This window comes from Jaculus jaculus, chromosome 21, assembly GCF_020740685.1.
Source record: "Jaculus jaculus isolate mJacJac1 chromosome 21, mJacJac1.mat.Y.cur, whole genome shotgun sequence".
Taxonomy (NCBI): domain Eukaryota; kingdom Metazoa; phylum Chordata; class Mammalia; order Rodentia; family Dipodidae; genus Jaculus; species Jaculus jaculus.
In genome coordinates this window covers 2,092,788-2,164,876 of record NC_059122.1, presented here as the reverse complement: position 1 = coordinate 2,164,876, position 72,089 = coordinate 2,092,788, and positions in this window count along the sequence as shown.

The window sequence follows — 72,089 nt, the reverse complement described above, 5'->3', positions numbered from 1 at the left end:
TGTCGGGGGAGGGGGGCTCCCTCCATGTCCCCTGAATGATTATTTATCAATATGAAATTTTCTTCCTATGTTACTAAACGAATCAGGAAAGACCTCATGGAATTGGGGCATACGTTTTCCTTGCTCTTCTGGGGGCGTCATTGCAGCCCAGGCCCCATTAAAGACCATGGCTCATGGGTGGGCTGTGCCCCCCAGAGGCCTCTTCATAGAGAAGCCCTCTACTCCCTTGAGCCACGCAGACCTATGCCTGACCACGGGCCGCCAGGCAAGGGCTCAGCAGTCGTGCGGAACAACTGCCTCAAAGCTGCTTGTTGGAAGATGAGAGCCTATTGGTTTCTCAGTCAGACTGAACTCATAATGAATACTTCACTGGACCATAGCCCCATGTGCTGGACATTGCAAAGGGCATGGAAGGCAGAAACTACAGAACTCACATGGAGTGAGATACTGTAAATGGAGAGTCTTAACTGAATGAATTTGTGCAGTGGATCTTTTCGTGGAGTAGGTAAAGACACGCTTGGGTTTGGGGAGATGTTGCACTTTCCAGCCTAGAGAAGACTGTAGATTGGTCACGTCACAGGAAGCAGCTCTGTGTTCAGTACACAGACCGAAGCCTGTGACTATATGAACTGATTTTGCTGCAATGTTCTGGAGGTGAAAATAATCACACACACACACACACACACAAAATTGCCAGGGAAGTTCAAATTTTGTTTTCAAATTAAGTTGATAGAATTGTGAATTGGAACAATTTCTGCAGGGGGCAATTTGGGAATATATTTAAAATATTACATATACATGTTAGAAAAAAGTACATATGTCCTTCGAGCAATCCCATATTTAAAAATTTATAAACTATATCCTTAAACACACATAAATTTCTGTAGATAATTTCTCACTAGAGAATTCTTATAATAAAATATGCTAGCCTAAGTATTCTTAGGTGGATGTTCAAGTAAACACTTTATATCACTACCGTGTAACTATATATATAGAGATTTTATTTTTTACCCCTTTCTAGTATGTGAAATTTTAATCATGGTAATATGTCACCCATACAATACAGAAATAAAAGGTAATAAAACAGTGTCTTCCAACAGTAAGAACAAAGAATACCAGCGAAGCAAGAGAGCCATGAGTGCGAGACTAGTCTGGTCTACATGGAATGACTGCATGAGAGACACAGAGAGGAGAGATAAAGGAAGGGAGAGAAACTGCAGGAGGGCAAGAGAGGGAGAGGGAGGTGTAAGGGAGGAAGGAAGGAAGAGAGGAAGGGAGGGAGGGACGGAAGGAAGGGAGGAAAAAACAGTCCTGTTAACATTGCTATCATTTTTTAAAATTTTTTAAATTATTTTTATTTATTTATTTGAGAGCGACAGACAGAGAGAGGGAGACACAGAGAGAGAATGGGTGCACCAGGGCCTCCAGCCACTGCAAACAAACTCCAGACGCTTGCGTCCCCTTGTGCATCTGGCTAACGTGGGTCCTGGGGAATCGAGCCTCGAACCAGGATCCTTAGGCTTCACAGGCAAGCACTTAACCACTAAGCCATCTCTCCAGTCCAACATTGGTATCATTTTAACAACCAAGAATGAGCCAGGTATAGTGGTGCATGCCTTTAGTTCCAGCACACGGGTGGCAGAGGTGGGAGGATTGCTGTGAGTTCAAGGCCACCCTGAGACTCTGTAGTGAATTCCAGGTCAGCCTGGGCTAGAGTGAGACCCTACCTCAAAAAAAAAAAAAAAAAAAACACCAGCCAGGAATGGTGGCACGTGCCTTTAATCCCAGCACTCAGGAGGCAGAGGTAGGAGGATTGCTGTGAGTTCCAGGCCACCCTGAGACTCTGTAGTGAATTCCAGGTCAGCCTGGGCTAGAGTGAGACCCTACCTTTAAAAACCAAAAAAAAAAAAAAAAAAAAAGAAAAAAAGAAAAAAAAACCACCAAAAACAAGGTCAAGAATGTTCTCTTTAAATGTATGGGATAGAATGGAAAATAGTTTAATAACATTAACAATAATATTATCTCTTGGGTTAATCAAAATACAAGTAATAAAGCACATAAGACTCCTGGGATATGATTCTGACCCTTATTTCCAATTGCTACAAACAACACCTTCCACAGTACCCACAGACTCCTTATTAATTAAAATATTATATTTTTTACCAACTATTAAAAGTTAGAACCACAAGCCCAGAGATCAGAACCAGTATCTCAGGCAGTAATACTGACTTCATTGGTGAACTGGCCTTGTATGTGTGTAAATAAATATGCAAAGTATATAAAATGTATTTAGAGGTATTGTGTGCCTCCTGTCTGCCTTTTTTAAAAATCATTTTTGTTTTAATTTATTTATTTGAAAGTGATAGACAGAAAGAGAAAGAGAAAGAGGGAGGGAGAGAGAGAGAGAGAATGGGCGCGCCAGGGCCTCCAGCCACTGCAAACGAACTCCAGACGCGTGCGCCCCCTTGTGCATCTGGCTAATGTGGGGCCTGGGGAGCCGAGCCTCGAACCGGGGTCCTTAGGCTTCACAGGCGAGCGCTTAACCGCTGAGCCATCTCTCCAGCCCAACATGGGATGTAGTCTTTGGAGACTGTTTCAAGAACTGAGTAGGGTCTGATATACTCCACAAGAATCTGACAATAAATTAGCTTTCATACCTTCAACGACGCTAGAAAAAGGCAAGAGACTGCTACTGCTGGTTCAGAGACGAAACTGTGGCTTGTTCATGAGCAGCACAAACCATGAACATAAGCACACTTGTGTCAATTCCCCTGGTCCCCAAGTACCGCAGGGCAATGCTCTGAGGCGTAGATAGGCGTCTGCACACAGACTGAATGGCATCACAGGGAAGGAACAGGGCGTTTAGGAACCCGGCAGGTTTCACAGTAAGATGCTTGCCTTAGTCCAGAGAATGTGCTAACTGAACCCTATCTGAGGCTGCCTCTTCTGGGCTTTGGAGAGACACAGTATTTCAGGAATACACACCAGCTTTTTTGGATGGCTTCATATGGATATCCTTGGAAAGAAAAATCCAAGGCAAAAGGGTGCCCTATGCCTGTGATCACAAAGTGTTTAGGGACGTGAGACTCGTGGGAAATTGTCTCCCGACGAGGCGCAAGCAGACTGCTTAGAAAGGAGATGGAAACACTGTGCGGGAGATGGACCACGAGTGTTTCTGAGGCTTCTCCCGACGACAGTTGCCCAGCGACAGTTATCACATTCATCATGGCACAAGCCAGCCCGTGCCATTCTCAGACTGTATTAGTTACTAGAAAGCCTTCCTTTGTGTCAAGCCAATGTGTACCCCTCTGTGATGTTTATGATAAGACGTCAGTGTTGTTAAACTCCCCAAGAATAGATATGATTCATCTGTACATTAAAACGTCTGTAGCAGTGGTATCCAAGAGAGGTCAATTCTAAGAATATGTATAGATATATATATTTTACTGAATATTTGTCATATGTCCATAAGATGACTGGATTTTCTTGCCTCCTTATATCGCAGCAACAGTACCCTGCCAGCATGTTTTCTGTGGACAAGGTTGGGTAAATGTGACCATATAAAGTTGGGTGATCCAGCCTGCGCAGCTGGCCTACTTCAATGCAGTGAGCATGCAGTGTATAATAGCCTATTCCTGAAGGGAACTTGGAGAGGCAGACCTACTCTCTCAAGCAAAGGGTGTTTCTTTCTCTCTTTGGCATAGCTGAAAAAGTCACTTCAACAGAGTAATGTTTGACTATATATGTCATACCCTGGGAGAAACCCAGTGAAGGGCTGGAGTGTCCGCTTTGTTTCCTAATGGAATCTAACCCTCCCTGCCTTCTACCTGTTTTCAGCCGTGAAGCCATCCACTCACAGAGCCACACTGACGGACGTGTTCAAACGATACAGCAGGACGCAGTCCTGTGACAAGTGTAACATTAACACGACATCAGGACAACAGTGTTGAACTGAGTTTGAATCTCATGTATTTTCCATCAATAATTAATATGCTATTGGGTCAACATGAAAGTCAGACTGTGACCAATGTTACATCATAAAAAAGTAAGTGTGGGGCTGGAGCGCTTAAGCGCTTGCCTGTGAAGCCTAAGGACCCCAGTTCGAGGCTCGATTCCCCAGGACCCATGTAAGCCAGATGCACAAGGGGGCGCATGTATCTGGAGTTCATGTGCAGTGGCTGGAGGCCCTGGAGTGTCCACTCTTTGTCTATCTGTCTGTCTGTCTCTCTCTTCCTCTTTCTCTATCTGTCTGTCACTCTCAAATAAATGAGTAAAAATAAACAAAACAAGAAAAAAGTAAATGTGTGGCACGTTGCTACTGTCTTCTGCAATCCAAAATGGATTATAATATTTTATTTCCCTAAGGAGCCAAGTCAACACTTCACAGTAGGATGACGCTGTTTATGCAATTGCTTAGTGCTCTGCTCAGAGAGGAAAGTAACAGCAAATGTGGGAACACAGTCCTTAGCCTCAAGGACACAGTTTGGGGTTCACTGTACAGAGGCATACTTTTCCAGTTTACCGACTATGTCGGCTTACATCAGGCTCTAGAGAGGCTGATGGGATGCCTTGTGGGAAGGCTCCCCCTGGCTGTATCATGGCTTCTTTGGAATTACAAGATAGTCTAAAATTTTATCAGAAAAGTGATTTGTTACAGAAACCTTTTCCACGGATGGCTGATGAGTCATGGTATATGTACAAAAAAATGGAGAACGAGCTGGGCATGGTGGCGCACGCCTTTAATCCCAGCACTCGGGAGGCAGAGGTAGGAGGATCGCCGTGAGTTCGAGGCCACCCTGAGACACCATAGTGAATTCCAGGTCAGCCTGGGCTAGAGTGAGACCCTACCTTGAAAAACCAAAACCAAACAAACAAACAAAAAAAAGGAGAACGGCACAATGAAAAACGATTGGGAGAATTGCCATTTGCAAGAGCCATGGACAGACCCTAAAAACTTGGCATTGTGGAGAAGAACCCGTCCCGTGCAGTCTGCAGTGTGTCACGGGACTCCGGGTTCCTCCGGGGTGTAAGCTTTCTCTTTGGACAAGTGCGCGTCTACTTTGTTGAGTTTCAGGTGAGTGTTATGCCATCCAACGGCCCTCAGAATCTAGTGGCACCTGCTGAATGACCGACATGTGTAAAATACCTTGCAAGTATTTATTTGCATCTCCGATACTGGAAATGTGTGCACTATGGTGTCAGGAGAAAACGGTGGAGCATCGCCACAACAATGCGCTGGTCATGGTTGTTAGGTCAGGGCAAGACGGGGTGAAAGCAGGAGGGCGACAGAGATAAGGAGGTGGGTCACCCACATTCCTCGAGAAATGGCCCAGCCACGCACGATGCCCGGGTCTAGGTTTGCTGCCCACCCCTATCTCTCTTCGGCTCACTTCTGGTCTCACTCTATGGCAATGTAAAGAACAGAGATTTACCGCCCCAGCAGAAAACACTGCTTCCCTTCCCCCAACTGAAGAGCCTCTAAAGCCACTATCTGTCACCCCAAGCTGACTCTCCGCTCTTGAGAGTCAGTCCTGGCAGCTCGTGTTTTTTCCCGGAATCAAAACTTCCATCTTTGCCTCAGAGTGGTCTCCGTGGTCTTGGTCACTCTGTGGTCCTTGGTCACTCCTGAGCCTTAAAATCATTTTGCTGCCAAGGCTGCTTTGCAAGTCATCAAAAGTTTATCTCAGGAGCCATCCTTCCTAAGATCATCGTTTATTTTCTTTGCAAAGCTCATTGGAGGCACTATCACCTATTTTGCATTTAGGTAATGCTGAATTGGTTCTAAAATATAAAATAAATCATGGGGCGAACAAAACGCAGGCATGACTCTCTCAAAGCAGCAGATCGCCCTGCGGGAATGCCGAGTGGTCACTGCCCTCACTTGAACCCGGTCGTGACCCAGCCACGGGCAGTGGGCCTTTCAGGGTCGATTTCTGTCAGAATCCGTGAAGCCAGAAGGGACGCAAGGGAAGGCTTCTGGGATGCATGAGTCTTTCCTAATTGAAATATATAGGAAAAATATCCAATACTCCATGTTTCAGTACTAACAAGCCTTAGAAACGTGCTAAGGAGTTCTTGGGGTGTATATATTTCTCATACAAGTAGTCCTGAAAAATAACCTAAGCAACTAGAAGCCAAATTGTCCTTGAATCAACAGAAAAAAAAAATTTATTCAGCAGTTCATGGCTACATTGTTTATGGAATTCAACTGATTCCATTAACTGAAAATCACAGAAGTGGACTATGCCATGCACCCTTACTAAACAGCGCTCGCCCTCTCTCTCTCCCTCTCTCCCTCTCTCTCTCTCTCTCTCTCTCTCTCTCTCTCTCTCTGTCATCCTCTCTGTATTACTGAGGGTTCTCAAGAGTGACAGAACCATAGAATTCATTGGTATTAAGAGGGGAATTATTGGACTGGTCCATGGCAATCTGACAATAGCTGTCTGTAGGCTCGAGAGTCAAGGGACCTGGTACCTCATCCCATGAGGCTGCATGCCTGAGCGGAAAGAGTGCATTGATGGAGGCCTGGGGTGGAGGGATTCCTGGAGAGCTGCTAGTCTTCAGGCCACATCGTAAGGCTCATAAAAGTTAATTCTGATGCCAATGAAGGACAGATGGACAGTTTGAATGCACTCATCTATAAGCAGCACAGGCTGCCTTGCAGAAATGAAAAGGAATGTGTCCTTGTAATTAGCCCAGCACCTAGAGGGTCAACCACTCGGGGAGAAGGCTTTCAACCTTTAGTTAATCCTTCCTGGAAGCAACCTCAGAGACCCACTCAAGAGCAGTGTCTGCAGATTCCTAAACAGATCAGGTTGACAACAGAACTTAACCATCCCACCCCCAAGCTCTGAACATGATGAGATTTTTTTTTAAATTATGGCTTATTTTTATTTATTTACTTGAGCGTGACAAAGAGAGAACGAGGCAGAGAGAGAGAGACAGAATGGGTGCATCAGGGCCTCCAGCCATTGCAAACAAACTCCAGATGCATGTGTCACCTTGTGCATCTGGTTTACATGAGTACTGGGGAATCGAGCCTCGAACCACGATCCTGGGGCTTCACAGGCAAGCACTTAACCACTAAGCCCCGATGATGAGAACTTTATAGGAAGGTATACATATGCTCACCAAAAGATCTGCACCCAAACATTTACCCAACCGTTGCTTATACTATGTACAAGATGAAACTGTCCAAAACAGGCATCAGTGGCAGAAAAAATTAAGGTGTGTAATATAAATGGAAACTCACCCAACAGTGAAAGGTAAACAGAGGTCTGCCATCTGCAAGGGTAATGAATGAATCACATCGACAGTATGTTGTGCCGAAGAGTCCATCTCCTACAATGAGATTACATTCTTTAAGTTCTTGTAAGATGATTTCAGGATAGTAACCTGTTTTAAAATAGGAAAGAATAATTGTTGGAAGCAGGCTAGAGTGAATTCCCCAGAGGTCCTATTGCTGGATCATCTAGTGACAGGTATACAGCATATAGGTCATTTTTCAAAGAAGTTTGAACAGGCATGCTCATGATCTGTGTTTATTGGAAACAAATGTGGTGATCAAGATAAAAGCGATGTTTTTGATAGAGGGTTAAATTAGAAAATGTAGCTTGTGAGAGCTCACTGAGTTTCTATTTAGTCCAGTCTCAGCACTGGGATGTGTTAGTTGGTTGGTAGATTTAGAACCTGAAGGTGTTGGCTTGGAAGATGACCTTAGAATCGTCTTGGCCTGGCCTGGGGCAAGGCAGACAGAGCCAACATCTCAGGCACAGTTATTCTCCCACGTTGATCAATTAAAGGTGTAATTATCCTCCCCCAAGACAGAATGATGAAACCTCAAGGCCCCTAGCTCTTCTTACCCTTCACTGACATATGAAGGCCCTCAAACAATCCATACCCACTGTGGTGGTTTAAATAGATGGCCCCTAATATATTCAATGTTTTATTAGTTTGTAGTTTGGATCTTCAGTGACCTGGCTGGAGAAGGTGTCACTGGATGGATCTGAGTCCAGCTCTAAGCTGTGGTGGTGGATTTGCAATTTCAATTTAAAGTGCCTAGAGCTCCTAAAGTGGGTTTGTTAGGCTTGTGCCTCTCTGTGTGTGTTTGGACCTGTGAAGGCAGGCCAGCTTCTTCTGCCATTATGGAACTGCCCCTGATCCGTAAGCTTCAATAAAACACTTCCTCCATAACTGTGCCTGGTCTGGAAGTTCACCTCAGTGACCTGGAAGCTGTCTGCTACATCCATTTAAGTCCTGTGTAATGTTCTCTTCTAAAACACCCCACCTTAAACACATAAAATTGAGATGTTCAGAAGCCATTTAGAAAATGGAGCAAAAGATATTGAAATAAACTGAATAAAAAGGGCGGGGCATGAGACTTGTTAAAAACCAAGTGGCCAGGGCTGGAGAGATGGCTTAGCAGGTAAGGCATTTTCCTGTAACGCTTAAGGACCCAGGTTCAACTCCCTAGTACTCATGTAGGCCAGACACACTTAGTGCCACACGCATCTGGAGTTCGTTTGCAATGACTAGGGGCCCTGGTGTGCCCATTCTCTCTCTCTCTCTCTCTCACTCACACACACACATACAAATAAATAAATAAAACAACAACAACAAAAACTAAGTAGTTAGGGCTGGAGAGATGGCTAAGTGGTTAAGCACTTGCCTGTGAAGCCTAAGGACCCTGGTTCAAGGCTTGATTCCCCAGAACCCACGTTAGCCAGATGCACAAGGGGGCACACACGTCTGGAGTTCGTTTGCAGTGGCTGGAGGCCCTGGCGCCCCTATTCTCTCTCTATATATATCTGTCTCTTTCTCTCTGTCTATTGTTCTCAAATAAATAAAAAATAAACAAAAAAATTTAAAAAAAACAAAACCTAAGTAGTGAAAGGAAGACTTGGGTAGAAGTTCTTATCCGAAATCCAAAGTTGATCCTCTGATACAGAAAAGCAGTTCTATCTTTGGAGAGCAGGAGAGAAAACTGAGATCTGACCACCATGATGTCTGGGAGGAAGATCAGCTTCCTGTTTGGCAAACACGGCATCGTCATGTTGAGGGAAGACATCCTTCCCTGTTGGAAGGCCAGAAAGGAACCTGGTGTGATCAAATTCCCTCCGCTGCATCTGGTTTCAGGACCATCTATGACACAGAACCAGGAGACTAGCTCCACCAGGAACTTCTCACTCCACGTCTTCCCTTATGCCATTCCTCTTTGCCAGAGAGGGTTCTAAAATTTCTATGTAGGAAGGGATTGGGGAGAATAATCCAGATGCAAGGAGAAGCCAGTGGTGCTTATCTGAAAATATCTTTTCTTCCCCCTTATTTATCTTACATTGTAAGCTTGTTTGGGATGTCATGGGTTAGGTGTGAATACCCCACATGCGCCCCCCCCCCCAAAGCATCTCAATGGCACCTCTCCTCCTCAAGAAACAATACGGCTTAGATTCTAAAATTGTTCAACCATTCAAGAAAATTCTATACTAAATGTGATAGGCTCGTCTCCCCACTTTTCGTAAAATGGCAGTAATGGCCAAGGAGAATTGGCGTTACCTCACAGTAGAAAGTAGGTCATAGAGCCCATGACATGTAATTTCCCATAGCTCCTAGAACAACTGTGCTGGGATTAGCCTGCAGCCACTCCTTTTAGAGTTTGAAGGGACAATGGGGCTGGACTTTAAGGACCTTTGTGGCCTCATGTGACATTAGAAGGTGCTATAGGACAGAGACGGCCATTATCTGAGGGGTATTGGTGAAGTTCTCCATAGAAACTGGCTATGCCCACTGACTTCAGAAGCTAACTCTCTTTAAGTGCCCAATAACCAGCCCTAGGAATAGTCCATGAAGAACTGCTGCCAGCAAATCATGTTTATGTTGTAAATTGGGCAAAACACACCTCAGGTGATGGGCAAAGCGTCCCACAGCTGTCCTAACATTAACTGAAAGGGGCTAGGTTTTCAGACATGAACACACAGACACAGTGGTGAAGATTCAGCTAGGAACAGCACAGCACAAGGTGGGTGGAGAGAGTTTACAAATCATTAACTTGTTTACCTGTAAACCCATGCAATCGTTCAGAGTAATTAATCTGCAATTAATCTGGTTAGATAGAGCACATAGGTGAGACTGACAGAGCCGTGCAGCTTAAAAACACCATCAAAAAGAATAGACAAAGGGGAAAGTGGCGGGGGGGAGGGAGGGAATTACCATGGGATTTTTTTTTTTAAATCATGGAAAATACTAATAAAAATTAAAAATAAAATTAAAAAAATTATACATACACACACACACACACACACACACACACACGTCTTGTCTTAGCCGGGCGTGGTGGCACACGCCTTTAATCCCAGCACTTGGGAGGCAGACGTAGGAGGATCACCATGAGTTCGAGGCCACCCTGAGACTCCATAGTGAATTCCAGGTCAGCCTGGGCTAGAGTGAAACCTTACCTCGAAAAACCAAAAAATAAAAAATAAAAAATAAATAAATAAATACATGTCTTGCACTACCTACACAAGACCATCATAATAGGAGGATAAGATCACGACATCGAAATAAAAGAGAGACTGATTGAGAGGGGGAGAGGTTATGATGGAGAATGGAGTTTCAAAGGGGAAAGTGGGGGGACGGAGGGCATTACCATGGGATATTGTTTACCATCACGGAAGTTGTTAATCAAAAAAAAAATTGGGCTGGAGAGATTTCTAAGTGGTTAAGGCACTTGCCTGCAAAGCCTAGCAACCTGGGGTTCAATACCCCAGTACCCACGTAAAGCCAGATGCACAAAGTACCACATGTGCAGTTGCTGGAGGCCCTGGCATACCCATTTTTTCTCTCTCTCTCCCAGGCATGGTGGTGCATGCTTTTAATCCCAGCACTCAGGAGCTGATATGGTAGGATCACTGTGAGTTTGAGGTTAGCCTGAGACTAATTCCAGGTCAGCCTGAGCTACAGCAAGACCCTATCTTGAGAAAAAAAATAATAAAATACAGGTCTGGGATTGGCGAGGTTGCTCAATGGTTAAAGACATTTGCGTGCAAAGCTTGATGGCCTGGGTTCAATTACTCAGCGCCCATGTGAAGTCAAGTAGCTAAAGTGATGCATGCATCAGGGTTTGTTTGCAGTGGCAAAAGGACCAAGTGCACCCTCTCTCTCTCTCTCTCTCTCTCTCTCTCTCTCTCTCTCTCTCTCTCTGTGTCTGTCTCTATCTGCATCTCCCTCAAATAAATAAATATTTTTTTAAAATTTAAAAAAAAGGGCTGGAGAGATGGCTTAGCGGTTAAGCACTTGCCTGTGAAGCCTAAGGACCCCGGTTCGAGGCTCGATTCCCCAGGACCCACGTTAGCCAGATGCACAAGGGGGTGCATGCATCTGGAGTTCGTTTGTAGTGGCTGGAAGCCCTGGAGTGCCCATTCTCTCTCTCTCTCTCTCTCTCTCTCTGCTCTTTCACTCTCGATCTCTCTCATATAAATAAATAAATAAATAAATAAATAAATAAATAAATAAATAAATAAACAAAAAATTTATAAAAAAAAAGAATAGAAAATGCTACTGATATGAAGCAATAAATATCATTGACGTGCTGAGTACAAAGCAGAAGTAATTGGGATTGTTAGCAAAAGAATAACCATTTACCACTTTACCAACACCCACCATTTCTTTTTAGCCTCACCCTCTCCCTCAACATTGTTAAGCATCACTCCATTTTCTACATCTATGGATTTAACTTTATAAGATTTCCCATCTAAATGAAGTCATGCAGGATTTATCTTTCTGTCTCTGGGTCATTACTTCACATAAGTTTCTCCAGGATTATTTACAATGTCCAAATGGTAGGATCTCCTTAACTTTTAAGGTGGAATAATGTTTCATTATACCATTTCTCTCCTACACACACATGAATGCACATGTGCACACGCACACGCACACACACACAGAACTTTATTTTCTTTATCCATTTCCATTTACAGATATTTAGGTGGATTCTCTATCTGGGCTATTGTGAATACCGCTGCAGTAAAGATGGAGTGCTCATATCTCTTCAACATAATGATTTCATCTCCTTTGGGTATGTAGTGGCCCAGAAGGACCACACAACAGTCTGCTCTCTCTCTTTGTACCTTGAGGAATCTTGTAATTATTTGTCATAGTGACTGTACTAGTGGAACTACTGAGAGCATTCCTCAGAACAGTGCAGAAGGAATCCCTTTTCTCTACTTTCTTATAAGCCCTTGTTCTATTTTGTATTTTTATACATTTTGTGAACATACATTTATTGTGTGCTTTGCATGTAAGATGCCCCCCCCATAGGCTTGTGTGTTTGCTCACTTTGTCATTGGATGGTAGCATTGTTTGAGGAGGCAGTAGAAATTATTTATTTATTTATTTATTTGAGAGCAACAGAAAGAGAGAGAGAGAGAGAGAGAGAGAATGGGTGTGCCAGGGCCTCCAGCCACTGCAAAGGAGCTCCAGACATGTGCCCCCTTGTGCATCTGGCTAACGCGGGTCCTGGGGAATTGAGTCTTGAACCGGGGTCCTTAGGCTTCACAGGCAAGTGCTTAACCACGAAGCCATCTCTCCAGCCTGGCAGTAGCAATGTTAAGAGGTGGCGCCTTGGTGAAGGAACTGGATGACTACCTCTTCACCCTGCCTCCTGACTGTGATGCAGTTAGCTCTGCTTCAAGCTCCTGCCACCGTGTTTTCCCCCACCAAGAAACAGATTCAATGCAATTTGAATACAAATTCCAACAATAAAATAAATATTGTTCCAAAAAAGACAAAACATTGTTCACAGAGGCAGGAAAAATAATCTCAAAATTTATATGAAAGTGCAAAAGGCTTTGTAAAGTCAAAAACATCCTCAGCAAAGGAATACTACTGGAGGCATCACCATACCTGACTTCAAGCTATACTACTAAGCCATAGTAAGAAAAATGGCTTGGAACTGACAGACACGTCGAGGAATGGGATGGGATGGGATGGGAAGGGAAGGGAGGGGAGGGGAGGGGAGGGGAGGGGAGGGGAGGGGAGGGGAGGGGAGGGGAGGGGAGGGGAGGGGAGGGGAGGGGAGGGGAGGGGAGGGGAGGGGAGGGGAGGGGAGGGGAGGGGAGGGGAGGGGAGGGGAGGGGAGGGGAGGGGAGGGGAGGGGAGGGGAGGGGAGGGAAGGGAAGGGAAGGGAAGGGAAGGGAAGGGAAGGGAAGGGAAGGGAAGGGAAGGGAAGGGAAGGGAAGGGAAGGGAAGGGAAGGGAAGGGAAGGGAAGGGAAGGGAAGGGAAGGGAAGGGAAGGGAAGGGAAGGGAAGGGAAGGGAAGGGAAGGGAAGGGAATAGAAGACCCAGATTTAAGAGCTAGTAACTATAGTTACCTGGCCTTTGACAATGAGTCCAAAAGCACACACTGGAGAAAAGATAGCATCTTTGGGCTGGAGAGATGGTTTAGAGATTAAGGCATTTGCCTGCCAAGCCAAAGGATCCTGGTTTGATTCTCCAGGACCCACATAAGCCAGATGCACAGGGGGTGCATGTGTCTGGAGTTTGTGTGCAGTGGCTGGAGGCCCTGGCACACCCATTCTCTCCCTCTCTCATTTCTCTCTGCCTCTGTCTCTCAAATAAACAAATTATATATATATATATATATATATATATATATATATATATATATAATATATTTATAATATATATAATATATATAATATTTAATATATATTTATTTATTTATTTTAAAGATAGCATCTTCAATAAGTGAGCTGGAAAAATTGAATAACCACATGTAGAAGAATCAATCTAGACCTATTTCTCACACCCTTTACAAACATCAACTTCAAGCGGACCATGGATCTCAATATAGAACCTGAAACTTTAAACCAACTAGAACAAAAATTAGGGAGAAAACTCCAAGACATAGCTATAGGGAAACAGTTTCTGAATAAGACTCCATTCACCCAGGTAATTAATTGTACATTCAACCATTGGAATCTCATGAAACTAAAAAGGTTTTGGACAGATAAGCAAACCATCAACACAGTCAACAGACAACCTGCAGAATGGGAGAAGATCTTTGCCAGACAGAAGTTTAACATCTAGAATATACAATAAAATAAAATAAAATAAAACCCTCAAAAAAACTAAGCAATAAAAAAGCAAGTAAACCACCAAAAACAAAAACCAAAAAACAAAAACAATGGGGCAGGGTTACTGAGCGGAATTCTCAATAGAACAAGATAAAAATGGCCAATAAACACCTAAAAATAAAGATGTCCAACATCTTTACCTGTCAGTGAGATGCAGATTAAAACTACTTTGAGATTCCATCTCACTCTAATCAGAATGGCTATCATTAAAATGCCAGCAAATGCCAGCAAAAGTGTAGGGAAAGAGGAACCCTCACCCACTGTTGGTGAGAGTGCAAGCTTAAACAGCCACTGTGGAAATCACTATGAAAACTCCTCAAAAATCTGAAAATAGGGCTGGAGAGATGGCTTAGCGATAAGTGCTTGCCTGTGAAGCCTAAGGACCCCGGTTCAAGGCTCGATTCCCCAGGACCCACGTTAGCCAGATGCACAAGGGGGCGCACGCGTCTGGAGTTCGTTTGAAGTGGCTGGAAGCCCTGGCGTGCCCACTCTCCTCTCTCTCTCTCTCTCTGTCTCTCTCTCTCTCTCTCTCTCTGCCTCTTTCTCTCTCTGTCTGTCACTCTCAAATAAATAAATAAAAATTAAATTTAAAAAAATCTGTAAGTGGATCTATGATCTATCCAACCACACCACTCCTGGATACACACTCTAAAGATTATACACATTACTATGGTCGTCTTTGCCCCATTTCACGGCCCACTTCAGCCCCTGGTAGCCACTTCCTGCTTCATGCTTGTGCTTGAGTAAGTGAGCTCATGGCATCAGAGGCATATTCGTGCATTTTGAATTGGTTGTTCGGTGCATGTGCATGTAGGAGCACATGCCTCCTTGAGGAGTCCTGATCTTACTGCTCCATGTCCCTTTTATTCCTGGCATGTTTTGAAAAATGTTTCATGAAACATAGTTGGGTCTGACATTCATGAAGCCCCTTATGGTTTTGCTTGATTATTGTTTGCACTGTCTATCTTGTTTTGTGGTGGGGTTTTTTTGACTTTTTTTCTCTTTCACTTACATACATCTTTGTATTAAGAATGAGATTAAGGGGCTGGAGAGATGGCTTAGCGGTTAAGGTGCTTGCCAGCAAAGCCTAAGGACCCAGGTTCAATCTCTCTCCAGATCCCACATAAATCAGATGCACAAAGATGAGGCAAGCACAAGGTTGCACATGCCCACCATGTGGCACAAGCGTCTGGAGTTCAACTTCAGTGGCTGAGGCCCTGGCATGCCACTTCTCTCTTTCTGTCCCTATCTCTTTCTAAAAAAGAACATAAAGAAGTTAGCCAGGTCTGGTGACACATGCCTTTAATCCCAGCACTTGGGAGGCAGAGGTAAAAGGATTGCTGAGAGTTTCAGGCCACCCTGAGGCTACATAGTGAATTCCAGGTCAGCCTGAGCTAGAGTGAGACCCTACCCCCCAAAAAAAAAACAAAAATAGAAAAAAGAGTGAGATCACAGCTCATCGCAAAGTGCTTTCCAAGCATACATAAAGCCCTAATTTCTGTCTTCAGCAAAAAAAAGAACCTTGTAGTATCATATAGTTGGTTTTTAATTTGTTTCAATCTCTGTGTTTGTAGAGACTCATTGTTTTTATTATAATTACCAATGAGCTAACTCTTAGACCTGCTATTTTAAAAAAAAAGATTTTATTTATTTATTTGACAGATAAACAGGGAGAGAGAAAGAGAGAGAGAATGGGCGTACTAGGGCATCCAGCCACTGCAAATGAACTCCAAACACGTGCATCTGGCTAACGTGGCTATTGGGGAATTGAACCTGGGTCCTTTGGCTTTGCAGGCAAATGTCTTGACCACTAAGCCATTTATCCAGCCCTAGACCTGCTATTTTATTAGTATAAGTCATTGGCATATTTCAGTGAGTGGCACTGGGGACTGAACCCAGGGCTCCATGTGTTCTAGGCATAAATCACTGAGTTTTAATGAAATTTGTCAATAAAAGCTATAATGATAGAAAAAAATGCTTCAAAGTAGTGAATGAGGGCTGAAAAGATGGCTTAGCAGTTAAGATACTTGCCTGCAAAGCCAAAGGACCCAGGTTTGATTCCCCAGGACCCACATAAGCCAGAGGCACAAGATGGCACATGCATCTGGAGTTCATTTGCAGTGGCTGAAGGTCCTGGTGTGCCCATTCTCTCTCTATAAATAAATAAATAACTCATTTTTTAAAAAGTAGTGAATGAGTGCCCTTTTTTGTAAATCTTATAATGCATGTTTTGGAAATGGAATAAGTATTTATCTAATAAGTACAGTTTGGATCAAATAAATGTTAAACTGGTATGGCGCTGGTAAATACAGGTTTCTTCCCGGGTAATAGAAAAACTCTCAACTTACACAATGTAGTGATCCAACAACTGTATGAGTGTATAGAATCATCAGTGTGTGTCTTGAGTAAGGGAACTGTATAGTATATCAGATCTCTCTCTCCCACTCTCTCTCTCTCTCTCTCTCTCTCATTTATTTATTTATTTATTTATTTATGTATTTATTTATTTTGACATATGGTCTTACTCTGTATCCCAGGCAGAGCTGGAGTTCACTATGTAGTATCAGGGTGGCATCTAACTCATGGTGATCCCCCTACCTCTGCCTCCTGAGTGCTGGGATTAAAGGCGTGCACCACCACGCCCAGCTTCTTATTTTTCTTTATTTTTTTTTCAAAAGGTATGTCTCAGTAAAGTTTTGAAATTCAAAAATGAACAAAAGCCTGGTTAATCAATTTAATTATCTGGTTTTCTAGTTTCGTTGTTGAAAGAGTAAGAGTAAAATGAATCCTCATCCTGTTGTGAAAAGAAACACAATACCATGTTTGGTTAAAAAGCTAGTTTAGGGCTGGAGAGATGGCTTAGTGGTTAAGCGCTTGCCTGTGAAGCCTAAAGACCCTGGTTCGAGGTTCAATTCCCCAGGACTCATGTTAGCCAGATGCACAAGGAGGCACATGTGTCTGGAGTTCATTTGCAGTGCTGGAGGCCCTGGTGTGTCCATTCTCTCCCTCTCTCTCTCTCCCTATCTCTCTCTCTCTCTCTCTCTCTCTCTCTCACACACACACACACACACACGCACACGCACATAAATAAATAATATTTTTTAAATAGATTCTTCTCTCTCTCCATGCACAAGAATTAAGTCCAAATGGATTAAAGACCTTAACATCAGACCTGAAACTCTGAAACTGCTAGAGGAAAAAGTAGGGGAAACCCTTCAACATATTGGTCTTGGCAAAGACTTTCTGAATACAACCCCAATTGCTCAGGCAATAAGAACACAGATTAATCACTGGGACCTCATGAAATTACAAAGATTTTGCACTGCAAAGGACACAGTGAAAAAAACAAAGAGGCAACCTACAGAATGGGAAAAAATCTTTGCCAGCTATATATCTGATAGAGGATTAATATCTAGGATATACAAAGAACTCAAAAAGTTAAATAATAAGGAATCAAACAAGCCAACCAAAAATATGGGCTATGGAGCTAAATAGAGCATTCTCAAAGGAAGAAATACGAATGGCATATAAGCATCTAAAAAAATGTTCTACGTCACTAGTCATCAGGGAAATGCAGATTAAAACTACATTGAGATTCCATCTCACTCCTGTCAGATTGGCCACCATCATGAAAACAAATGATCATAAATGCTGGCGGGGATGTGGAAAAAGAGGAACCCTTCTGCACTGCTGGTGGGAATGCAATCTGGTCCAGCCATTGTGGAAAACAGTGTGGAGGTTCCTAAAACAGCTAAAGATTGATCTACCATATGACCTAGCTATAGCACTCCTAGGCATATATCCTAAGGACTCCTCTCATTTCCTTAGAAGTACGTGCTCAACCATGTTTATTGCTGCTCAATTTATAATAGCTGGGAAATGGAACCAGCCTAGATGTCCCTCAACTGATGAGTGGATAATGAAGATGTGGCACATTTATACAATGGAGTTCTACTCAGCGGTAAAGAAAAGTGAAGTTATGAAATTTGCAGAAAAATGGATGGACCTGGAAAGGATTATACTAAGTGAGGTAACCCAGGCCCAGAAAGCCAAGCACCACATGTTCTCTCTCATATGTGGATCCTAGCTACAGATGACTGGGCTTCTGAGTGAGAATGAAAATACCTAGTAGCAGAGGCCAGTAAGTTCAAAAGGAGACATAAAGGGAAGAGAAAGGAAGGGAGGAGGGTACTTAATAGGTTGATATTTTATATATGTAAGTACAATGATTGTGATGGGGAGGTAATATGATGGAGAATGGAATTTCAAAGGGGAAAGTGGGGGGGGGGTGAGGGAATTAACATGAGATTTTTTTTATGATCATGGAAAATGCTAATAAAAATTAAAAAAAAAAAAGAGCCAGGCATGGTGGTACACGCCTTTAATTCCAGCACTCAGGAGGCAGAAGTAGGAGGATCGCCATGAGTTTGAGGCCATCCTGAGACTACTTAGTGAATTCCAGATCAGGCTGGGCTAGAGTGAGACCCTACCTGAAAAAAAAAAAAAGCAAGTTCAGTTACAATTTTCACAAATTGATACCTTCATATAGTTCAAGAAACCAATTTGCCTCAGTAACGTATAGCTGTGAACCATGTAGGTTTTGCATATTTTAATAATTTTACTACCTACACTCTTCCTTTGTATGCATTGTAACAAAAGCACTTGACAACATAGAGAAAAATATGCAAACTATTGCCACACTGAAATGTTTTGGGCTCTTCTCCTAAAATATTTCATACATACATTAGAGTGAACGCATCCATAACATCAAGTCCTAAGGCGATAAAAAATTCTATGATTCCTTTCTCTTCCTTGGTGATACTTATTTAAGCTAAAACCTTACATCCTATCAGAGCTCAATCTCTCTCCCCTTCCCTTCTTTCTTTCTTTCTTCCCTTTCTTCCCCACACCCTCTATTTAAAAAATAGAATGTTACATAAAAATATTTCTGGAAGGATTTCCTTCCCTATTTGATTGTCAACTTGATTGGGGGAAGAAATACCTTGAAGGTTAGTAAAGCACACCCCCTAGAGATGTTCCCCAGAGGTGACTGGATCTTAAGGTCTGACCTAATCAATAGATTAATCCCTTGTTGGGCCCATAATAGGACTAATAAGTGGGCGATGACACTGGTGTGCGGGTCTCTTTCCCTGACCTCTTCCGATAGTCCCTTCTCCCCGATTCCCATCTGCTAAGAATTTAAGAGCAGACTCATCCATGATGCTACCACGATGTTCCTCCCAAGCTCACAGGGCCTAGCACACAAGGGCTGAAATCTCTGAAACAGCAAGAAACAAATTCTTTCTCCAAAACGTTGTTTCTGTCAAGTATTTTATTACAGCTGTGAAAAAGTTACTAATGCACCTCTCCTTGCCTGACCGACTTCATGATAACTTCACTTACCTCATGATGAGTGGGTGCTCTCTAGTTAGTGTGCAAGGCTGGGCACAAAACTTTACATCCTGGTCCCTGTGACAGCTCACACTGGGATGTTCATACTTCCCAGCTACTAGGCAGGCCCTTGTTCAATCATTTTGGTTTTTTGCACCATCTCCTATCTTTCTCCCAATGTATTTTCTCCTATGTGTAAGCCCAGATATGGTACTGTCTTCACCCAAGCTCTAATTAATCAAGTCAGAAGTAAAATGTTATCTTCATTGTCAACTTGCTTGAAATAAGGCATGGCTAGATCAATAAAACACCCCTCTGGATATGTCAGTGAGGGCTTTTTCCAAAAATGACTAACAAGGGGGAACTCTCAACCTAAGGGCTGCCTGTAGCCAGCTCAGCTCCAGAGCCCAGGAGTAAACATGAAGAACAGAGTCTCAGGGCCAGAGAGATGGCTTAGCCTTTAAGGTGCATGTTTGCAAAGCCTAAGGACCCAGGTTCGCTTCTCCAGGTTCGCTTCTGCAGGTCCCACGTAAGCCAGAGTTAGTTTTCAGTGGCTAAAGACCCTGGCACACCCATTCCCTCTCTCTCTCTCTCTCTCTCTCTCTCTCTCTCACTTTCTCTCTCTTCTCTCCCTGTCTCTAATAAATAAATAAAAATAAATCTTAAAACAAAAAGAGGGAGCTGGAGAGATGGCTTAGCAGTTAAGGCATTTGCCTGCAAAGCCAAAGTATCTCAGTTTGACTCTCCAGGACCCACGTAAGCCAGATGCACAGGGGGCCGCACATCTCTAGAGTTAGTTTGCAGTGGTTGGCTTCAGGCCCTGGCATGCCCATTGCCTCTCTCTCTCTCTCTCTCTCTCTCTCTCTCTCTCTCTCTCTCTCCCTCCCTCCCTCTTTTTTTTTTAATTTTTTTAAAAAATTTATTTATTTGAGAGCGACAGACACAGAGAGAAAGCTAGATAGAGGGAGAGAGAGAGAATGGGCGCGCCAGGGCTTCCAGCCTCTGCAAACGAACTCCAGACGCGTGCGCCCCCTTGTGCATCTGGCTAACGTGGGACCTGGGGAACCGAGCCTCGAACCGGGGTCCTTAGGCTTCACAGGCAAGCGCTTAACCGCTAAGCCATCTCTCCAGCCCCTAAATAAATAAAATATTAAGAATCAAAACAGAGTCTGAGAGTGCATGAGTGTGCAGGTGTTTTCCCTAGACACCGTGATGAGAGCTCCACCCTGTCATGCCCTCCTTGCCAGGTGGGAGTTCAGCTCTGTTATCCTCTCCCTGCCAGTCAGATGCTCTCTGCTATGCCCTCTCTGCCACTTGGTATCTCTGCCCTGCCATGCCCACCCGTGTTAGGTGGCAGCTCAGCTCTATCATGCTCTCCCTGCCAGGAGGGACTGAAACCTTTGATTCTGTGAACCAACAGACATGATTCTTCTGCAGACACTATTGTGTGTGACAGCAATTTAAAAAGCTGATTGGCACACCAGGATCACGAGCTGTATGATCTCAACATGGTTATTCTTATATCGCAGTGACGCCAGCTAATGTTTATTTTTACCAACTAGTCCACTAAACCAGGAGTTTATTGAGAGAAATACACACACACACACACACACACACACACACACATGCATACATACATATACACATACACACACACATATAATTATATATATATATATGCACACACACACACACACACATGTCTGAACCATGTCTTCTCCTAGTCATTTCTTTTTTTTTTAACTTTTTTTAAATTTTTATTTATTTATTTGAGAGCAACAGGCATAGAGAGAAAGAGGCAGATAGAGAGAGAGAGAATGGGCACACCAGGACCTCCAGCCACTGCAAACGAACTCCAGACGCATACGCCCCCTTGTGCATCTGGCTAATGTGGGTCCTGGGGAGTCGAGCCTCGAACCAGGGTCCTTAGGCTTCACAGGCAAGCGCTTAACCGCTAAGCCATCTCTCCAGCCCCTCCTAGTCATTTCTGACAGTTCTCCATATTGGTAAATATATGTTACATCTAGTTGGCTTATTTAATGTTGTGATGGGTATGTAAAGCTGTCATACACGTATAAGAAATGTTTATAGAAAAATGAGAAACTCTTCCAATAAATTGTTTTATGTCTATATGACATAATGGTCTAAAACCATTTGAAAAAATCTTGTTGTTTATATGGTAGAAGAAATGTTTCTTGTGTTACAGAAGGGGAGGTGATGCTGCAAAATTCTATATCAAGCTCACATTTAAAATACAATACTGTGCGTGATGACAACGGCCAGCGGCCGAAGTCTGACAGGATTGATGGCGCCTTCGTTGGGTGATGTGTACCTGACTTGTCCTCGGAGCTTGGCTGAAGGTTCACCCTTTCTACTATTGGGCCCAGAACAGGCACTTTCATCTGGCTTCTCCCAACCCACTCCTCAGAAAAAAAAGAGAAAAAAATACAGTACTTTCACATATCTAGCAAGAGAGGAGTACAAATGTCTGCAAAACATTAATACTGCTTATTTCTACTCTAAGCCTTGTGATTAATGTCTCTTCCCCTTGTTTTGAATATGGGAGAATACTAAATATGAAGTTTTGCTTATAACTTTTGAAAATGAGTCAGCTCACTAATGAGACACAGCAGCAACATTCCATAACTGATGAAGGCATAGCCACCATGATTAATATGTAAAGGCAAATCAGTGTTTATGGCTCATTTGCCATTTTAATTTTAAAAAAAGAAAGGACTTTTCATTTGAAATAATGGCGTGGCATAGAAATTGCAAGTAAATTTCCTTTGAAATTATATTTCATTTTTAATTGTGAAAACTCTACAATGCATCAGTTATTTGCTATGCAATTTTAATTTAATTTAATTTAATTTAATTTAATCTTCATGTTTTGAGGTGTGCATTTTATCATACCGAGAAATTTAATTTAATTTAGAATTGTTATACAAATTATAGAAATAAGCACTTCATAGGAGAGGAACCTTTCAGTTATGACATATATGAGAAGATCTTCACTTTTATTTGCAAATTTAATTGAGAAATGGTTCATCACCCATGATTTTGCCAGAATTAATAGGTATCAAGCATTGGTGAGAATGTGGATAAATGAGTTTGGGGTGCTAATTGGTACTGCCATTGGAGCAAATAAGTAACAGTGAGTTCTGAAGCTTAAATGTTCATTTTCTCTGTCCTAGCCCACCATCTACAGTACATGAATTCTTTGCATGTGTACAAAGTTGCAATACAATGACATTTATTTTAAAAAAATCAACATACCATCATACACTGCTTATTGATCTATTATTATATTGATATTTTATACAGTGTAATTCCATGAGGTAGTTGGACTAAATCAAGTATCTCTAAAGATATCAACAAAAATAGATTGCAAAACAATTATTGGAGTAAAACAGACAATGGAGTCTCAGTTAAAGATAGTTGAGTGAGCAGAGAAAACGGAGAGGGGAAATTTTATAATTAAACACTTGAAGAATTGGTTGGACCAGAAGGACATGAGTTTTCAGATTCAAGACTCCACTAATATCCTAGCAAACTAGCTCAATATTGAGCCATGCCAAAGGATAACTCTGTGAATTTTTAGAACACTGAGTGGAACCAACAAAAAGTTCACATGCCTTCCAAAAGATTGAGAGACTGCAGAAAGTAAGCGTGTCTTCCCATTTCTGAGGAAAAATTATTTCTCACTTAGAATTTTGTGGCAAGTCAGACTATATAAATCAAATTGAAGGGTAAAAAAAAAAAAGACTTTAAGACAAATTACCAAAAGTCTTACATTCTATGCACGCTATTTCAAGAAGCTACCAGAATTAATGCTCAGTAGAATTCAGGGAGTCACGCAAGAAGGAATATAGGATTTTGGAAGTTCTAGAATAAGGACACATGCCATTGAGAAAAGTGAAAAGAGACTGGGGAAGGCAGAGTCGATGGGGCTCCAAGGTGGGTGTTGGGAAGAAACAGCCCAGGTGGCAGGGCCGGGCAGAAGCTGGTGGCGGTGGCGGGGGGGTAGGGGAGGAGATGGATGGTAAAATCTCAAATTTTATACAAGATAGAAAACTAATCATAAAAATAATAATCTAAGAATAATTAATGATGTGGGAGAAAAAAAGACCAAAAAAAAATACATCTTTTTGTTGGTGGTGGTGATGTGGTTTCTATTATGTTTTACTTCCTGATAATTTGATACATGTGTAGAATGTATTTTTCTGTAGTCCCCTCCCATTACCTTCCATTACCCTCCACTCGACATCCCCTTAACAATAAACTCCTTCTTCTTTCCAACTAGTCTCTCTTCTACTTCAATGCCATTTTATTTGTGCTTGTGTGTGGATGTGAGCCACTGGGTTTAAGTAGAATTGCCCGTATTGACACACCTGGGCAATTATTTACGAGGGCACGTGGGTCCTACCAGTGGCTGGCTACACCACTACAGAAAATGTCTCCTGCTCCACCAGAAAAACAGAAGTATGCTGTGGTCTGGATCTTCCAGATTTTATAACAAATTTTCTCATAATTTTGGACTCAATATCTACCAGTACGGCTATTTTAAATATTAAGGTAAAATGAAATACTCAAACTAATTTTGATAAACATTACATAAATAACGTATGTTTAGGTCTGGAGAGATGGCTTAGTGGTTAAGATGCTTGCCTACAAAGTCTAAGCACCCAGGTTCGATTCCCCAGGACCGACGTAAGCCAAGGTGTACAAGGTGGCGCATGCATCTGAGTTCTTTCGAGGTGGCCAGAGGACCTGGTGTGCCCATTCTCTCTACATATCTGCTTCTCTCTCTCAAAATAAAATAAATATATTTTAAAAATCACGTATGTTTAAATACATTTAAAGAGTAAGATATATTTAAATGAATGCAAGTAAGCATGAAATAAATGCAAAAGTTAATGCAGAACTTTAATTTAAAATATATATATAAAGTAATCCATCCTGCAAGAGCACACACATATACTCAGAGAGAAAGAGAGAGAGAGAGAGAGAGGGAGAGAGGGAGAGAGGTCTGACTAGAATGGAAGGAAAGGAGACACTAGGGCTTTTGGGATGGCTTAGGGGTTAAGGCGTTCGCCTGCAAAGCCAAAGGACTCCAGTTTGATTCCCTAGGACCCATGTAAGCCAGATGCACAAGGTGACACACGCGTCTGGAGTTTGTTTGTTTGCAGTGACTGGAAGCCCTGGCATGCCCATTCCCTCCCCCCCAACTCTCTCTCTCTCAAATAAATAAAGAATTTTAAGAAAGGAAAAGGAGACATTGACTCTGCAGGATTACAGGGTTCTGGGAAAGACAGAGACACTCGGGAAGAAGACAGAGGAAGAAGAGGACGTTCCATGTCCTTCTCGGGAAAGCTGATTTTAAACGTTGCCCCAAGCCACTCCCTTGGTCAGACAACGCATTAGTCCTAGTGTCTGTGAGGACGTCACGGCCACCCTAAGCACTCCACGTCTGTCCATTTGAATACAATGGTTAAAGGGGTATAACGCTGTCTTTAGAACATTACAGATCCCTCTCTGCTCAAATCTGGCATTTTGCACATACATTCCTGGCAACGATATGTCGCCTCTACAGTGTGCTCAAAGTCCTACCTATGCGATAGACAGTTTTAGGGTGTCCTTCTGTGGCTGTGACGCCCTCGTCTAGACCTTTCATCCCCACGGGTGCCAGAGCGCAGCCACGACCCTCGTGGGTGCTTATTTTCTGTCTGCTTCCACCACATGATTCACAAGCAAAATTCTTGGCTCTTTCTTTCTTCTTTAAACAGCAGCCTTGGCCAAATTCTAATGTGAATTGTATATGAAAAAAAAAGAAAGAAAAGAAAACCAAAACTTTCTGCCTCTTTCTCTGAAACAAATAAATAAAATATATTTTTAAAAAAGTTTAAGGACTGGAGAAATGGCTTAGCAGTTAAGGTGCTTGCTTTGATTCTCCAGGACCCACGTTGGCCAGATGCACAAGGTGGTGCATGCATCTGGAGTTCCTTTGCAGTGGTTGGAGGACCTGGCACACACATTCCCTCTCTCTCTTTCTCTTTCTCATCATCTTTCCCTCTCCCAAATAAATAAATACATAAATATTTTTAACCACACCCACAGAAAGTTCATGGTTGCCTGTCAACATGCCTTCTATTACTTTAAAAACTGCGTATATAGCTAAAATAGCAAGGAAATGCCCATTAAGTGTCCCTGTTTGTGCTTGGTGAATTGTTCAGTGGTCCTAAAGGAAACTCTTTTCCCAGATTCTATTCCAGAACAACACCCTGTCGCCCACACTGCTCACTCCACTTAAAGAAGCAAGCGCTCACCATGTAGCCCCAGGCTGGCTTCGAACTCACGGCTACCCACCTACCTCTGCCTCCCGCGTGCTGGGATTAAAGGCACGCACCACCACAGCCGGCTAACTCGGGCAGTTTCTAAATATAAAATAAGATCAACATATACATGAATATAAAATATAAATTTCATTTCAGCAAACTGAAAAATTATGAAAACTTCCACGACCTCATCATGTTGTTTATGCAGAAAACTCAGAGTGAAATCTCAGTCCAAACAAAAACTTGCCCTGCTTCTGCATTAGGTAGGGCTGTTCTCACAAACAGTCATCTGTTATCCCACACTGTGAGCTTAGCAAGAGGGATCGCCTTAGCTCACCTACTGCAGGGAATGGTCTACTAAAGAAAACTAGAATTCCAGTCCCTACTGTGGCTTTACCCCATCTCCAATTATGAGTAGCAAAGAGGAGAAGGAACAGGGATGAGGTGACGCACCCAGTGCTCAGCAGTCGGGAGGCAGACACTCCCCTATATTCGCAAGGTGGCCCTCGAACTCACGGCGATCCTCCCACCTCTGCCTCCCGAGTGATGGGATTAAAGGCGTGCGCCACCACGCCAGGCTAGATAAACACATTTTTATCTCTGACACTTGCTGTGTTCCCCACCACCACTTTTTCCCCCGCTTTGGTTCTTTGGAAGTGGCTGAGCTGGAATTAGTCTCAGGCTGGCCTTGAACTCTCAACAATCCTCCTACCTCTGCCTCCCGAGTGCTGTGATTAAAGGGGTGTGCCACCACAGCCAGCTGTGTTTATCACAATGGAACAAGTAAGACTGATGCTCCTTGAATATGGAGGAAAGACACAGATACCTTCAGAAGCTACAGAAGACAAGAGGAAAGTGAATTTCTGGAGTCACAGCAGCAAAGCATGGACAGCGTTGGCAGCAAGTAGCAAACTTCTCTGGGCTTTCCTTGCAGATTCTCATGGCCACCTTAACAACACTGATCTGATCTTTTCAGACACAACTCCACTGCCCGGAGAACAGTAGCACACGGGCCACACTAACAACAATAAAGTAACTAACGCTCATGATCACTTACTGCTTACTACACGTGTGACACGCTACATGTTCCAAGTTGCCTGAGTTTCCCAAGAACTGTATAAGGCAGGTGCCGTCACCATCTCCAATTTTAATGACAGGTATTTAGGGGAGCAGGAGCCTAATGAAGCCAAAACTGCTCTCCGAGGGTTGCGATGATACATATGTATGTTACATATGTGAGAGAAAAGATAAGCAAATGGGGCACAGTGACAATTTCTGAAAGGAGACAAAAAGCATCAGGTGCCAGGCATGGTGGCGCACGCCTTTAATCCCAGCACTCGGGAGGCAGAGGTAGGAGGATCGCCATGAGTTCAAGGCCACCCTGTGACGATGTACTGAATTCCAAGTCAGCCTGGGCCAGAATGAGAACCTACCTCAAAAAATAAATAAATAAATAAATAAATAAAGGCATCAGGAAACTCCACAAACGTCTCAAACTATTCTGTAAATCTGAAGTTCTTTTTTTTTTTTTTTTATTTGAGAGCGACAGACACAGAGAGAAAGACAGATAGAGGGAGAGAGAGAGAATGGGCACGCCAGGGCTTCCAGCCTCTGCAAACGAACTCCAGACGCGTGCGCCCCCTTGTGCATCTGGCTAACATGGGACCTGGGGAACCGAGCCTCGAACCGGGGTCCTTAGGCTTCACAGGCGAGCGCTTAACCGCTAAGCCATCTCTCCAGCCCAAATCTGAAGTTCTTAAAAAAAAAAATAAAAACCTTAAAAGTTACAAAACTCAATTGATGAAACCAGTAGTTTTCAAAGAGGAAAGAGAGCGTGGAAAGCACTTCAGACACAGAAAGCGAGTTGTTATCTGTGGGAAATTATCTGATAATGTCAGATGGCATAGTGGTACGTGTAGAGCTATTAAACCTAATGCTACTGGGCACAAGCAGTCAGTCCCCATTAAAGCCTCACGGGTGAGGTACTTGCTATATTCTCTCTCTCCACTGGGGCACAGATGTCACTGTTAGCCACATGTTCGCCTCACACACCACGCTTCTGCCATCCAGCCAGGTGCCACTCACAAAGCCTCTGCAATACACGCACTGAGGGGCTGAGAGCTGGCTTAGTGGTTAAGCGCTTGCTTGTGAAGCCTAAGGACCCCGGTTCAAGGCTCGATTCCCCAGGACCCACATTAGCCAGATGCACAAGGGGGTGCACGCATCTGGAGTTCATTTGCAGTGGCTGGAGGCCCTGGTGCACCCATTCTCTCTCTCTATCTGCCTCTTTCTGTCTCTGTCACTCTCAAATAACTAAATAAAAATAATTTAAAAAAATACACACACTGACTTCTGCTTGTCCCCCCTGGTGGGCAGGCATCCCAGTGCAGCCGTGTAAAACTGGGTTGCAGTCCTTCTCGCTAGTTAATGGCTCAGGGACATTCAAACAAAACAATAACGAGCCAGGCGTGGTGGGGCACGCCTTTAATCCCAGCACTCGGGAGGCAAAGGTAGGAGGATCACCATGAGTTCGAGGCCTCCCTGAGACTACATAGTGAATTCCAGGTCAGCCTGAGCTAGTGAGATGCTACCTTGGAAAACCAACCAACCAAACAAACAAACAACAACAACAACAAATGAAAACGAAACCTGGGGCTGAGTGCATGCATGGTTCAGTACTTAAAGGTGCTTGCTTGCAAGCTTGTCTACCGAAGTTCAATCCTCCCCAGCACCCACATAAAGCCAGATGCAAATTAATTCACATGCCTACAATCCCAGTGTGCCTATGGTAGTGAAGGCAAAGCTAGGAGAATTCGCAGGCTCATAAGTCAGCTATAGCTGGTGCAAGTAGCAGCAAAACAATGAGAGATGTTGTCTCAAAAAAGGTAGAAGGTGGGCTGGAGAGATGGCTTAGCGGTTAAGCGCTTGCCTGTGAAGCCTAAGGACCCCGGTTCAAGGCTCGGTTCCCCAGGACCCACGTTAGCCAGATGCACAAGGGGGCACACGCGTCTGAAGTTCGTTTGCAGTGGCTGGAGGCCCTGACGCGCCCATTATCTCTCTCTCTTGCTCTCTCTCTCTCTCTCTCTCTGCCTCTTTCTATCTGTGTCTGTCACTCTCAGATAAATAAAAAATGAACAAAAAAGATGTTTTAAAAAAGATAGAAGGAGAGGGCCAACAGCTTGAGGCTGCCCTCGGACCTCCAGACATGTGCTGCGGTGCACGCATGCTCATACACACGTATCCATATCCATACACAACTAAAAAGAGGAAAAGCCTTGTCGCCACTCTGAGAACAGTTCTAGAGGTTACGTGGATCGTAGCGCACGGTCAGGAGTGAGCAGGACAGATCTCCGTGGAGGAGATTTATGAAATCAGGGCCTAAGTGAGGCAGAGGCTGGTAACCTCAGAGGCTAATAACCTCTTCCAGGCAGAAATGGAGAAAAAGACCCTAGGTGTGAAGTTAAGCAAAGATAGTCTCAGGTGGGAGTCCAATGATAAGGAGGCTGGAGGGCTGAGGTGACCTTGAGATGACCTTGAGGTGACCTTGAGGTGACCTTGAGGCACGCAAGCACACGTTGCACAGGACCAAGGAGGTGTGATGGAGGGTTGTGAACTTTCACTCTGCGTGGAATGAGGGTCACTGGCCAATTTTAGGGAGAGATTAAGGTGCTTCTGACCTGTTAAACCTCACTCCTCATTTTCCCACAGTCTGTCTGTTCAACCATAATGGTGTCTCACAGCAACTGCTTCCTGGAACTTGTATGGATTTCCAAGAGCCCAGCAAATGGGGTCAAGGTTTCCGGTCCCTCTTTCCTTTCTCATGACACCCACCACTGACACGACCCCATCTTCCATATCCCACCGCCCCAGTGGTTTCAGAAACTCCCATGGCCATCCAGGTCCTTCCAAATATGGCCATCTAAGGACAGGAAAGATTGCTCAGTGGTTAAAGGCAATTGTTTCCAAAAGACAACCATCTAGCAGAGGCAGAAGGACATCAGGGGCAAGGCTGAGGTAACGTCACAGCCACCATGACCTATCTGCCATATACTGGCTAACACCATCACCACAATCTCACTATTGATAAGCTCACAGCCGCTGCCACTAATAGCCACCAAGTGCAGCCGAGCTTCACACCTCCAAGACCAGCACTCAGGGTCAGGGCTGACCAACAGTGTCATCACTCCTGGCTGCACAGTCAGATCCTTCATCTGGGCTTTCTTTCTTCCTTTTTTTTTTTGGTTCATTTTTATTTATTTATTTGAGAGTGACAGACACAGAGAGAAAGGCAGAGAGAGAATGGGAGTGCCAGGGCCTCCAGCCACTGCAAACGAACTCCAGATGTGTGCACCCCTTATGCATCTGGTTAATGTGGGTCCTGGGCAATCGAGACTTGAACCGGGGTTCTTAGGCTTCACAGGCAAGCGCTTAACCACTAAGCCAGCTCTCCAGCCCTTCATCTGGACTTTATACTTCCCTGGCTACAAAAAGGAACATTTCAGAGATTCAGAAAGTACACACACCATTACTTTTAATGGTGTTCATTGTCACTAAAAGTGTGACTCTAGGACACCTAAGTCCAGTCACTAAGATTGGATATTCCAGGGCTGGAGAGGTGGCTTAACAGTTATGGCATTTGCCTGAGAAGCCAAAGGTTCCAGGTTCAATTCTCCAGGACCCACGTAAGCCAGCTGCACAAGGGGGCGTGTGCATCTGGAGTTTGTTTAGTGGCTGTGGGCTCTGGTGAGCTCATTCTCTCTCTGTCTCTCTGTCTCTTTCTTATCTCAAATAAATAAGTAAATAAATAAAATATATTAAGATTGGATATTCCAGCTCCCCATGAATAGTGAACTGAACCTGAGGTAGCTTTAGGCCTTTGTTATTTCCCTCTTTCAGGAGGCCATGCAGGGTTGTTGAATTGATGGCAATTCTGTGGCAAAAGTGGTCCTGTTGCATCCTATTTCAAGTGCTGCAATCCTATGAAGGAAAGGAATTGGCTGAGTTCTAGAATATCCCGTTCAATAATGCTATATGACACAATGCTCTACGGCCTAGTCGGTATCCAGTCAATTGACTGCTGAGAAGGAGAAAGGTCAGAGACCTTTAGGTCCTAGAAACTCAATCTGGGGACTACTGAAGCAGGAATGGGGGAATAAAAATTCTCCTTAGGGAAAACTTCAAAGCAGTCAGGTTGACAAAACACTGTCCAACTTCACATGCGTGTTCAGTAAATGAAGAAGCCCTTTTACAAGCCCTGGCCCAAAGATGTTCCTCGGGGCTGCTTAACCTAGCAAGAAAGGCCTGGGCACAGCTAGGTCAGAGTTCAATTAGTGAGGTGAGAGTGGAGTTGAGCACGAGGAGGTCCTAAGGAAGTGAGGATGGTGGCGCCGAGCCAAGGGAAGCAGAAGAGACGACCTGCAGAGCCTTTTCTTCCCCACGGGTTTCTCGAATACTTACAAAGGGCTGTAATTAGTCAAGTCATAGTCCCAAATAACAATACAGACAATGAGATTTAAATCCAGGATATGGGGCTGAGAGATGGCTGCATGGTTAAGGCACTTACCTGCAAAGCCAAAGGACCCAGGTTCAGTTCCCCAGGACCCACGTAAGCCAGATGCACATGCATCTGGAGTTTGTTTGCAGTGGCTAGATGCCCTGGTATGCCCATTCTCTCTCTCTCTCTCTCTCTCTCTCTCTCTCTCTCTCTCTCTCTCTCTCTCTCTCGCTCTCTCTCCCTCTTTCTCTCTTAAATAAATAAAATATATATTTTTTAATTCCAGGATATATCCTATATACAATACATTTTAAATTTCAGAGCTTTGAGAGGACCTGCCTCATAAGCTCCATGTCATTTAGTGACAAGCACTGCTTAAAATCATTTTACATAGTGAGCAGTGTTAGGCATTGTATGCTATTTTGGGGAGGTGACTTAATGAGCTGGAGGAATGGCTTCCCAAGGACTCAGGTTCGATTCCCCAGGACCCATGTTAGCCAGATGCGCAAGGGGATGCACACGTCTGGAGTTCGTGTGCAGTGGCTAGAGGCACTGGTGTACCCATTCTCTCTCTCTCCCTCTTTCTCTTTGTCAGATAAATAAATAAAAATAAAAATATTAAAAAATTATTTACTTATTGAAGAAAAAGCAAAGTTCTCTACTCAAGGTTCTCCAGGTATACGAACAGACCAGCAGCCCTGTGGTTGCAGACTGCAATGTGTACCATGAGACTGCAGAAGTGAGGTCCCTAGATACAAGTTACAAACTTATAGCCAGCCCTCACTACCACAGATGTCACCGAAACAAGGAGCACAAGGAGTCATCATCTTGTGCTGACTTACAACTGTGTCCTGACATAATTTTCTACTTACTACTTGTGGACTTTGAACGGAATGGCCCCAATAGATTCAGGAGGGTTCTTTTTTCCTTTTTTTCTTTTTTATGTTTTTCGAGGTAGGGTCTCACTCTAGTCCAGGCTGACCTGGAATTCACTATGGAGTCTCAGGGTCTCCTTGAACTCATGGCGATCTCCTACCTCTGCCTCCCAAGTGATGGGATTAAGGGCTTGCACCATTATTCCCGGCTTCTTTTTTCTTTGTGTATTTTTGAGGTAGAGTCTCATTCTAGCTCAGGCTGACCTGGAATTCACTATGTAGTCTCAGGCTGGCCTTAAACTCACAGGGGCCCTCTGCCTCCCAAGTTCTGGGATTGAAAGGGTGCACCACCTCTCTCTCAAATAAACATTTCCCCCCCTTTGGTTTTTCGAGGTAGGTTCTCACTTTAGCCCAGGCTGACCTGGCATTCACTATGTAGTCTCAGACAGGCCTTAAACTCACAGCGATTCTCCTACCTCTGCCTCCCGAGTGCTGGGATTAAAGGTGTGCACCACCATGCCCAACTAAAAAAATTTAAAAAAAAATAAGATAGGGGCTAGAGAGATGGCTTGGCAGCTAAGGCACTTGCTTGTGAAACCTAAGGACCTAGGTTCGATTCCCGGGACCCACGTAAGCCAGATGCATGAGGTGGTGCATGCACCTGGAGTTCATTTGCAGTGCTCATTCATTCTCTGTCTCTCAAATAAATAAAATAATAAGTTTTAAAAATCAGGGTGACTTAAATACATAACAGCATAGAAACAAACTTACTGAAACAGATGTAACATTCATATTAACAGATGGACATATTTATATTTATTTTCATTAATACCTACATATGAAAAAAGTAAAAACAGAGCTGGAGAGATAGGTCAGTGGTTAAGGCGCTTGCCTGCAAAGCCTAATTACCTGTGAATGGCCAGCCTGAGACTACGTAGTGATTTAGTTATCAAACCCCTTTCCCTCCTCAGCTACAGGGTGCACTGCTGAGTTCTGGTAGGTTCTGTCTTGCTCAACGCTTCACTCTCTATCCTTGCTGTGCCCCCACCGTTTCCTGTCTCTCTTTGCTTTCTCTTCTTTTCCTTTCTTCATTCGCCTTTCTCCATTTCTTTGTGAGTCCAACTGTAAACATGATTTGATTTTAAATTATCATTTGGAAAGAATAAAGATGCATTATCTGTTCATTTAAAATACAGACCTTGGGGCTGGAGAGATGGCTTAGCGGTTAAGCGCTTGCCTGTGAAGCCTAAGGACCCCGGTTCGAGGCTCGATTCCCCAGGACCCACGTTAGCCAGATGCACAAGGGGGCACATGCATCTGGAGTCTGTTTGCAGTGGCTGGAGGCCCTGGCATGCTCCCCCCCCCCCTCCCTCTTTCTCTCTCTGCCGCTGTCAAATAAATAAATAAAAATGAAATACAATAATACAGAACTTTAGCATCTTGCAATGTCTTTTAGCTGAACTGATAACGTTGTGTTTCTACCTGAATCGTTTCTCTTGAACCTCATTGTCTAAGTCATGGCTGGGTAAATGGAAGTGTTGTTACCTCCGTGTTGCTGGCACAGAGAACCCAACCAAAAGCAGCCTGTGGGAGGAAAAGGTTTATTTTGGCTGACAGACTCCAGGGGAAGTCCCACGGGGGAAACATGGCATGCACAGAGGGTGGACATCACCTCCTGGCCAACATCAGGTGGAAAAGGGCGGCAGGAGAGCGTGCAAGGTGACGCTGTGCAGCACCCATAAGTCTGCCCCCAACAACACACTTCCAGCAAGACCCGGTTCCCAAACTGTCTCAGCCGAGGATCAATCCTTCTGAAGGCACAAGTTTATGGGGGACATCTGACTCAAACCACCACAGGAGGTTACTGCTTAGATAAGAACATTGGAAATTAGGGAATAAAAAAAACCAATACTGCTCTGCTTCAAAGTCTCTTTCAACACTCCCGAAGCATGCTCTGGGAAAGGTGGATGGTTCGGGGTATGATTAGCACCCATTAAGGAAACGGTCCCCTCTGTTTCCAGTCCAGGTGACTCGAGCAGTGATGACTTCAGCCTTCCTTCCCTTTGGCCATTTGTCAGTTCCGTCTTTTTTTTTTTCTTTTTGGAAATTTTCTTTCTGGTACTCTTCAAAGAAACTTCTCTAGTGACATAGAAATGATCCTCAAAAGCACAGTCTGGTCAGCTACATCTTCATCAGAGAACTCTCGACTCCGTTTCCAGATACTTCTGATCTTACGATTAATTACTGAGTTTAGGTTCTATATATCGCTACATCTGTTGCAACGATAACTGCCAACTTTTCTTGAATACGCTTTCTGGCTAGTGATAGCTGCCGGCTGCATAGCTTATTTTAGTAAACAGGTTTCAAAATTATGACCTTTGACTTCTACCATCAGTTCTAAACAACCACGTTTTTTCGTCTTATAGACGTGTCTTGTCTAGACATGTAGACATTTTATATAAATGGAATAAGCAATATGCCGTCATTTGTGCCTGACTTCTTAGAGTGAGCACTGTGTTTTAAGGTTCATCTGTAGCAAATGTCAGCATTAAATGGTGTTATTCTATACAGTAATATCATATTTTGTTTATATATTTGGTAGTCATATATATTCAGTTGCTTCCTCTTTTGAGCACTCATAAGAATATTACTCATGCAACAAAAAGCCTGGCAGAACATGGCAAGCTTGGCATTATTACTTTATTTTAGGGAGTTCCTGTGGGATTATATCTGTGAGCATAACGGCAGTGTCTACGTGTCCGTGAACCCCACTTTGTCTGATGCAGACCCCATTTATGGTGTCTATCTGAGAGTGATTATCAACAGTACTCAGCACTCAGCTCTTCACTATGTCATGATTTGGGAGTTCATATGGTGACTCTAATATAAAAATAATTTTAACCATTCTGAAAAGTCTATCTACATGAGCCATTCTTTTTTTTTTTTATTTGAAAGCAACAGACAGAGAGAGAAAGAGGCAGATAGAGAGAGAGAATGGGTGCGCCAGGGCCTCCAGCCACTGCAAGCGAACTCCAGACATGTGTGTCCCCTTGTGCATCTGGGTTAAGTGGGTCGTGGGGAACTGAGCCTTGAACCGAGGTCCTTAGGCTTCATAGGCAAGCACTTAACCACTAAGCCATCTCTCCAGCCCTACATAAGCCATTCTTAGTCTGACCTAATTGATCAATAAATGTTCACATCACAAGGTACTTGGGCTTGGAGACTTCCTGAGTCATGGAATTATAGACTCACAGTTACATTGGTAGTAAGGCAATTATACTACCAGGATGCCACCCTGGTAGCTTGAACAAATCACATGAAGGGACGTCACCAGAGAGCCCCCAGGCAGTCAACTTGCTGTTGATATGAACTCAGGGAAGAAGAGGATATGAGCAGGCCAGGTTTCACAAGGATCTGATGCAGGTCCTGACGGCTGCTCTGATTCAAGATGGCAGTAGTCATGTCTAATCTGGAGGAAGTAGATACACAATACCTTCAACTTAGAGCGTAAGACTACAAGATTCAGGAGAGCAACGTGAGATGTCGCACTCAACTTGAATGCCGGGTGATCAATGATGAACACCACTACGTGGGACATGGTTAAAAGAATGTGCCATTGTCTATCTGTGAGTGCAGCTGAGAATCGTGTGTGCTACCTATGCCTGTAAACCAAACCTGGACTGAGAGCCCGGGCAGCTGTGCTGGGGTTCCATGAGATTGTTCTCACTGACCGTCAATCATCCCAATACTTCCCCTCCCCTGCTTCCATAGCAATGGGAATGTTAAATGAGATCAGGGCCTCACAGTAGGGACTGCACGACCAGCCACACACTCATCTATGCAGCACAGGAACAAGGAACTAGAGACAGATCATGAAAATCTTCAAACCATATGAAAGGGAAAGCACCCACAGACCCAGATCTCTTGTTTCTTTTCTCCTTCCTGCTTGTAAGAAAAAAAAAAAAAAGATGTAGTCACTGGGCCTCCAATAACCACTTTGGACCAGGCTAAACTCTAGAGATAGAGGAGCATAATAATAAGAAGAAGAAAAAAAAAACTGGAGGTGTGACTGATTCATAAAAGTAAACTAGAAGATTTCTACTTCCATGAACTCCATCATACCATATTTTGGTTATTTAAGTACTGTGAAATTCAAGTTTCGGAGGCAGACGAATGAACCTAACCTTTAATGTGCTGAAGAAAAGGCAGTAAATGAGATATATTTTGTGCCTTCCTGTCTTTTCACAGAGGTCATGAATGGCGATGCCACAAGGCATGAAATCCCCATCATCACCGCTGGAAACCAAACCTTGGAGAAATGGAGCTATCCTCATTGACATAAGTCATTAGTGCCTATCATATTAAATAGTTAAGCAACGGCATGCTAATTACGAGAGATGTTCCCCAAAATTGCCATGTTAAGAGATGCAGTCTCAGAAACATAGTGAACATCTGTAAAGTCCTGTCTCTCTTCCTCGGCCACTGGAGGGAGAGGACTTACCGTGACTGGGCCCTCGCGGTTGGACAGGGTCTCAGGACTGGTGCTGACAGTGAAATCAGAGTGGGAACATCTGGCCTCTTCCCTCCTCCATGCTTCCTGTCTTAAATAGTAAGGTGATGATAACGCAGAGGCTGACACTTCGGGGTTCGGGTCCTGAAAGAGAGACAACTCAATTAGAAATACAAAGTAGGGCTGGAGAGTTGGCTCAGCAGTTAAGGTGCTTGTCTGCAAAGCCAAAGGACCCAGGTTTGACTCTCCAGGTCCCGTGTAAGCCAGACACACAAAGTACCGCAAACGTGCGAGGTCGCACATGCGCACGAGGGGCACACGCGTCTGGAGTTTGATTTCAGGGGCTGGGGAGATGGCTTCATGGTTAAGGTGCATGCCTGCAAAGCCAAAGGACTTATGTTCAACTCTCCAGGTCCCACAAAAGCCAAACGCACAAGGTTTGTACATGCACACAAGTCTGGAGTTCAGTATTTTTTACTCTCTCTTGCATGAAAAAAAATACTAAAGTGGGGGAACCAGTGGGCTCCCTCTGAAAAGATGAGAGGCACAGAATCTTGACCTAAGTAGGATTTAGCCTCAGGCATACGCATGTGTCACAGTTAGCTTGCGAATACATCACAAATAATGACCTTGGCAGGACGCACACTGTCTTGAGAGAACTTCCTTGATTTGATTGGCAGGTGGCCTTAAGACAACAGGTTTGTTTGCGCGGAGATATCTGGCTGTGGTAAACTGAGCTCAGGGGCCTGTGGTCAGAATTTCACTTATTTTATCTAATTTCAGATAGGAGCGGCTGTATTCCTGAATGTGCATCGGCACTCCTGTTTTTTCCTGGCTTTGCCATCATAAGCATCGTAGACTCAAGGTACTTTTGTGTGTTAATTATGCTGTCAGCCACAGTTGGCTGTGGCTGCTGGCTCCAACGCGCTCGGGCCGGCTCTCTTGCCTCTCGAGCTCTGTCCTCGGGGCAATAAGTCCGCATGATCCAGACAGCTGAGCCTCCACAACGACAGCTATGGCTTCCTGCCATTGCCATGCATTACACGCCCTGCGTGAGTGATAAAGGGGAGGCAATAAGCCTGTCCCAGCCGGCCTACACCTGCGTGAATATGCAAAACAATCCACGCGGCTGTCAGCACTAACATCACACGTTCCAATGATGACGATGTCAAGTGATTCAGAAAACGACAGGCAATAAGATTTCTATATTCATTCTTCATAGAAATGAACCAATATCGCATCATGAACAGATCCTTCTAGAAAGGAGACTTTTTATAGAAACCCATATATTTTCCCTATCTCAAAACTTTTCTGAAATACAAATCAAAGTACATTTTGACATTTGACTTTCTAAGCTAATCATGTATCTTGGCCACATAAATATATTCCAAGAAGGAAAAGACATTATGTAAATGAAGCACAATTACCAAGTAGTTGTGGAAACTTTAAGATGGAACAACATGGCCATCAGAAAAAAAAAGCAGGTTTTTGAGTTCAGTTTTTTGACTGTTTTAAAACACATCTCACTGTGACGATGGATTCCACATGCTCAGGACCAGATATGAAGCCACACACAAGCACTGTCTGGCAGAGGTCTGGCTCCATGAAGAATTGCTCTGTCTTCAAAATACATTATATTGCTGAGCTCTAGGCAAATGTTTAAAGGGGTTCTTACATTAATCTCTAGCATTAAAAAATGATCAGGATAAATGAGGGACTCATTACTGGAGAGCAGGTGGACTATTTCACAAAGAAGTCAACAATTTCAGATGATTATACAGCTTTTTAAAAAATATTTTTGTACATTTTTATTTATTTATTTGAGAGTGACAGACAGAGAGAGAAAGAGGCAGATAGAGAGAGAGGGAGAACGGGCACACTGCCAACGAACTCCAGACGCACGCGCCCCCTTGTGCATCTGGCTAACGTGGGTCCTGGGGAATCGAGCCTCGAACCGGGCTCCTTAGGCTTCACAGGCAAGCGCTTAACTGCTAAGCCATCTCTCCAGCCCTGATTATACAGCATTAAGCATGAAACGAAAACCACAGGGTTTTATTTTTTTTTTGAGTGGGGGGGGCTGTTTCCCACTTTATATTTAAATGTGAGAACACAGAAGTGACATGTTCCCACTTTCAATGTCATAATTGAAATGAGCAAAAAATGTATAGTGTTTGGTGCAAAAATCCTGAGGAGATGTAATGAGGGATGGGGTGTGTCCTCACATTCATGAGCTGTAAGTACTAGAAAACGGGCTCAGGTATGGCCCCTCAGTCCACACCTGGCAACAGGGAAGTATGCCCTGGCTAAGGTGCACTTGCTGGGTGAACACGTGATAAGAATTACAGGAGAGAATAGTCCCTTGTGGTGGCTCTGTGGGGAACACGAGTTGCTGGAAAAGGAAACGTGTACCAAACATTCAAGAGCCTCACTAAGCATCATGGGGAGATGCCCAAAGTGACAAGCTGCCAATCCGGGAAGCGGGGGGGAAGAAGCATTCTCCCGCTAAACATGAAAAGATTCATTTTACCCCCAAAGCCACCTTTGTGTACAGAAGAACCTGATCATGCAGTGTACAAAGTGCTGGGGTCACCCTGGATTTGGGTCAAAAGTGGGAGAAAGGCACTCTCTCTCCCTCTCTCCATTTCTCTGTGACAAATAAATACATAAAAATAATGTTTTTCACAGCTGGAGGAATGGTTTAGCAATTAAGGCATTTGCCTGCAAAGCCAAAGGACCCAGGCTCGATTCCCCAGGACCCATGTTAGCCAGATGCCCAAGAGGGCGCATGCATCTGTAATTTGTTTGCGGTGGCTGGAGGCCCTGGCATGCCCATTCTCTCTCTTTCTCTCTCTCTCTCTCCCTCTGTCAAATAAATAAAAATAAAATATTCCTTTTTAAGTGGGAGAGGGCTGAAGAAATGGCTTAGTGGTTAAGCTCTTGCCTGTGAAGCCTAAGGACCCCGGTTCAAGGCTCAATTCCCCAGGACCCACGTTAGCCAGATGCACAAGGGGGCACATGCATCTGGAGTTCGTTTGCAGTGGCTGGAGGCCCTGGTGTGCCCATTCTCTCTCTCTCTCTCTCTCTCTCTCTCCCTTTCTCTCTCTGACTGTCACTCTCAAATAAATAAAGAAAAATTTAAAAATCAATTTAAAAAGTGGGAGAAAGGAAGAGACATAAGAAACGGTGGAGAACGACCCTATGGAGCAGTGTGTAAGTGCAAAGTGTCGTTGCCAGCCACCACTCCCAGCTCCCAAAGGCTCCTGTCGACGAAAGCGTCCGTCCAGGCAGGCCACCTGAGAGGCCAGCATCAGTCGTCACCCTTTCCAGTCCAGTACCACGACACAGGCATGGAGAACACATTCGCCATCCGAGGACTACTCTGTCTAAACGCTCCCTAGAGCTCACTGCTACCGAACAAGCCAGGGACCTGAGAGAGCAAAGCACGGGCTCCGACGGAGGAGTCTGGAAGCAAAATTCCCTGTGTATTCCCAGTAGACGGATGCGGGATCCACTGCAATCCTGCTCCCAGAGGTTATGTAGGCCTGACTCCAGGCTGATTCGGAACCAGCTGCGGAACTTGTGATAGAACTCAATGTAACATGAAAACGCACAGCCCACATATAATTTAAACTTACTCATTTATGGAGCCAGACCCCTGAAAACTACGGAGCCTAACCCACGCCTGGGCTCCTTCTGAGTCTGAGGTCGCACGTGACTGCCCAGGCCACAAGTTCATAGTGTCCTCGACCACAGAGCCTCCAGGAAAGTATTTAAGGGGCAATGGATCAAAACACACAGGTTACAGACCATCCTTGATGTCCTACAGAAGCATCATATTGCTGTAACTCTCACCAAGGTTGGCTCCCTGGGTATGTACAAACACAACATGCATTTCGCCTACCAGTTGCCCTCTGGACATGAAGCCAAAACTGGGATGTGCGTGTTACACCCTTCAGCCAGAGGGCTGTGTCCAAGTGAGAAGCGTCACAGGGACAGCCAGGTTGAGGACTGCACTATGGATCATAATGGTAAGCCCTTCTCCTGATGTCCATACCACATATTGATGCTGCTCTCACTTTTGGTTAGAGAAGCTTCTCTTTTCAAATGGCGGTGACCTTGGGAGGACTCAGAAGGCACCATGGTGCTGGGAAGAAGTGACAGAGGAGTGCTCAGAACTGCAATATCTCTGTCACACCTCCCAAGGCTCAGGGCCCATTGCAGAAGAGGTGGCAGAAAGAATGTAACAGCCAAAGGAAGGGTAGGACTCCTTACAACGTGCCCCTCCAGACACAAAATGGCCTGGATATCCATGACCTCACAGTGCCTGACACTACCTACACAAGACCATCATAACAGGAGGAAAAGATGATGACATCAAAATAAAAGAGACTGATTGAAAGGGGGAGGGGATATGATGGAGAGTGGAGTTTCAAAACGGAAAAGTGGGGGGAGGGAGGGCATTACCAGGGGATATTGTGTACAATCATGGAAGTTGTTGATAAAATATAATAATAATAAATAAAAGAAAATTTCACAATCCTTTCCTTCCAGGAGTGTGGTTTATGGAAAGATGACACATTAAACAATTACATCTATAGAACCCTTACAAATGTGAGTAATGTCTCCTTTTACTTGTAATAGGACATAACAGTAATTACCTTTCTCCTCTGCCAGACGTCCTTGGAGATTCGATCCGGTACTGTACCAGAGAAAGCACATTCAGTCCTAATTTGTTTCTAACCATCCCTTCTCATCTATAAGATAAGCCTCATATTTACTTTGAGGGACTGTTGTGAAACAAGGCATATGGAAAAATGCCAAGGAGGAAACATGGCCTGTGTGAGGTATAAGCACACAGAGCACTTTTCCTTGTTCCTTTCTTTTATGCCAAGGTGTCTGGTGCTTACTGTCCTGTCGCTGGTGACGGACAAGGGAGCAGGGGTGGACGTGGAAAGGGAGCAGATGGACACAAGATGTATTTGGTTAATCCACTTACATTTAGGAGACCTATCCAGGATAAACCATCGCTTTAGGAAGAAAATAGTCTTGAGTGTTGACGGAAAGAGATGTTTATCCTCTGCTTCACAATGCCATCAAGCAAATGGGTATTCGTTGTCACGGAATGATTCTACCTGGTGACCTTCCTGGGATCAGGCATACTAAGGCTTTAGACGTGTCTCCCACATACAACCGCACAAGATTCCACACTCCCAGCATTCCCTGCAGCAACAGAAACCCGATGCCTGCTCCAGGATATGCTGCCAGAAGCAGGTGCAGTGAGAAACTGGTACCCAACAAAGCATGATTTTTCTGTTCCTAATGAACTCACAGAAGCAGCAAAAGGTTAATACATGATGCACAAATAACAAAATAATCAGAAAAAGCCCAGGAGTCTGCCTGGACAATATGTGGAAAGATGAGAAGGCACAAATGGTATTTTATTCTCCATTAGTGTGGGAACTTTTCTGTCTCAGTCTCCCTCTTGTAAATAATTATATGTACCACATTTGTAAAAATCTTGCAATTTATAGTTAAATTGGATTAAAGTAAATTGGCTTGTAAGTAGTTTTGTAGACAGGGAAATCTTGCAATAGCTAAGGAAAATGCATAAGACTCATCCCCAATAATAATTATGAGAGACATTTCTAAGATTAAAATGTAATCTTAAATATTTTATTTTTATTTATTTATTTGACAGAAAAAGAGGGAGAGACAGTGAGAGAACAGGTGCTCCAGGTCCTCCAGCCACTGCAAACGAACTTCAGATGTGTGCGCCCCCTTGTGCATATGGCTAACGTGGGTCCTGGGGAATGGAACCTGGGTCCTTTGGCTTGGCAGGCAAACAATGCCTTAACCGCTAAGCCATCCCTCCAGCCCTAAAATGTAAATTATTTTATTTTATTTTATTTTTAAATTTTTATTAACATTTTCCATGATTATAAAATATATCCCATGGTAATTCCCTCCCTCCCCACCCCCACACATTTCCATTTGAAATTCCATTCTCCATCATATTACCTCCGCATTACAATCATTGTAATTACATATATACAATATCAACCTATTAAGTATCCTCCTCCCTTCTAAAATGTAATTTTAGATACAGATGTCACGCTCTTAGAATTTGTTTTGCATAGATTACACAATTGTAAAATAGTGCCTTTAGCAAATACTACACCACATGTACTGTGATGTGTTACCGAATATTTTCTAGCTACACTTCAACCAGAAATAGTATTTTACCATGTAGCAATCACCAAGCCCTTGCAGGCTTATGGTGAATATCTGCCAAGGTTCTAGCAACCCTAGAATGCAGGAACGGAGCCTGTGAAGGGACTGTGAGAAAGCCCTGGGTCTCTGGTGCTTACCTGTGCTCTCCACCTCTCCATCTTTGACAAGCTGGGCAGCAGAATAAATGGCTGGGTGGTCAAAGGCACTTGCTTGCAAAGCCCGGCAGGCTGGTTTTGATTCCCCAGTACTCACATAAAGCCAGATGCACAAAGTGGCGCATGTGCCTGGAGTTCATTTGCACTAACAAGAGGCCCTGGTGGGCGCAGACTCACTCCGTCTCTCTCTCAAATAAGGAAAGATATTCTTAAATAAAATAAAAATTGGGTGGTTTGAACACGGAAATATATTGTGTCATAGTTCTAAAGGGTCGGAATTTAACATCAGGGTGTCCACAGAGTAGGTTTCTCCCGAGGCTCCGCTCGGTCTCGCGGATGGCTGTCTGTCCTGTCTTCTCTCTCTGTCATCGTACGTACGTCACCTCTTCTAAGAAGCTCACCAGCTGTGTCGCAATTGAACCGACGCTCGTGACTTTATTTGATGCTAACTGACTCTACAAAGGCCTTCCTCTCCAAAGGCGGTCACATTCCGAGATGCTGAGAATTAAGACTTCAACATCTGAACTAAAAGCTTCTTTTATTTCCAACCACATGGCTCCCTTCAAGTTTCCTGGCCTTTGTCTATCTTGACCCCCCCCCACCCCAGGATATGCATGATTGACAACTAGAGGTTGGGATCCACATAAAAGAATATATAGCATTTGTCTTCTGAGCCTGGACCAGCTGGTTCACGATAGCATTTTTCAGTTCTATTCATTTTCCTGTAAAATTTTTTTTGTTTATTATTTAATTGAAAGTGACAGACAGAGAAAGAGAGAGAGAGAGAGAGAGAGAGAGGGAGGGAGAGGGAACAGTTGCACCAGGGCCTCCAGCCACTGCAAACGAACTCCAGACGCGTGCGCCCCCTTGTGCATCTGGCTAACGTGGGACCTGGGGAACCGAGCCTCGAACCGGGGTCCTTAGGCTTCACAGGCAAGTGCTTAACCACTAAGCCATCTCTCCAGCCCATCATTTTCCTGTAAATTTTATAATTTTTCTTTACAACTAACTAAAACACCATTGAATATACAAACTGTATTCTCTTTACTCATTCATCTACTGGAAAACTTTTAATTCCGTCTTATAATCATGACACCCAGTTCGGTGCATAAACCTCCAAGCTTGGGTGATGTACAGAGGTGTTCGGCCAATGGAATCAGATGCAGTTCCTACTTTTCAGCTTTAAATTTGCCTGTTGATCCCTCCTGAGCTTGGAAAGTGTGTCACTGGGAAAGGTATGATTAGTGATTCAGAAGGGCATAGATGACCTTTGCTATTATCATTATGAAATGGAAATTACACAGATTCAGAAAAAATATAGTGGTGACTGCAAAGAAATCAAAGAGCAATGGCTCTCCCACGGTTAATAGAAATGCATTAAAGTTGAGGACACGAGGGGGTGGCTTTCATTTTAAATTAAAATGTTCTCAGTGCTCAGCCCTTTAAGAAGTGTGCTCATTTTTCTTTCTTATTTTAAAAAACATCCCTTTTTCCCTCTTATGCTTTATTTGAAGGAATAATTTCTTAATCAATAGCATTCAGATGAAAGCAGCTTTGAGCTTTCAGAAGAGAATGGAACTGTTCCAAGTACCACAGCTCAGAATGCACAATTGCCTCATTAACATGAAGGTCCCCAGCTGAGCAGAGGCATTAGTTAAGGTCAGCAAAGAAGGGTGAGCATTCATGAGGATTTTTCACTAAAAACTCAGTTTTAAATCATTCTCTTTAAATATCTCATCTACAATGTAAATCCATGATTGTTTATTCTCCCAAAGTACCACATGATTAATTTCATTCCATCTTGTATGGTTCTGAACAAACATGTCAGTTTTTTTTTTCTTTCAGAGAAGACAGCTTTTAAAAATAGAGGCCTTAACTGAGTGAAAACCCAAAGACTGAACTCATCTGCCACAGTGAATTTCCGCACTGTTACAGATTGTTATTGTTGATTTCAAATTGATAGGTAGTGTGGAAATTATCATGCAATATAACTGATGCCTTGTACTTTTATAATAGTTACATTTACATAGGCCTATGTTTAACTTGATATAGCAAGTGATGGTTTTTCAGAAATCAAGGTACATGTTTAAAAATATTTTTACTTATATATTTGCAAGTAGAGAGAGAGAAGCAATAAAAATGGGCACGCCAGGGCCTCCTGGCACCCTAAGAGAACTCCAGACACTTTGTGCCCCAATTTGTGCATCTGGTTTCACGTGAGAACTGGGGAATCAAACCTAGGCTTGCAGCCTTTGCAAGAAAGCACCTCTTTCTGCTGATCCATCTCCGTAGCCATAAAGGACATCTTTACACGACTTTTAAATGTAGACTTCTTTCCCCACTCCATGGGACGGAATACATCACTGATACTAAAAACCTACAACAGGGCAGTCATGAGCCCTGGGGTGTAGCGTCTGCTGCTGTCTGGCTAAATGTATATACTATGCTCACCAAACTGCCCTGTAAGCACTTCTCTTAATGTTCATACCCATATATTAATGCTACTCTCACTTTGGGTAGAGAATCTTCTCTTTTCAGATGGCAGTGACCTTGGGAGGACTCAGAAGGCACCATGGTGCTGGGAAGAAGTGACTGGAGTACTGAGTAACATCTCAATCCCACTTTCCAAGGCTCAGGGTCCATTGAGGAAGAGGTGGCAGAAAGAATGTAAGAGCCAAAGGAAGGGTAGGACTCCTTACAACGTGCTCCTCCAGACACAAAATGGCCTGGATATCCATGACCTCACAGTGCCTGACACTACCTACACAAGAACATCATAATAGGAGGAAAAGATGATGACATCAAAATAAAAGAGAGCCTGATTGAGAGGGGGAGGGGGTATGATGGAGAGTGGAGTTTCAAAGGGGAAAGTGGGGGGGAGGGAGGGAGTTACCATGTTTACATTGTTTACAATTATGGAAGTTGTCAATAAATAAATAAATAATATTTTTAAATGTAGACTTCTTTGTTGAGAATCAATAAAAACTAACTAACCCTGAGCCGGGCATGGTGGCGCATGCCTTTAATCCCAGCACTCGGGAGGCAGAGGTAGGAGGATCTCCCTGAGTTCAAGGCCACCCTGAGACTCCATAGTGAATTCCAGGTCAGCCTGGGCTAGAGCGAGACCCTACCTCAGAAAATAAAACAAACAAACTAAAGAACTGGCAAGCCTCAAAACTCATCAAAGTTCTGAGAATAGGCAGGTGTGGTGGTGCATGCCTGTAATCCCAGCGTTCGGGAGGCAGAGGTAGGAGGATCGCCGTGAGTTCAAGGCCACCCTGAGACTCCATAGTGAATTCCAGGTCAGCCTGGGCTGGAGTGAGACCTTACCTTGAAAAAAACAAAAACAAAACAAAACAAAACAAAACCTTCTGAGGATAAATAATGGTTGAGTGTCCAGTGCTAAATGAGACATCTGCACAACCGCCTCCAAAACTCAGGGATCACGGTGGAAAAGGGAGCCCAAACAACGTAAAAGCCAGAGGATGGGGAGGAGTGCTCTAGAGCACTGTCTTTAGGACATGAGGTGATTGTTGCCATAACAACAAACGTTTTTATGTAACCTTATTGAGAGTAGTAATATGGTAATTGCACACAAATGTGTGGGACCTAAAGTAACAACTGGGTAGAAAGGATCATAGCCCGTAAGCGTTTTGGGGGGAGAATGTTAGCAGATAAGGCAATCCATTGATCTTGTATTAAGCCAGTCATTAAAGGGCTTATAGAGTCAATACCCTTCTCAAAAGTATTTGTTTGCTGGGTGTGGTGGCGTACGCCTTTAATCCCAGCACTGGGGAGGCAGAGGTAGGAGGATCTTTGTGAGTTCAAGGCCACCCTGAGACTACAGAGTTAATTCCAGGTCAGCTTGGACCAGAGACCCTACCTCGAAAAACCAAAAAAAAAAAAAAAAAAAAACCCAATTTGTTTTAGAAAAAAATGTTTTCAATAACATATATGTATACCAACATGCAATTAATTAAGTCATGCCAAATTTCAAGAAATAAATTAGAGGGCTGGAGAGATGGCTTAGCGGTTAAGCGCTTGCCTGTGAAGCAAGGCTTGATTCCCCAGGTCACACGTTAACCAGATGCACAAGGGGGCGCACGCGTCTGGAGTTCATTTGCAGAGGCTGGAAGCCCTGGAGCACCCATTCTCTCTCTCTCCCTCTATCTGTCTTTCTCTATCTGTTTTTCTCTCTGTACCTGTCACTCTCAAATAAATAAATAAAAAATTTTAAAAATATATTTAAAAAAAAAAAGCCTGTGCCACCAATGCCCAGTGCTTTAAAAAAAAAAAAAAGAAAGAAAGAAAAAAAGAAAGAAATTAGCATTTTAACATTTTTTTCTGTTTTAATTTCTAATATGCTAAGTACTGGTAGATATAACCTGTTTCTTTATACAAAATCTTGAGAAAACAACTAAGTTTATTGAAATGCAAAGTCCACCCAAGATATAACAAGCAGTCCTCCAGAGAGATCCTTCTGGAAACTAGCACCCAGCGAATATCAGTATACTGTATTGAGGGATCGAGATGAGCTTTAAAAACTTGTAAAGCAACTTGCAAGCCTTTCAACAGCAGCATCAACTGATGTGGTGGAAATAGTAAGCCTATAGTTTCATAATTCTATGTGTATTTTTATGTTGAATAAACTGAAAGAAGTTTTGGGTGTTTTTCTTTTTAAGTGAAAAAAAGTCCAGCTAAATGACCTTGAAAGAGACACACAATATAAAAGAACACAGAGGTAGAAAGGAGGCTTGTAGGACTCAAAAATGTAATTAAGAGGGCTGGAAAGGTGGCTTAGTGGTTAAGCGCTTGCCTGTGAAGCCTAAGGACCCCGGTTCGAGGCTCGCTTCCCCAGGTCCCACGTTAGCCAGATGCACAAGAGGGCGCACGCGTCTGGAGTTCGTTTGCAGAGGCTGGAAGCCCTGGCGTGCCCTTTCTCTCTCTCTTCCTCTACGTATCTGTCGCTCTCAAATAAATAAATAAATAATTTAAAAACATTTAAAAAAAAATGTAATTAAGAGCCAGGCGTGTGGTGCACGCCTTTACTCCCAGCACTAGGGAGGCATTGGTAGGAGGATCGCTGTGAGTTCGAAGCCACCCTGAGACTACATAGTGAATTTCAGGTCAGCCTGGGCTAGAGTGAGACCCTACCTTGAAAAAAAAAAAAAAATCTAATCAAAAATACAAGTTGAGCCATTACCTATGAGCTCAAGTCACCTGTTCTCCTGCAAGCAGTTGCCATTAACACATTGCTTCAGAAAGCTCGATTTGGATGAAACTGGTTCTCTGGTCTGCCATTGGTGCCCTTTTTGCGGGCAAAGAGAAGCTCATCCATGTCTCTAGGAAGTCAAGCAACAGGTAAATAATTTAAAATTCAATGTGAAATAGCTTTGAGAACCACAAACAAAACATACATTCAGATACTTCTAGGGATAAAAAAAAAAAAGCCATTACATAAGATGATGCATAAACAGAACACCTCGGGCTGAGCAGATGGCCCAGTGTGTAAGGCACTTGGTGCATGAAGGCAGGTGGGCGTTTAGACAACCAGCTCCCACCCAAACTGCGGCTGGCTGTGGTGGCTGCCCGCACTCCCAGCCCTGTGGAGGGAGAGCCCTGGACCCAGGGGCAAGCTGACCCTTGGCTCGGCCCAAGGGAAGGACCCTGCTCCAGCAAGAAGAGAGAAATGTGATAGAAGGAGAAAGGTCAGGATCAGCCTCTGGCCTGCACACATGTGTGCCCTCATGCATGTGAACAACATATAACACACACACACACACACACACATACATACACACAGACTTACTTATAAAATATTATGACGTGCTAATGCTCATTTACATTCAAATTCCATATAAAGGGCTGGAGAGATGGCTTAAGTGGTTAAGGCGTTTAAATACTAAGTATTTAATGGATTCAGGAAGAAATAATAATGAAAACTCTCATAATATTAGAACTCATAACTTAAAAATATCACAAATCAAAACTGTAGAAAGTAAATGTGTCATATATATAAGGAAATGAGCTGTGATAATGTCAGGGAATCTTGCAGTACCAAAGAAGAGTTGAATAACAATTTTTAATAAAGAAAAAATCAAGCCAGGCATGGTGGTGCATGCCTTTAATCCCAGCACTGAGGAGGCAGAGGTAGGAGGATTGCCGTGACTTTGAGGCCACCCTGAGACTCCATACTTAATTCCAGGTCAGCCTGGACCAGAGTAAGACCCTACCTTGAAAAATCGAAAAATAAGGAAAAAAAAAAAGAAAGAAAGAAAGAAAAAACAAAGACAGTGAGACTCAATCTCAAAAAAAAAAAAAAAATCAAATCTGGATATTTTATTTTCTTATCACATTTTACCCTTGACTTCAAACAACAGAGCATTCAGATCCATACGCTTACAAGAATGTGAAAGGTGGATTATATTGTCTATGTCAGTCGACGAGGCAAAAGTAAGGTTGATACTAGACAAAACCAAAATGGCAATATTTTTTTAAAACATATAATAACCAAACAGAGTTTTTCTTTTGGAATTTATTCTTAGAAACATTTATAAGTGCTACTCCTACATGAAGAAATTAAAGGAAAAAAAAAAAACTAAGAAATTTTTTTCTGTCTCTGACCTGTAACTACCAGTACCAAATATTGGTTGCTATCCACATTGAGCTACTGATCAGAGAGACATACGAAGTCCCCAAATCCAGACAGCTTTACTCACCTGAGTAAAGGTAAGGCCCTATGGCTGAAGACACCATACACTGCTGATACAGAGCACAGAGAGACCTGGCTGGAATTTAGAAGAAAGCTGAAACCAGACAGCCTGTCTAGCGCTGGAAAGCACTAGTGAGCTGCTGGGGGAAAATGGCCAATGTCTGAGCAACCACAGGTCTAAGCTAGCCAGAAGCAAACACCCTGACAGGATGAAAATGCCAGCGCAGCGGTGGCACCCAGCCTCAGCGGGTAACCAATCACTTTCTGATCGGCTAAGAGATCCACTCAGTGTCAAGAGACCCATATCTGGAGCTGGGAACCAGATGAGAACCCTATGGAGACAAAGATCATGTTCTCCAGCGTCAAGCTCTCACTAGTCTTTGGCTAAGAGAGGGGTTACATATATTAAATTCTCCCCCAAATTATTAATGCTTATTCCCATTTAAACTATGCTGACTTCACTCTCCATTGGAGAATCTGTTCTTCTTTTTCAGAGGGTAGTGAGACCCCAGGAGATAAACCACCCCTGGCATTTCACCTAAGCCACAGCTGTATCCACAGAGGCATGGGGACACGAGCAAGATTGCTGCTTCCATGCTGTTCCTCATCATCAGCGCCAGGGTGAAGGAGACAGACCCTGAGGACACTCAACACTCACCAAAGCAGAGATCCAGAGGCTCCTAAGAGCTCATCACTGAAGGAGACTTAAAACTCACCCACCACAGCTCAGGAAATTTTGTAGAAGAGGGGGCAGGAAGATTGTAAGAGCCACAGGTTGAGACATCATGCCCAAAGGTATTCCCTCAAAAATAACTGACTGCTGCTCCCACAACACATAAAACACAACCCCATGGGGAATATCTGCAACCCCACTGAGAGGCATCTTCAAAAGAATGAGGACAGAGAAGAGGGAAAAGAAGGTATGAACACATTATGAATCCATATGAAACAGATTGTTAATAGTAATAACAACAATAAACATTAAAAAAGCAAAAATAGCATTTTCTTTGAAGAAATTCATATATATTATATATATATTATGTATATATAAACATAACTGTTTTCATCCTAGAAGTAGAAATGGATCTGTTTGTGTGATAAAGCCTACTAAAAACCAATAAATTATTGTAATAATTATTCTTGGAATGCAGCTATGCTCACCACTATACCACCAAAATATCATTCAGTAAGTATTCATAACAGGCATAATTTAAGCAATGTCTTTAAAATAAGAAATAATAACTACTGCCTGGCTAGCTCAGCCCATAGATCATGAGACTCTTAAAGTAAATAATGGACTTCTCTCTCTCTCTCCCTCTCTCTCTCTCTCTCTCTCTCTCTTTCTCTCTCTCTCTCTCAAATAAATAAATAAATGAAAAACGGCTGGAGAGATGGCTAAAGGACCTACATTCAACGCTCCAGGACCCACATAAGCCAGATGCACAAGTTGGCACATGTGGTCTGGAGTTCACTTGCAGTGGCTGGAGGCCCTGGTGTGCCCATTTTCTCTCTCTCTATCTGTCTCATTCTATCTCTCTCTTTCTCGGATAAATATATGAAAATATATATATGCCTATACTATCTCATTCTTCCTCTCTCTCTCTCTCTCTCTGTGCCTCTTTTCTTGTAGTTAAATTAATTAACTTTTAAAAAGAGGAAATAAGGTAGGCATACTTACCAGCACCACTTACAGGTAGTGTCATAACCACAGTACTACATAATAGAGGAGGTGGGAAAGCAAAATAAAATACAAATAATGTACATGAAGACTAAAAAATTAAAATAAAACTTACTTATTCATAGACGACATATGCACTACCAGCTAAGTGTAAGCAATCCACAAGGTATTAGAATTTATTAGCAAGCATAACAACTTTACTGGACATACAAAAGTAGCACAAAAAGCCAATTATGTTTAGAGACACTAGTAATGATGATTTAGAATGTGCAGCTTTTGAAAGATACAACTTGTAAACAATGGGAGGTATTTTATACCTAGGAATAAAACTAAAGATGTTCTAAAGCCTACAGATGAAATATAAAAGTTTATTGAAGGATACTTTAAAAGATTTATATAAATGGAGAACAATAACTTGCTTAAGGACAAAGTTGTAAAATGATATTTCACCTCTATGAAAATTGGTTAATTGAATCATTAATTTCAAGAAAAACAACCAGAATCCTAAAATTGTTTTCCTAGAGACCTGAGAAGGTAATACTAAATTTTATATTGAGAAACAAAGAACTAAGAATAGCCAAGACAGTTAAAAAAAAAAAAGTTATCCCTTATTACGATGCACAAATTATGCTTAAATGTATTAGTAAGGGAAATGCTAAGTCCATGCTTTGGTTTTTAGTATGTTGGTTAAAAACCATGAATGTTCTGATAATGTCAAGATTTTGGAGAACATGGGAATCAACAGGAACCTTTATAAAGAACTGGTTGGAGGACTGGAGAGATGGCTTTGTGGTTAAGCGCTTGCCTGTGAAGCCTAAGGACCCCAGTTCGAGGCTCGATTCCCCAGGACCCTCATTAGCCAGATGCACAAGGGGGCACAAACATCTGGAGTTTGCTTTCAGTGGCTGGAGGACCTAGCACACCCATTCTCTCTCTCTTTTTCTCTCTCTGCCTGTTTCTCTGTCACTCTCAAATAAATAAAAAATCAACAAAGAAAAAAAAACTGGTTGGAGTCTAGGCTGGTACAAATACTTTTCAACACACATAATAGTCTCTTGTAAATGTAAACACTAGTTTGCAAAAATTAGTTTACATAAGTCATGTTATAAGAAAAAATACTACAGAAATGTATATGCATATATAAAATTGTATATATACCAGAAGAGTATATACAAATGCAAATATGAAGTTTTATTATCTGTGATGGGGAGAGACAGAAAAAAGTATCCTTTGGAGGTGGATAATATTGTGCCCAGAAGACATACATTGTTACCCAAAAATATTAGTGTCAGGGGTGGGATGTCTCCCAGTGAGTTATTGGTCAGAGAGACCCCGTTCCCTCTCCCCCCCGCCACAAACACCACAAGCTATTGCAAAGGGTCTTGCTTGCCCACCAGAACTAGGTGTTAAGACCCTATTGCTGAAGATTCCAAAAGGTTGGGCTGCAGGTCCCTGAGAAATCAAAATGGAATGAAGCTGGAAGCCTCCTCCCTGTTGACCAGCAGTCAGGATGCTGGGAAGAGCTGTGCAGCCTGTTGGGTGAGAAGTTACCAACACTGTTAACCAGCAATGGACCCTGCAGATATTATGGCTGGCCTGACCGGCCAAATGTACCTACTGGTGCAATGGTGGCCAGTCTGTTATGGAGGAAAGCAATTGCTCTCTGATAGAACTTGAGGTCTGGTACTGAAAACCTAATCAAAAGGCTATGGCTGGGCTAGAGAAATGGCTTAGCAGTTAAGGTGCTTACCAGCATAGCCAAACAACCAAGGTTTGATCCCCCAGAACCCACATAAAGCCATGCAATGCACAAGGTGGTGCATGCTTCTGGAGTTTGTTTGCAGTGACTAGAGGCCCTGGTGTGCCCATTCTCTCCTTTTTTAAAATTTTCTCCCCCTTTCTCTCTATCTTCTCTCTGTCTTCTCTCTCTCTCTCTCTCTCTCTCTCTCTCTCTCTCTCTCCTTCCTTCCCTCCCTCCCTCTTTCTCAAATAAATAAATGAATAAAATATAGAAAGCAAAAAAGGAAAAAAAAAAGTCTACGGCTGGGGAGGTCATAAGCCCTCGGGTGGAAACTGCCATTGTTGTCTGGCTAAATGGGTATATTATGCCCACCAAAGTGCCCTACAAATACGTATGCTTATGTCATATATTTAATGCTACTCTCACTTTTGGTTAGAGAAGATTCTCTTTTCTGATGGTGGTGACCACTGGGGTAACTCCGAGTTCATCAGCGTGCTAAGAAATGACAGTGCAGTGTTCATAACTGAGAGATCTCTAGCATACCCCCCAGGGGACTGTCGTGGAAGAGATGGCAGAATGAATTTAAGAGCCAAAGGAAGAGGGGGAATGTAGACAATATCATCATCCAGACAAAAAGTGGCTGCAGTATTCATGACCTCACAGTGGCTGATGTTACCTACACAGGACCTGCAGGTAAGAGGGGCAAATGATGCCAGCAAAGTAGAAAAGAGACTGGTTGGAAAGAAGAAGGGATTCAGTGGAGGAGGACTGAGGGGGAGAAGAGTCGGGTGCCGAGAGGAGATTATGATCATGGTGTATTGTCTGCATGCATGGCAGTCGTCAATAAAACGATGGAAGGTGGGCTGGAGAGATGGCTTAGCAGTTAAACGCTTGCCTGTGAAGCCGAAGGACCCCGGTTCAAGGCTCGGTTCCCCAGGTCCCACGTTAGCCAGATGCACAAGGGGGTGCACGCGTCTGGAGTTCGTTTGCAGAGGCTGGAAGCCCTGGCGCGCCCATTCTCTCTCTCTCCCTCTGTCTTTCTCTCTGTGTCTGTCGCTCTCAAATAAAAAAAATATAAAAAAATTTAAAAAAAAAGATGGAAGGTTTAAATATGCATGTTCTTACAATGCAAATGTGCATCAGTAAAACTGAGCAAAATAGCTATTATCTAGTACAGCTTGGAAGATTCTTATGTTGAGCATGAATTTCAGGGTGGCCCGGTGCATTGCTGGCCAGGGAAGATTGCTCCGTGGTTAAAGGCACTTGCTTACAAAGTCTGCTGGCCTGGGTTCAATTCCCCAGTACCCCATGTAAAGCCAGATGCACAAAACAGTGCATGTGTCTGGAGTTCATTTGCAGCAGCAAGAGGCCCTGGCATGCCCATTCTCTCCCTCTCTCTCTCTCTCTCTCTCTCTCTCTCTCTCTCTCCCTCTCTCTCAAATAAATAACAGTATTTTTTAAAAGATGGTCTAAGTCTTTGTAGGATGAGAATTATGCACTGAGAAGGGGCAATCTGGCTTCCACTGTAGGACAATGTCCACCCAGAGAAGAGGAGGGCCAGTGTAGAGGTGAGTGTCCAGAATTGAATACTTTTGGGAGAAGACAAATGCAAATTGTCTGCTAGCGTGGGATGCCAAAAGTCACAGAGGATGTGACAAGTGCCTGCTTTGACATTTTGGAATATGGAAAAGCCCTCTACATGCGGTCATCCCCCTTGGCCTCTGGGAACAGTGATACCTCAATAGCTAAGAGAATACTTCTATCCAGCATTTAGTTTATCATATCGCTCTCCACTAAAAGAAACCAGGAGTCCTGAGATGCAAGGCTAGTATTTGGGCAGGATGTTAGAATTCAAATATAAAATGAATTTGGAATATCATTTTGAGCCAAAAATTAAACAAAGGGCTAAAATAAGGGCAGCAACATGTTACAAAGCAATATGAGGGGCTGGAGAGATGGCTTAGTGGTTAAGCGCTTGCCTGTGAAGCCTAAGGACCCTGGTTCGAGGCTCGATTCCCCAGGACCCACGTTAACCAGATGCACAAGGGGGCGCATGCGTCTGCAGTTCTTTTGCAGTAGTTGGAAGCCCTGGCGCGCCCCTTCTCTCTCTCTCTCCCCCCTCCCTCCTCCCTCCCCCCTTCTCTCTCTCTCTCTCCCTCCCTCTTTCTCTCTGGCTGTCACTGTCAAATAAATAAATGATGAACAAAAAATTTTTTAAAGCAATATGAATAGATTTCACACTGGCCAGAGCTAGAACAAAATCAGCAACAGCAATAGATCATAACAGAAGAAGTAAGAGAAGCCGGCAGTGGCCATACAGTGTAAACAATTAATGTAAAGAGGCCAGAGTGACATGCTCGATGCATTATTTCGCATCTTCCAGAAAAAATGCTCTTCCGTTACAAAGGAAAGGACAGCTAGGTGTGTGGAGAACAGCACTTTAGCACTTTAACCCCCATCTTAATGAACACAGCCAGCACTAAAGCCAGCGGAAGTCACTTGTCACCCGATGGCACGCAGTGAGAATACTGCGATAATTTGCAACAGGTCTGATACAGGCACAGCCATGAACCAAATTGTGAGGAAATGTAAATTTAACTGTGAACCCATTTACAACACTGCCAGTCTGGATTTTTCGTGCGAGCCCTGAAAGGAAGAGATAAGCAGGTGGGTGCTGTGTTCTGATCTCAGCACCTTCACTCCAATTAAAGTGATCATGTGACTTCTGCTCCTGAGTTGATATAGTTGGTGGGTTCTATTGACTTATGTATATCAAGCTAACCTTGGCATTCTCATGTGAAGACCACTTGGTCATCATGGACTATGTTCCTAATGTGTCTGAATTCACGTAATTTTTTTGATATTTTTATACTTCTTTTTCTTTAAGGATATTGTCCTGAAGTTTTCTTTTTCATCCTATCTTTATTCAGTTTTAAAATAGGGATAAGACTGGCTTTGTGGAATGGATTTGGTAGTGTTCCTTCACTCTCTGTTTTGCGAAACACTTTGAGAAGAGTTGGTATTAGATCTTCTTTAAAACGTTTGATAGAATTTAGCTTTAAACCATCTTATCTTGGGATTTTCTTTCTTTCTTTCTCTCTCTTTTCTCCCCCTCTCTGTCTCTAATAAAATAAATAAAAATAAAAGTAAACTTAGGGCTGGAGAGATGACTCAGTGGTTAAGGCATTTACCTACAAAGCCAAAGGATTCTGGTTCGATTCTCCAGGGCCCATGTAAGCCAGATGCACAAGGTGGCACATGCATCTGGAGTTTGTTTGCAGTGGCTGGAGGCCCTGGAGCCCATTCTCTCTCTCTCTCTCTCTCTCCCTCTTTCTCTCCCTCTTTCTTTGTCTCAAATAAATAAACAAAATATATTTTAAAAAAATTTAAAGGAAACTTAAAGCAATTTGTTATTAAAAAAAGAAAAGATCAGGGCTGGAGAGATGGCTTAGCAGCTAAGGCATTTGCCTGCAAAGCCAAAGGATCCCGGTTTGTCTCTCCAGGACTCACGCAAGCCAGATGCAGAAGGGGGCACATGCATCTGGAGTTCGTTTGCAGTGGCTGGAGGCCCTGGTGTGCCTATTTTTTCTCTCTCTCCCTCCCTCTTTCTGTCTCTCAAATAAATAAATATATTTTTAAAATGAAAAGACCTTCTTTTCTTCAACTTACGGTTTTATGAGCAATCACCATGAAGATACTGTGGGGATTTTTGTTTGTTTTTTTAGAGACGGGGTGAACTTGAACTTTGAACCTTCCTGTCTGCAACTCCCAAGTGCTGGGATTAAAGGTCTGCACCCTCGCATCTGGTTTTATGAGGGGCTGGGGATTGAACCCACGATGCCATGTGTGTTCCACAAGCACTCTGCCAACCGGGCTACAGCCTGGGCCCCAGGCACTGCCTTTTCCACTAACAATACCAACAGTTTCATTGCTTTGAGCTTTTCCGTTTCAAGTATGCTTAATTTTTCCATGGAAGTATTCTAAACTCGTTGGCTAAGTGGCATTGCTAAAGAGGGGGAGGAGGGAGTGATTAGTGTCTTGGATATAGACCTGCAGAACTTTCCATATCAAATCCACCTCCATTCCCTTCACTCTACTTTCTCTGACTCTGTAGCCACCACTTTAGTTCTGCCCAGGTTTTCCTTTGTTTAACAGCTTCCTAACTTGTCTCTCCACCCACCCTGGAGGCTGGCAGCCAGCGAGAGCTTTAAATTGCTAATGAGACTGTGTGCCCTTACAGCAAGTGAAGTCATCCCAAAACAGCTTACTGCCCATGGGTGAAGCCTAGCAAGAGTCCAAGGACTTTCTTCTTGAACCCTGATAGCCCAGCAGCTAACTTCTGTAACTGTTTTCCTTCCCCGTTCTCTCCATGTGCATGTGAGCTTAACCACCGTGAAGTACCAAGCTTTCTCAAACCTCTATGGTTTTCCGGTTTTGCCCCTCAGCTTGAAAAAAAAATTTTTTTTTCCCAACCTCAACATTTCACATGGATTCAGATCTCAGTTTGGATATATTAATGAGAAAAGTCTTAAGGTGTGTGTGTGTGTGTGTGTGTGTGTGTGTGTGTGTGTGTGTGTGTATTCATAGATAGGAACTAAAAGAATAAAGAGGGGGCTGGAGAGGAGAGATGGCTTAGCGGTTAAGCGCTTGCCTGTGAAGCCTAAGGACCCTGGTTCGAAGTTCGATTCCCCAGGACCCATGTTAGCCAGATGCACAAGGGGACGCATGCGTCTGGAGTTTGTTTACAGAGGCTGGAAGCCCTGGCGCACCCATTCTCTCTCTCTCTCTCTCTCTCTCTCTCTCTCTCTGCCTCCTTCTCTCTGTAGCTCTCAAATTAAAAAAAAAAAAAAAAAAAAAGAGAGGGTGCCTGGCCTTTGCTCTCTGCACCTTCATGAAACTTCGATTCAAAACTGTAAGCCCTAAAGCTTTTACCTCCCATAAGCTGTTTCCATCTGTTGTTTTGTCCCGGCAATGAGAAGTTAACTCAGGTTAAGTTTATACAAATAGGAATCTGATCGTGAATAGAAGTGCCACTTTCGTTGCGTAAAGACTATGAGATCTTTGTTACATAACCTTCCTTACCTCATCACTGTGACCCAGTGCCTGTCCAGCAGCAACATAAAAGAAGACAGGTCTGTTTCAAAGTACACTTCATCGGCATGCAGGCGGTGGCAGCCGGGATGGAATGTCGACAGGAGCGTGAAGCTGCTGGTTAGAGCTAATCCACAGAACGGGGAGAATGTTGGTGATCGCTTCCCTTTCCCAGCCGACCTAGAATTCACTGTGTAGTCTCAGGTGGGCCTCGAACTCATGGCCCCAGAAATTAAAAATTAGGCCTGAGTATCTTAGAACTCTGAATGGTTTTGCAAAATTCCTTGGGGACGTTAATTGGATTAGGCCAGTGTTGAAAAATGGAAACTAGAGACCTGCAACCTATGTATGATACATTCAAAGGGGATTCTTCACCTGCCTCCAAAAGAGTCTGGACCAAGGAAGAGCTACGAGCTTTATCATTGGTTTAGGAAGCTATTCAACAAGCTCATATTGAAAGAATATCAGCTGCTTTCGCTCACTTTCATTGTTAATATTTCCTTCTTCAGACCTTCCAACTGGGGCTCTGTGGGATCAGGGTCCAATTCAATGGCAGAAGTTACCTGCCATCCCAAAGTGGGTTATCGATCCTTATTGCTCTCTAATAGCTCTCTAATAGCAGAACTTATAATTGTGAGAAGGTGGTGTAGACAATTAATGGGATCAGGGCCTTGGAAAATATGTTTACCTTATGATACTCATCAATTATCTCACTTAATGCAAACTTCTGATGTATTTGCTATATCTGGCTGATTCTCCCCATAAAATTGACACTCATGATCCTGCACACAAACTTATAGATTTTGCAAAGCGACATCTACTTTTGTTCCCTAGAAACGTAACCCCTATTCTATTTTCTGTTCCCCCTGCTGTAAATGTATTTGTGGATGCTACTAGAGATGGAAGAGGTTCTCTGATACAAAACGAAGTTCAAATATCCTTTAAATTGGAATACAACTCCGTCCAATGGACTGGACTAAAGATGATAATGGTAGCCTTGGGAAAAAAATCCCCAAATTATAAATATTTATTCAGATTCCCAATATACCGTCAGTGCCGTGCAACAATTAGAGACTGCTTGGATTTCTGAAAGGGGAGCTGCTGTTCATGAGTTATTATCTGAAATGCAAAAAAAAAAAAAAAAAAAATAGAGGAAGACAGAACCCACATCATGTGGGTCATATCTGAGCACACTCAGGTTTGCCTGGGCTTTAGCAGAGGGGAATCAACAGGCTGATACATTGTTGGGACCCATTTCATTATTACAAGTTGCTAAATTATCTTATCAGAGATATCATCAGAATGCTTCTGCTTTACAAAAACAATTCCATTTAACTGGAGAACAAGCTTGACTTATACTTAAACTCTGCCCACAATGTTCAAAAGTCAATAGTACTCTCTTGCCTTCTTTTGCTGCCCTTCCAAGAGGCCTTATGCCCAATCGCATTTGGCACATTGATATTACCCATGTGGCTGCTTTTGGTAAATCTAAGTATGTGCATGTTCTTGTTGATGCCTTTTCTGTGTTTACCTTCGTGATGACGATGTCATTACCTTCCTGCTAGGAGCTGTGGCTTATCTTGGAGTCTGCAAGTTTGAAGATAGATAATGCTTACTTATAACTTCTCTGCATTTCAACAGTTTTGTTCAGATTATCAGAATTCTCACATGACAGGTATCCCATATGATCCCCAAGGACAAAGTTTTGTGGAACGTGCCAATGGTATGATAAAAATGTCATTTGAAAATTAGAGAGGTGGGAAAAGAGGGCATTGTCCACACTTGATAATAAAATATCTACCATACCATTCACCTTAAGTTTTTTTTAAATATAGGGAAAGATGGTTTTGCCACAGCAGAAAGACACTGGGCCACCTCTTAGAAAGAGTCTATATGACTGTTATGGTGGCATGTAATGTCTGGCCAGTGGCAGGGCCCAGATCCAGCCTCGCGCTGGAGCCGAGTTTATGCTTGTGTTTTTCCATAGAAAAGTGCTCAGCCTGCGTGGGTGCCCGAAAGACTGACTCCACCATTGGAAGATGCTTATGGAGAAGGTCCAAGAAGAGATCCGCTTGTTAATCACTGGGAAAGAGAAAGAGGCCCAGGAGAGCCTGGCCCAGGAAAAAAACAAAACAAAACAGTAGAGCCCCCGGACACAAGTCGGATGAGGATGCTGGTACATGAGGAAAGACAGATAATTCTAGAACAAGGTCAAAAGAAAAATGTTGGCATTGCTTGCTGGCCAGCACAAGGAAAAACTTTTCGGACATACTTTCCTGATCTCCCTACATTGCTTGTTGTTACTTGGGGGGGAAATGATATCCCTGTATATGTCAATGATACATCTTGGAATCCCCCCTGGCTCTGATTATATCACCCCGCAAGTTAAAAAGTTTCCTTTCACTAAGTTGCAGAGCATTGGGTTGACATGAGGCCTCTTAATTGTGATCTGTAATACTAACAGTATAACTAGGCAAAGTGATGTTTTATTCCTTAAAAGGACTCAGGATTGACATGCATTTGCTGAAATTAAAAAGTAGAAAAGGGGGCTGGGGAGATGGCTTAGCGGTTAAGCGCTTGCCTGTGAAGCCTAAGGACCCCGGTTCGAGGCTCGGTTCTCCAGGTCCCACGTTAGCCAGATGCACAAGGGGGCGCACGCGTCTGGAGCTCGTTTGCAGAGGCTGGAAGCCCTGGCGCGCCCATTCTCTCTCTCCCTCTATCTGTCTTTCTCTCTGTGTCTGTCGCTCTCAAATAAATAAATAAATAATTATTTTAAAAAAGTAGAAAAGGGGCAGATGCAGGGCGTGAGCAAGGAGTGGCTCTCACGCAGGCTTGGGAGGGTGCGGCCCGGGGTCAAGCTCCACTCCGCCCCTGAAAAGTCTGTCTGAGACCTGGGGTGCAGAACGGGCTGCTCTGCGCTGAGCCCTGAACCCTGCCACTTTCCTCGCCTGTGTGTGACAGAAGCCCCTGGTGTGGCTCCCTGTTTTCCTCCTGCTAATTCTGACAGGATGCTGTGACTGCGTGTCTGCAGTTGTTTTCCTGGTGCTGCAAAGACAGAGCAGTTTCTCCTCTGTTCTGATGAACATAAAGTCTGAAGCTCTGCAAGTACACTGTCTCAGCCTTGCAAGGATCCCTCCGACCCGAGCCTGCTTCATTCCCCCCTGACCACTGCCAGGAGGCCCTGGTCACTGGAAAGTGCTGGTCGCTTACACTAGGTGATTTTACATGCTGTCATGTTGACAATCAGTATTAACCATTGCACTGGTAATTTTTTAAATTTTTTTCTTCTATTTATTTACTTGCTTTAGTTTTTAGCTTTATTTATTTATTTGCAATCAGAGAGAGAGACAGAATGGGCGCACCAGGGCCTCCAGCCACTGTGCAAACGAACCAAACTCCAGATGTGTGTGCCCCTTGTGCATCTGGCTTACCTGGGTCCTGGGGAATCGAACCTGGGTCCTTTGGCTTCACAGGCAAATGCCTTAACCGCTAAGCCATTTCTCCAGCCCTGCACTACTGATTTTTATGAGCCCTAAGTTAATAATCTAAGTGAATAGTGATGAGGGGTGTCGGGGTCTGTGAAGAGTAACTCACTGAAGGAACACCTGGAGCTGGAGTCACTGTTCCCCTCATGTTCAGCTTGAGCCCAGTCTTACACAGAAAGCTTCACCTGGAGACTAGAGAGCTGCGGAACAGCCAACTCTGTTAGTTGTTGAACTCAACATCCGGTTCTCAAAGGGAAGTCATGCTTGTAGCTAGGTCAAACATTCTGTCTATACTAGGATGAGTAGCAGGCCCAGACTATCAAACAGGGGCATTTGTGTGATGTCAAAGCTTTGGTCAAAGGACTGGAGGGATGGCTTAGCAGCTAAGGCTCTTGCCTGCGAAGCCAAGGGATCCAGGTTCGATTCCCCGGGACCCATGTTAGCCAGATGCAAAAGGTGGCGCACGCGTCTGGAGTTCGTTTGCAGGGGCTGGAGGACCTGGAGCACCTATTCTGTCATCTGTCTGTCTGTCTGTCTGTCTCTCTCTCTCTCTCTGTCTGTCTGCACCGTTTTCTCTCAAATAAATAAAAATTAATGTAAAAAAAAACATTTTGCTACAAAATCCTAAAGCTTAAAACTATGATTTTGCAGAAACCTGCCACAGGTAATGTAGAGTGTTTCTTTCCACCAAGAACTCTCACTGGGGACTTACTAGGTCACAAGGCCCCTCTAACAGAGCCACTGTACCTCATGCCCAATCAGTTTACAAAGCGTCATTATTTTATACTGTTGCATAGCAGATTCCTCAGAATTGAAAAGGGCTTTGGGGATTCAGGAAGTCAAGCCTGGGGTGCCTAACGCTTAAAACGTCACAGGACAGCTCCTCAAGGTTATAGGAATGATTCAGGGCAGAATGTGACCAATGTTAATTAAATCTTGGAACATTTCTTATTGGTGGGTGGGAAAGCTCAGGAGACTCAGGAAGTCGACAAGACTGGGAAAAGGTTACAAGACACCCCCTTAAAGTTGTGTAAAGGGGATAGAGCTGCCTGCCAGTGACACCGTGTGATCCGGCGGGAAGGTTGTGCGGTGAGCCCCCGAAACAGCGTCCTGTGCTGGGCTGCGCTTTTCTGTGATGCAGCTGCCTTTGAACCAGCTGTGCTCCTGAAAGCAGCCCCGCACCCTGCTCTTTAAGAGCCCCAGTAAAGTGCCTCGGTCTGTCATCTGTGCGTATCTGGGGTGAATAGATGCGAGCTCACATCTCCCCAGGGGAGAAGTTTCCTATGACGTAATGACAGCCCCTTCTGCTTCTCACTAAATAAAGCACTTAATAAGGCAAATAAGCATTGGTGCAATTCCGAAGGCTTCTTTACTTTGGAGGACAATGTTAGTGTCCCCCCCCAGAATAGCGCACCCCCAGATAGTTTACAAAGTGGAAGCACTTAGCATTTCATGTATTTATTTCCTATGTCAGGCATGTATGTGCCTCCAGTCAAGGGCTCTAGAATGTTCTCTGTTTTGTTCTCACAATAGCTGGTCAGGCATGAATCAGGCCAGTGTGATGTGCTGTGGAAATTAACAGCCGTCCATAGGATCATCCCCCGCATTAATGACCACACCACTGGGATTTCATTTCCTTCAAAGAAGGAGCCGCATCCTGGAAGGCACCTGTAATGCTCGTCACGAAATAAATGTACATCCCATGGTCCTTTTCCAAGGTCTGACTCCTGCACAACCCCATATCCTTGAGGTTCTGGATGGAGGCCCCCCTGTTGTATGAAGAATTAAAGGCAGTTCAGTTTTACTCTTCCTGTATGATTTAAAGTTCAAGAAAGCAACATTAAAATACTTCTAGAGCCGGACGTGGTGGCGCATGCCTTTAATCCCAGCACTCGGGAGGCAGAGGTAGGAGGATCACCATAAATTTGAGGCCACCCTGAGACTGCATAGTGAATTCCAGGTCAGCCTGGGCTAGAGTGAGACCCTACCTCGAAAAACAAAAACAAAAAAGTACTTCTAGAAAAGTATTTTTTAGAATATTTAGTTATTTATTTGTTTCACAGAGAAAGAGGGAGAAAGAGAGAATGGGCGCACCAGGGCCTCCAGCCACTGCAAATGAACTCCAGACACATGCACAACCTTGTGCATCTAGCTAACGTGGGTCCTGGGGAATCGAACCTGGGTCCTTTTGCTTTGCAGGGAAATGCCCTAATTGCTAAGCTATACCTCCAGCCCTAGACGAGTATTCTTGATTCAGTATTTGGATTATGGAATTGGAAAAAAAAAAATCAATTTTGGTATATTAGGGGATCTCCTGAACTCAGAGACAGAACTAAACCAAAATTACATGAATTACCTGTACAGATCCCCAGTTTGGATAATGAACCATGAGATTATTGATTCCTTAGAAGAAATATCACTTTAGAGCCTGCATCCTATATTCCCCCCTCCATCCCCAACACACACTGTCATCCAACTCACTGCCTCTTGGAGATGGGTGAGATGTTTCTCATTGGCTTTGGCAGTGTATCCTGGTCCTTTCTCAAGCAGATGAATCCTCCATTACATTCAAATTGCTGTGGGCTTGTGAACTGACTCAACACAGGAAGAGTGATTGATAATATAAATGAATTAAGAATTTAGTATGGGGGGCTGGAGAGATGGCTTAGCGGTTAAGCGCTTGCCTGTGAAGCCTAAGGACCCCTGTTCGAGGCTCGGTTCCCCAGGACCCACATTAGCCAGATGCACAAGGGGGCGCGCGTGTCTGGAGTTCGTTTGCAGGGGCTGGAGACCCTGGTGCGCCCATTCTTTCTCTCTTCCCCTCTCTCTGCCTCTTTCTCTCTGTCTGTTGCTCTCAAATAAATAAATAAGAATGAACAACAAATTAAAAATAAAAGAATTTAGTATAGTGTTATTTTCCAAACAGGATTCACCTTCATCCTTTGTATTGTAGTAAATGAGATAATAAAGGAATATCAAATATCGTTAGTAATCTCAGCCAAGATGACCAGCACATCCAGCACAGATAGGTATGGACGAATAAGTGCGGTTAGAAGTGGTGACCATACTCACAGCGAGGTTTATGAATAACATTTTACATTCAAACCACCACAGTAGGCACCATCAAATCAAATGAAGGCATCACAAGAAATGACTGAGTTTCATTCACCAGAGGTGAGGAATTTTGCCTACAAACCACATTCCAACTTGAAAGCAAGAACTTAGTGTATCCAGCTTGTCTGATGATCCGTGCTTGTCGGTTCCCCCAAACTGGGTTACCCAATTCCTCAAAGTAAAACTACACACACACACACACACACACACACACACACAAATGCAACCTCTGGAAAGCCTGACTAACATAAGAATAAATCAGAGGGCTGGAGACATGGTTCAGTGGTTAAGGTGCTTGCCTGCAAAGCCCAGTGACTTGGGTTTGATTTCCCAGTATTCACATAAAGCCAGATGCACAAAGTGGCACATGCATCTGGAGTTTGCTTGCAGAGGCTGGAGGCCTTGGTATACCCATTCATTTTCTCTCTGTCTCTCCCTCTCTGGCTTTCTCTCTCTCTCTCCCTCTCTCCCTCCCTCCCTCTTTCTGCTTGGAAATAAATAAAAATTTAAAAAATACTTAAAAAAGGAAAGAAATCAACCATTATTTTCAAACAATAACTTTAAAAGTACCTCTATTGTATACATTCTTAAAACTGTTAACTTAACAATTATATTGAATAAATAATTATTATCTAGCAAAACCATACTTATGTCCAGCAATTTTCTGTGCTCTATAAGTTTAGACTGATAAGATTACTTATTATTATTATTAAATAAATTATTGAATAAATTTGATCATTTATAATAAAGATTAGATTATTTACAATGCTGGTTACTCAATTATTTGCATGAATACTTGAATTTAAAATGATCTCCAAATTCTATTTTTTATTAAATTTTCATACTATTCACAAAATAATGAATTGATCTTAAAATGGATTCATTTCAAAAACGTAAAATGAAGAAAAAATAGATTTATTTTCTCTAAATTTTTTGTAAAACAACAAAATTTTGTAATACAGATAAAATATCTCCAAATTGATGATAAGCAGTGGAAAGGCATACTATGAAAAACAAAATGAATTTCACTTAGGATAGACAATCTGAAAATGTAGTAGAATTAGTGTAGCAAAAATATAATTGTACAGATTCACAGCTACTACAGATCAAACTGTGTCCCTTAAAAATCATGTGTACACGCTCTGTATGTACATGTATGTGTGCCCACGCCTCTGATCCCAGCACTCAGGAGGCAACAGCAGAGGGATTGTTATGAGTTTGAAGCCAGTCTGGAACTACAGAGTGAGTGTCAGGTCAGTCTGTACTAGAATTACATCCTACCTCAAAAATAAAATATAAATAAATAAATAAAATCGAGTGTACAAATGTAGTTAGTAGTAGACCCACGGTATAACCAAATATTTTGAATCTGGTGTCTGTGGCTCTAATAATAGATGTTATAAACGATTGATGACATGGTGACATATGTAATACTTTCCTTTTTTTTATAGAGACTTCTTGAAACTCATGAGTAAGCATATTTGGGAACCTGGGTTCATAGCAGATATCTACATGACACTCGAGTGCCTACCTGAAAATTAAAATATAGTCACCAAGGACTGGAGAGATGGCTTAGCGGTTAAGCGCTTGCCTGTGAAACCTAAGGACCCTAGTTCAAGGCTCGATTCCCCAGGACCTACGTAAGCCAGATGCACAAGGGGGCGCACGCATCTGGAGTTCGTTTGCAGTGGCTGGAAGCCCTGGCACACCCATTCCCTCCCTCTTTCTCTTTATCTCTGTTTGTTGCTCTCAAATAAATAAAAATAAACAAAAAAATTTAATATAGTCACCAAATATTGATAGTTACCTTCTTTAAAAAAATTAATTTAATTAACTTATTTATTTGAGAGTGAGAATGAGAGAGATACAGAAATAACCAGGTAAAGAGAGAGAATGGCACGCCAGGGCCTCCAGCCACTACAAACGAACTCCAGATGGACATGCCCCTTGTGCATCTGGCTTATGTGGGTCCAGGGGAATTGAACCTACGTCCTTTGGCTTTGCAGGCAAGCACCTTAACCACTAAGCCATCTCTGCAGCCCCTAGTTACCTTCATTTATATACTACACCATGTTTCATCCTTCTTAAAATGTATTTTTAATGGGAAAAACAAAGCAATCCATTACTTTCATCTTTGTTTCTATTAATAGTTAAGTCAAATACTTATTAAAGGAGAAAACCTGAAATCTGTGTTTGGATATTTGAAAGTTACAATTGTATGCAACAACCTATCCTGGTGAGGGAGTGAGTAGAATTACTGATACCTTGTGTTATGCAGTGTGATGGCATGGAGTGTAGGCAATTACACAAAGACACTGATGTACACACACACACACACACACACACACACACACAGGCTTACTGTCTACTCAGGACCTGTAAGCAGTTGCTTCCATCAAAATCTGAACCTAAAATGTCCACCATCCATTGTGCTGTATATGAGGAACGAAATACATGGAAAAGGTATTTTCAAGATATGAAAACACCTTAATTAAGATACTAGTTAAGCATCACTAGATGGTGCTATGATCTGAATGCGTCTACATGAAGTTTATATACTCTAAAATCAAAACCTTCACCGTGACGAAACTGGGAGCTAGGGCATTCACTAGGTGACGAGTTCAGGATAATGAAGGCCTTGAAAGTGAAATATGCACCTTATAACAGAGGTCGCAAAGAGACCTTCACCCATCTGCTTTGATCTTTGACCTCACACGGCTGCAATGGTGAATAATAAATTCTGTTGTTTTAATTCCCACTGTAATATTTTATTAAAACTCAGTGACACTAAGATGTAGAGCTTTTAAAAAACGTTTTTAGCCAGGCATGGTGGTGCACACCTTTAATCCCAGCACTCAGGAGGCAGAGGTAGGAGGATCACCTTGAGTTCAGGGCCACCCTGAGACTACATAGTGAATTCCAGGTCAGCCTGCATCAGAGTGAGACCCTACCATGAAAAAAAAATTTTAATATTTACTTTTATTTTATGTTTTATTTGAGAGTGAGCAAGAGAGAAAGAGACAGAGAGAGAGAAGAGATAGAGAATTGGTGCTTCAGGTCCTTGGCTACTGCAATCAAACTCCAGATGCTTGTGCCCCTTAGTGGGCATGTGCCACTTTGCGCTTTGTGCGTCTGGCTAACGTGAGATCTGGAGAGTCGAACATGGGTCCTTAGGCTTCGCAGGCAAGCACCTTAACCAGAAAGCCATCTCTGCAGCCCAGACATAGAGCTGTTTGAAGGATCAAGTTTTGGCCTTTCATCCAGTTCTATAGTTGGAACAACTTGGCTGAGCTTTCCCCAGGTTCATGGCTCCCCTCGTAACTTTGTGCTTCAAAGGCTGTTGATTTTCTGGTCCACGACCCGATCATTTCTAAACATCTCATGACCTGAACACCTGACTATTCTTCATCAACTCCTCAAAGAAGCCTTCCATTCTTGTGTTTTCTTATGCATTCTGTCACAGTGAAAGCATCTCACTAGCACAGAGTGAACGGATGGCTATTTTATAGTCTTTGTGGCTCGGATGGCCTCTCACTCACTTATGCAATCATCACATAACATTTTACATGAAGTAAAGATGAACAAAGTTGACAGATGGTATTTTTTTCCATTGCTTATACCCCCCATTTCAACTTCATTTAATCAACTATTTAGAGCAGTAAAATTATCCAGATAATCACTACAAAGCTACACAGTAATGGATGTGAGTCTCAAAATCTTTTTTTTTTTTTTTTTTTTTTTTGGCTTTTTGTGATAGGGTCTCACTCTAGTCCAGGCTGACCTGGAATTCACTGTGGAGTCTCAGGGTGGTCTTAAACTCATGAAGACCCTCCTACCTCTACCTCCCAAATACTGGGGATTAAAGGCACATGCCACCACACTCAGCCTTTTCAAAATCATATTTTTATCTGTGCCATTGCCCCTCTGAAAAATTCCACATGTTCCAGGAATGCTTCTAACATGTTAATGAGTTAATGGTCCTCTTAAGTGATTCTGTAAGACAGATGAGCAGAAAGCAGTAACGTCTAAAATAGAGGCGCTATAAAACTGGCCCTCAAGTTGATAGAAATTGAGACAACAGGAGTGATATTTCCATATTAGACTACAAAGTTGAACTCCTGACTTCAATTGAAGCCCACCTGTCAGCATAGTAAGGAGTCAGTGGGAAATTAGAAAAATAGTTTCACAAACCTTTAACACCTCAAAAAGGACGTTTATTTTATCTACATTAAATGGCATGAATTTGTTTTCCATTTGTAGCAACGCCATTATTAACACGTCTATGGTTGTCAGAGTGAACATCCTTGCTCTGTCTCTTTAGGAAGTCTTAAGCCCACATTAAATGATCTTGTCTCCTTGTCACCTGTCTACAGGTGTCCTTACCTCAACATAATCATGTTACGAGCTATATGTTTTTAATGAGAGACTCTTGTTGGTTGGAAATGCTTTGAAGATGATGCTAAGCATGAAATAGATGCTTATGTCTTCAAAATAACAGCCACTAATTTTTCAGTGATTAAGGATAATTTACTTGGAGGATGAAATTGTCTCTGCTCAGCTCAAGGAGGAATCATTTCTGCAGATGTGTTATGTGGAGTTCAGCTCTTCCAGGAGCAGAGCTGACTTCCCGTCACAGCTGGGGTCAGTGACTGTGGTGAGACGTTGACAGCCTTCCAGTAGCCCCTCCACGCCAAGTGCCCCAAAGTTGTAAAGAGATGTATTAAGGATTCTCTCACACCGTGACATTCGCTAATGTAGAAGATTTATAAACAGAAATGGATCATGGAACATGCAAAGCAGGATGGCGATTAGGAATGAAATATGCTGATGTAGAAAATCCTAATTTGTTAAAAGAGGTGAGGGCTGGAGAGATGGCTTCACAGTGAAGGCATTTGTTTGGCTGTGAAGCCAAAGGACCCAGGTTCAATTCCCCAGGACCCACGTAAGCCAGATGCACAAGGAGCGCATGCATCTGGAATTCGCTTGCAGTGGCTAGTGGCCCTGGTGTGCCGTTCTCTGTCTGTCTCTCTCTTCTTTCTTTCTCTCTCTCTCTCTCACTCTCACTCTCTGCTTGCAAATAAATAAATAAAAATTTAAAAAAATATTTTAAAAAAGAGAGAGAGAGAAATGAGGCAAGGCTACAAAATCCAGGCCTGAACCAAGTTCTAGCCATATCATCACGGAAGATGCTTGAAAGTGCACGTCACTGGGGGCAGTAAAACGCCTTCACAAAGCAAATCCGCCAGGGCCACGTTGCTGACTCACAAAGTGAAAACTCACTAGGCTCATGATAAAGACCAAACGTGTGTCAAGCAAACAGTGATGTGAGCTTCTAGACAATGACCCTTCTCCAACGTTCAAGCGTGACCTCGTCTTCCCAGAGGTCACTGGGCAGTGTCTCTAGGTTAGGTGATGCAGTCGTTTGAGAAACTTTGTGTCATACTGTCAGAAATTTTTTATTTCATTTTAACCTCCCCATGCTATTTATAACGCTTGAGACTCATGGGAAACTGCAGAAACCTCTCATTGCCACATTTACTCAAGGCAGAGCCCTTTCTTCATTTGTGAAGATGAGAAAACTGAGGCTCAAGGTAGGTGAACCCCAGGTAGGGCCATACACGCATAGGTTTGAAAACGGAGCTGACTCGAGCCCCTGGTGGCATTCTTCCTCCTTCCTTGCTTCAGGCGTCATAAGGGACAGCAGATTCACCAACCTTGCTTTGCTTTTCAAGTGTAAACTTCAAATCCAGATTTTAAAAAGCTATTAAATTACTATTATAAACCTGATTCATGAAAGAGATCGCCAGGTGGAAAATTTGAGGATTAAAACAATTTACAGAGGGCTGGGAAAAATGGCTTAACGGTTAAGGCATTTGCCTATAAAGCCTAAGGACCCTGGTTCGATTCGCTAAGACCCACATAAAGCCAGATGCACAAGGGGCCGCACGTGTCTGGAGTTCATTGGCAGTGGCTAGAGGCCCTGGTGTGCCCATTCTCTCTTTCTCTCTTTGTGCCTTCTTCTCTCTTTCTCAAATAATAAATAAATAAATAAAAATATTTAAAATAAAGAGTCACAGAGATTTCCTTGATTGTTATACTTGCACAAAAGGATGACAAGTCAAGATTATTCAGCCTCAGGTAAAACGCAGTATGGTCCTCTTTCTCATTCATTATTAATCAAACCACAAGTGGCTGAGAATTGAGAAACCAAAAAGAAAAAGAAAAATCCCATCAAAAAAATGTAAGTTCTTTCTTTACCTGTAGGTCAATTAATAATGGATGCTTTGTTTTGGTGGTCCTGAGGATGAAATCCAGGCTTTCACCCACCCTCGGAAAGGACTGCACCACTGAGCCGTACTTGGAAGTCAGTACTTTCAAGTTAGAACTTTCGATTTCAAATGGACCAGTTCCAGTACTTTGCTGCATACATGGCATGGCGTGTTGCTGAGTGATACATGCACTTATCTGTGTGGCTGTGTGTGCCCATGAATACGCATGCAGAGCTCACAAAAGAACGTCGGGGGTCCCCTTGTCACTCCTCAGCCCCTCCCCTTGACCTGTCGTCTGTCTACGGGCCCCAGAGAGTCTCTGCTCTCTGCCCCCATCCACCTCCATGGACTCAGGTTACACACATGCATGCTGTCCCCAGCTTTGCATGTGGGTTCTGGGGAATTGAACTTGGCATTCTCCAACCCGGGGGGAGCCCTCATGCATAAGCTGTCAAGTCAACACACGGAGACTTCTTCTCAGCCCCAGGACTTTTTGTTGTTGTTGTTTTTTGGTTTTTCAAGGTAGGGTCTCACTCTGGTGCAGGCTGACCTGGAATTCATTCTGTAGTCTCAGGATGGCCTCGAACTCATGGCGATCCTCCTACCTCTGCCTCCTGAGTGCTGGGATTAAAGACGTGTGCAGCCCCAAGACTTTTTGTAAACAACTTTCTCTTCTCCAAAAATAAAGTTGTGAAGAAAAGTCAGCAAACATAAACATTGCCATGAGAAAATCTATAGCATTAAGCATGAAATTTAAAAAAAAAATGCCAAGTGAGGCATCCACATTTTTCATCTCTTCAAAGTAGAACAAAGAAACCTCATCGTTGATCTAACTATTCAGAGGAATGGCAAGGTGACAATTTCTAAAGATCAATTCTA